Here is a 72,089-nt window from a genome sequence, read left to right as displayed (position 1 = left end):
AACTTTAGACACTTGACACTTAAGAGTTGCTATTAACAAATATATGGCATATATATACATACATATATATACACACACACACACATACATATATATATATATATATGTGTGTGTGTATATATATATATGTGTGTATATATATATATATATATATATATATATATGTGTGTATATATATATATATATATATATATATACACACACACACACACACATACACTGAGTGTGCAGTGAATTAGGTACATCTGGCATTTAAATGATCTGCCATGAAAATATTACAGCTACATGCTGGTAGTGGTAGGTTGTTTACAGCTGTGATACTTGCGAACACAACTTGAAAGATACATAATATCTTGGACACTCATTGTACAAAAAAGTCAGGGTTGTGGAAAAGCTCATATTAAGATTGAACAGTATGGATTCCATATTATGTTAATTTTAAACAGATTTGTAAGCTAATTACATTTTGAAGAACCTTCCTCAACCCTGGATACACTGCTCCAAGAACTGAGCAACTCTTATCTTAACATGAATGTTAATACTTACCTTACCTTATCACTTACCTGATAGTTATACTATCATTACACTATCATTATCAACAAGTAATAGCAACATGCACCTAGCCCTGTCTGGCTTTGCTAATTTGAAATAAGATAATATTTGAGTAGATATTAATGAGGCTTATGTGATATTACATCAACTACAGATAACATGTTAATGAGATAAAATCAACATGTTATTCTCAGTAAGACAGGGAAAGGTACATTGTTGATATAAACTCATATAACTCATATAAACTCATAATGAACATTTAGCAAGCTGGTTTAACTGTGGCACTGCTCTGCGAACTGAGCAGTTTGTACCACTTAGCACCTGTATGTTGTAAGGTGCCTCATTTTTCCGCACCGAGGGAAAAGACCTAGCCCTCACAAATATGTGTGATGGGCTCCTATTAACTGTCGATTAAAGACATGTTAAGTGTTAAATAAAATCTAACATAGACATGTTAAGTGTTAAATAAAATCTAACATAGACATGTTAAGTGTTAAATACAATCTAACATAGTACACAGTCACAAACTCAATATCACAGCTAAATTTACCCCTAACGTTAGCCGCTACAAGCTAGCAGAAACTGAGGTAAATTAGCGTCCATTCATACCTTCAATGTCGTGGATAAAACCTTCGATCCAGTTACTATATCCCTTAATTAACACAGCCCGGGGGATGTTGCAGTCGGTACTGGCCCACTGCTCCACATTTTGTATAGTTAATTCGGGCAGACAGGAAAGATTGGTGGTCCACACTGGAGTTTCCATTGCTGGTGCTGCGTCGGAATCAAACTTCCGGGTTTGTGTACCCCTCAACGGCGTTCGAGTTCTCAAAATGGCCGCCAGGTGAATAAAGCGAATCCCAGTCGCGCAGACATCTGTGTGATGCCATCGTTTTCATCTGGAAGACGTTTATATAGCTTGTTTTCATATGACGTCACGTCACTGCGTTGCCATGGCGAGAAATGCAGATGGAGGGCAGGAAGTGATTTGTTACATTTAGGAAGCACTATAACAAACTCAAAATGCCGATGTTTTGCGTCGTTTATGGTTGCTCAAATCGATTAAACCACGAGGAGTTTTTATCGTGTACCAAAAGTTGTTGTTCATAAGGGGGAAAAATGCAAGAAATTGACCGAAAAACGCCGAAAAAAATGGCTTGCAAACCTACGCCTGCGGTCGGGAGGAGCCGAATCGGAAAACACCCGTGTGTGCAGTGATCATTTCGTCAAAGGTGAACTAATACAATTTATGTGGCTATGTTTGTGTAACGTACCATTTTCCGAACTTTGTAAAGTTAAAGTAATTGTTTCTTCTTTTATTAAAGTTTGTAAGTTACCCCTGTAACTGAAGACAAACGTAACGTTACAGGCAAATCTTTCAATTCAGTTGAAAAATCGCTCCTCTTCATAACGTAAGTATCACGTCCAACATATGTTTAATTTTTTTGTTATATTTTTCGCTTGTAATAGCATCTAAAGTAGTACAGTTCGGACTTTCCTCCATCTCGTCCATTGCGCTCTTCATTTCCTGCCCTCCATCTGAATTTCGCTCGTCATCACAATCACGTGACTGCAAACCACCTATTGGGGCGTTTGCTCATATGGATTACGTCGCTGAGACGTCATTGTCAGCTATTAGAACTACGTCTAGGGTATGTAAATAAGACGTAAATAATTTAGAACGTCGGCAATCCGCTCTTTTAAAGATGTTCATCAGATGTTCATACATCTCAAAGACATCTGATTTATGTAGCCCAGACATCTTACATCTTACAATCTGCTGTCCTGTCTTCTGTTGCTGCTTCTTCTAATAAAGTAAAAAAAAAAAAGTACTTGCAAACACCATCACGGCCAATACTTTTCCTGCTTGAGTCTACGTTAAACCATGTGCTCCTGGAGAAGACTTGTGTGCTGACGAGTTGTGAGGAAAGATTTGCTTGAGGTAGCCTATGTATAAAAAAATATATATTTTAATACTAATTGTGTGACGTTTGTGATCGGTTATATAATAACTTTAAAATTACGTTATGTTGATTGGGTTAGATATGATAATCACCTGTTAGTTAGCAAGTTGTTTCGTGCACGTGAAGTAAACCACGCTTCTGAACCTAGAATAAACCTAGAATAAAACACGCATTTGCTGTCGTTTTCAGAAATACATTTATTACTAATAGGCAGAATAATTAATACATATAATAATTAATAAATAAATAAAGGCTATTTAAACAAAACAATACACTTTATATTTATAACATACACAAATGAATAACATAAATTACACCCTCCCTGTGGGGCCAAGCGTAGGAAATCTTTTATGAATTTCTCTGCCTCTGCTTCCGTTGGAGACAGCAGGATGGGATTCCTCATGGCTGAAGCTGCATAAAAAAAAATTTAAATTAAAAGTTCAGCTCTTCCTGAGTGAGTCTATGTAAAACCAAATTGTGCTGCTGATGCTGAGTGGAGAATGTGTCCTGGCGAGTTGTGAGGAAAGATTTGCTTAAAGTTTGTATAAATCAAATATTTGTTTATATTTATTGCGTTTGTGATCAGTTATGTAATAACTTAATGAAACTTTAATGAAATTAAGTTATGTTAATTGGGTTAGATGATATCACCTGTTAGTTAACTATACGTCGTTTCGTGCACGTTTCTGTGCTTGGGCAATTGAACTGAATGTTTAAACCTCATTTAAGTTCTTAACAAGCTTTTATATTTGCTAAATATTTTTGAAAACGGCACGTTGCTGTTGGTATTACCACATGTTTGATTATTACCTCATATATGAATATGTTAGCTTAGTACTTATAACGTACGACTAACTTACCGCCATTAAATCTAATGCATATCTGTAGGCCTACAACATTTGAACTTGCCTATAAAGAGTGAGCCGATGTTCGATTTCCTTATTCCCCGCTTGTCTCCTCTCCCACACTAGTTCAGTTCCCGGGCGACGTTAGTGGTGAAGACCTTGAAGCAGATTCTCCATACGGTCTTCTTCATTGTTGGCCCGCCACTGATGGATAATCAGCTCACCTTCAACAGGTACATTTCAAGTAATATTTTAGCATATAGATAGACCTCTTCTGTACTGTTATAAACATGTCAAAAGTTTGGAATAATTCATATTTTGTAATGCTTTTGAAAGTGTTCATTGACTTGATCGAATAATGTAGTAAAACAGTAATATTATGATGATATTTATAAGAACTGTTTTCTATTATGAAAAGCAATTCCTGCTTTGCTAATCTGAACTTTCAGCAGCACATGATTCTTCAGAAATCATAATATGTTGATTCATATGCTGCTCAATAAACTTTTCTGATTATTATCAATGTTGAAAACAGTTGTGCAGTATTGTGATAAACTACCATTCAAAAGTTTAGGGTAACCACTTTAATCAGCAAAGTTAAAAAATGACAAACACATTTATTAGCCTACATTTCAGAAGATTCACATTTCAAATAAATTCTGTTCATCTGAACTTTCATTTGATCTTTCTGTTCATTAAATAATGAACTGTTCATCAAATAATCCTAAACACAGGATAACTGTTTCCTCAAAAATATGAAGCAGCAATTTTTTTTTTTTTTTTTTTTTTACATTGATAATAATAAGAACCATTATCAATAATTGAGCACCAATAATATTTTTCAGAAAAACAGAATATTAGAATATAATATGACACTGAAGACTGGAGTAATGATGCTGAAAATTCAGTTTTGGTCAGAAAAAAAAAAAAAAAAAACATTTTAACAATATATTAAAATGGAAAGGTTTAATCATATTTAACTGTTACTTTTTTCCACTGTATTTCTGATCAAATAAATGCAGCCTTGCTGAGCAGAAGAAACTTCTTTCATTTTTGTAAAGAAAATACAAAATCTTGATAATTTCAGACTTTTGACAAGCGTGTAAACATTTCATTAGTAGTTGTAGGTTGAAAATTCAGTTGATTCTTACCATTCTCTGCATAACCCCTCTGTCAACTAAACTTTGTTCCAGCCGGTCTAAGTCTTCAATAGATGCGAGTGGAAAGACGTCATCCTCTTCGTCATTCTGCATCTGCGGTAGAAGAGAAGAGAGTTTTATTTGTCATTGGACAGTCTCCTGCACAACGAAATTTACAAACAGGGCCACCCAGGTGCAAAATCACCATCTATGATAAAAAACATGTAAAAGGGTTAATAAATAAAAAGAAAATTTAAATAAACAACAGTAGCAGCATCATTGTTAAAAATCATTTGACACATGCGTGCAGACACACAACAGAACGACTGTAAGAATGCAAAGTCAGTCAGTGGTCTGCTTCATTTAAAGTTCTGACTGCCCAGGGGAAGAAACTATTTCTCAACCTGTTGGTCTTGCTTTTGAGGGATCTGAACCTCCTCCCTGAGGGCAACATAATAAACAGGTGATGGTTGGGGTGAAGATGGTCTTTTATGATCGACCTGGCTTTGGTGAGACATCTGGAGCTGGCGATGGAGTCCAGGGGCGGGAGTAGACAGCCAATCACCCTCTCCGCGGTTCTGGTGACCCCCTGTAGTCTCCTTCTATCAGCCAATGAACAGCCAGCGTACCACACAGGGATGGCATGCACCAGCACACTCTCAATTGTGGCTCGATAGAAGAAGACCAACAGATTGGTCTGCAGATTAGAAAGCGCCTGTTTCCCACTTGAGACTGGACACGTGAAGTCAGGTGGTTGATCTTCATGTCCATTTTTTGTAGTGTTTCCAGTATTGCCCTTGCTGCAATACAGAAGATCATTTAAATCGATAAATGACTTGCGTGGTACAGTACTCAAGACTGGATTTTAGCAAGTAAAAACTTAAATGCTGCTGCTGATTTTCATAGCAGCATAAAACAATACATGTAAAAATATAATTTGTTGAAAACATACTCTCCTCTCTTCCTTCGAGGATAGCGGAAGGTCTCAGGACAGCACTATTGATTGAACAGATAATGTAATTGTATATATAAGTATTAAATTGTCTTTAATTGTTGTGAATGTGTTTGATTTCCTCATGTCTAATTAATGCTCTTTTACCTTGTGTGTTCGGTGGATCAACACCCCAGCCGGCTCCACGATGTTCTGCCTGAGAGACGCCCACTGGAGCTGAGAAAGGTGGAGTATGGAAGATTCACTTGTTACCAACACAAGTTAACACACACTAAAATATAAAATCGAAAAGCATACAACAGATTTTTGTTCACTTCTTATAAGAACAGTTAACGGTTAATTCATTCATTGTTACACTGGCATTACCATCAATCTCCAGTCAGTACATCAGTGCTCTTTTGAGTACAGTTAGGACTCTAATGTGGTTTTCACATTGGGAATGTTTCCAAATTTGAGTGTGATTATTCCTGGCACCCCTTGCGGCATTGGTCTGGTCACTTGATTGTGTCAAATGACAGGGGGTGACTAGGAGTAGTTGCTCTCCAAAATAGGGATACATCGATATGAAGATTTTGTCCGAAACCGATAACCATTAATTCTTTATATCTGAAAGCCGATAACGATATATTGGCTGATAAATCTAAATCCAAAATTGTATATACAGTGAGGAAAATAAGTATTTGAACACCCTGCTATTTTGCAAGTTCTCCCACTTGGAAATTATGGAGGGGTCTGAAATGGTCATCGTAGGTGCATGTCCACTGTGAGAGACATAATCTAAAAAAAAAAATCCAGAAATCACAATATATGATTTTTGAACTATTTATTTGTATGATACAGCTGCAAATAAGTATTTGAACACCTGTCTATCAGCTAGAATTCTGACCCTCAAAGACCTGTTAGTCTGCCTTTAAAATGTCCACCTCCACTCCATTTATTATCCTAAATTAGATGCACCTGTTTGAGGTCATTAGCTGCATAAAGACACCTGTCCACCCCATACAATCAGTAAGAATCCAACTACTAACATGGCCAAGACCAAAGAGCTGTCCAAAGACACTAGAGACAAAATTGTACACCTCCACAAGGCTGGAAAGGGCTACGGGGAAATTGCCAAGCAGCTTGGTGAAAAAAGGTCCACTGTTGGAGCAATCATTAGAAAATGGAAGAAGCTAAACATGACTGTCAATCTCCCTCGGACTGGGGCTCCATGCAAGATCTCACCTTGTGGGGTCTCAATGATTCTAAGAAAGGTGAGAAATCAGCCCAGAACTACACGGGAGGAGCTGGTCAATGACCTGAAAAGAGCTGGGACCACCGTTTCCAAGGTTACTGTTGGTAATACACTAAGACGTCATGGTTTGAAATCATGCACGGCACGGAAGGTTCCCCTGCTTAAACCGGCACATGTCAAGGCCCGTCTTAAGTTTGCCAATGACCATTTGGATGATCCAAAGGAGTCATGGGAGAAAGTCATGTGGTCAGATGAGACCAAAATAGAACTTTTTGGTCATAATTCCACTAAACGTGTTTGGAGGAAGAAGAATGATGAGTACCATCCCAAGAACACCATCCCTACTGTGAAGCATGGGGGTGGTAGCATCATGCTTTGGGGGTGTTTTTCTGCACATGGGACAGGGCGACTGCACTGTATTAAGGAGAAGATGACCAGGGCCATGTATTGCGAGATTTTGGGGAACAACCTCCTTCCCTCAGTTAGAGCATTGAAGATGGGTCAAGGCTGGGTCTTCCAACATGACAATGACCCGAAGCACACAGCCAGGATAACCAAGGAGTGGCTCTGTAAGAAGCATATCAAGGTTCTGGCGTGGCCTAGCCAGTCTCCAGACCTAAACCCAATAGAGAATCTTTGGAGGGAGCTCAAACTCCGTGTTTCTCAGCGACAGCCCAGAAACCTGACTGATCTAGAGAAGATCTGTGTGGAGGAGTGGGCCAAAATCCCTCCTGCAGTGTGTGCAAACCTGGTGAAAAACTACAGGAAACGTTTGACCTCTGTAATTGCAAACAAAGGCTACTGTACCAAATATTAACATTGATTTTCTCAGGTGTTCAAATACTTATTTGCAGCTGTATCATACAAATAAATAGTTAAAAAATCATACATTGTGATTTCTGTATTTTTTTTTTTTAGATTATGTCTCTCACAGTGGACATGCACCTACGATGACAATTTCAGACCCCTCCATGATTTCTTAGTGGGAGAACTTGCAAAATAGCAGGGTGTTCAAATACTTATTTTCCTCACTGTATAAAACTGTTCAAAATGGCGCCGCGGATGGCTGCCTCGGTGTTGAGCTCTCCAGTTGTTACACTGTTTTTGTTAGTTTGTCCTGTTTTATGTTTGTCATACGCTATCAGTTATACCAGGGACGAACTGCTGAACATTCGGCAGTGCACACCAACTGATCACCAACCAGTTTTTGATTCTTCTGGCGTTCTGCGGAACATTGTCGTCGCTTGCGCCACTGCACTGTGGAAACAGACGCGCAGGCGTGGGAAGCGAGCTGGCGCACTCGTTAAGCTCAGGCAGCGCGGATTCAGAACAGCGCTGCCTAGCATCCATCTGGCGAATGTCCGCTCTCTTCCTAACAAAATGGACGAACTACTTCTGCTCTCACGCAAAAACAAGGACTTTACCAACTCTGCTGCTCTGTGTTTCACGGAAACCTGGCTGAACGAAACCATTCCGGACAGCGCGTTACATCTACCGGACTTTCAGCTGTTCAGAGCGGATCGCGATATGGAGTCAACGGGGAAAACGCGCGGTGGTGGGACATGCTTTTACATCAACAGAAGGTGGTGTACTGATGTAACTGTGTTAAGGAAGATGTGCTGTCCTGATGTGGAAGTGCTTTTCATTAACTGTAAGCCGTTCTACTCGCCGCGGGAGTTTTCTTCGCTCGTTCTCATCAGTGTTTACATTCCACCGCAAGCACACGTGAGTACGGCGCTGCAACAGCTGGCTGATCTGATCACAGAAACAGAACAACAACACCCGGACTCTGTTCTTATCATTCTCGGAGACTTTAATCAGGCAAAACTCACTCGTGAGCTACCTAAATTCAAACAGCACATTACATGCCCCACCAGAGACAATAATATTTTGGACCATTGCTACACCACAACAAAGGATGCATATCGCTCCGTCGCCAGAGCAGCTCTAGGACTTTCTGATCACTGCCTGGTTCATCTTCTACCAACCTACAGGCAAAAACTTAAAACTGCTAAGCCAGTAATAAGGACTGTAAAGAGATGGACCAACGACACAGAGCAGGTCTTACAAGCCTGTTTTGAATGCACTGACTGGAGTGGTTTTGAAGCTGCTGCCAGCGATCTGGACGAGCTCACGGAGACTGTAACATCATACATCAGTTTCTGTGAGGATTTATGCATCCCTACCAGGACTTACTTATCATTCAACAATGATAAACCATGGTTCACACCAAAACTCAGACAGCTTGGTCAGGTCAAAGAAGATGCCTACAGGAGTGGGGATAGGATCTTGTATAATCAGGCCAGGAACACATTGACAAAGGAGATTGAAGTGGCTAAGAAGAGCTATGCCAAAAAGCTGGAAAACCAGTTTTCCTCCAACGACCCTGCATCAGTGTGGAAAGGCCTGAAAGACATTACCAACTACAAGACACCATCCCCCAGCATCGACAGCAACAAGCATCTTGCGAACGAGCTGAATGTCTTTTACTGTAGATTTGAGACCCCCGATCAGACATCCCACACCCGCCCTGACCATCTCTCTACACAGCCATCAACACCTCCAGCCATCCCCCTCCCCTCCCCCCCTGCACTTCAGATCAGTGAGGATAGTGTGCGTCAGATCTTCAGGAAACAGAAGAGAAGGAAAGCACCAGGCCCAAACGGTGTTTCACCAGCCTGTCTGAAAACCTGCGCTGACCAGCTGGCCTCTAGCTTCTCACTGATCTTCAACAGATCACTGGAGCAGTGCAAAGTCCCTTTCTGCTTTAAACGCTCCACCATCACCCAATCCCGAAGAAACCAAAGATCACAGGACTCAATGACTACAGACCTGTTGCCTTAACATCTGTGGCCATGAAGTCATTCGAAAGACTGGTGTTAGCATATCTGAAGGACATCACTGGACCCTTGCTGGACACCCTGCAGTTTGCCTACAGAGCAAACCGGTCTGTGGATGATGCGGTCAATATGGGACTGCATTACACCCTACAACATCTGGACAAACCAGGGACCTATGCAAGGATTCTGTTCGTGGACTTTAGTTCTGCCTTCAACACCATCGTCCCATCACTGCTCCAGACCAAACTGACCCAGCTCTCTGTTCCTAGCTCTGTCTGTCAGTGGATCACCAGCTTTCTGACAGACAGACAACAGCTAGTCAGAATGGACAAAATCACGTCCGACAGCCGCACCATCAGCACCGGTGCTCCACAGGGATGTGTTCTCTCACCACTGCTCTTCTCCCTGTACACAAATGACTGCACCTCTAAAGACCCCTCTGTCAAGCTCCTGAAGTTTGCGGACGACACTACTGTTATCGGACTCATCCGGAACGGTGACGAGTCTGCGTACAGACAGGAGGTGGAGCAGCTGGCTCTTTGGTGCAGTTATAACAACCTGGAGCTGAACACACTCAAAACAGTGGAGATGATCGTGGACTTCAGGAGAAACCCCCCTGCACTCCCTTCACTCACCATCATGGACAGCACTGTGACTGCAGTAAAGTCATTCAGGTTCCTGGGCACCACCATCTCTCAGGATCTGAAGTGGGACACTCACATAGACTCTATTGTGAAGAAAGCTCAACAGAGACTGTACTTCCTGCGTCAGCTGAGGAAATTCAACCTGCCACAGGAGCTGCTCGTACAGTTCTACTCAGCTGTCATCCAGTCCATCCTCTGCACTTCCATCACCGTCTGGTTCGGCTCTGCTACCATAACCGACCTCCGTAGACTACAGCGGATAGTTCGGACTGCTGAGCGAATCACTGGCACTACCCTTCCCACACTCAAAGAACTGTACTCATCCAGAGTGAGTAAAAGGGCTCGCAAAATCACTCTGGACCCCTCACACCCAGCACACTTTCTGTTTGAACTGTTACCGTCTGGTCGACGCTACAGAGCACCGAGCACAGGAAACAACCAGACACAGGAAAAGTTTCTTTCCCCAGGCCATCTACCTCATGAACACTTAAATGTTCCCCTACTGTGGAATAAACATGTGTAATACTTCCCTCAGACATTTCATTATAGCACCTTCTAACTTTCTATATATTTATAATTTATAATTTATAATCTGTTTTTTAAATTTATACCTATGTTACTTGTCACTTGTCTTGTCACTTTACATTGTATGTGTACTGGAAGCTACTGTCACCAAGACAAATTCCTTGTATGCGCAAGCATACTTGGCAATAAAGCTCTTTCTGATTCTGATTCTGATTTTCTCAGGTGTTCAAATACTTATTTGCAGCTGTATCATACAATTAAATAGTTAAAAAATCATACATTGTGATTTCGTGATTTTTTTTTTTTAGATTATGTCTCTCACAGTGGACATGCACCTACGATGACAATTTCAGACCCCTCCATGATTTCTAAGTGGGAGAACTTGCAAAATAGCAGGGTGTTCAAATACTTATTTTCCTCACTGTACATAGAGAGCCTAATTACAAAAACAAAATGTTATTCATTAAAAGCTTTGTCCCAAACACAAAATAAATCAAACATATACAATACAGAAGCCTAGTTTGAACCAGTGTAAGATTCCTTAAAAATAAGTTTACACTCATATGGCCAACAAATAAATGACAACACTTTAGAAATCCAATCGGTTATCCAGATACAGAGGTCACTTATTGTGAACAAATGTAAATGTGCCATGTCCTGATTGGCTAATGATCCAATCTGCTTGATCAGATCACTGTGGTGGCATGTTAATGCCATATGTAAACGCAGTCTGTGTCTGGTAAGGACACTGTTAGTTATTTGTTGTTTTTATTTATTTTCATTATTTCTTAATTGTGATCTTCCTTGGTGGTCCCAATCACCCGAGGGTCTCAGGACAGAAAATGTGCGCTCTATGGATTGGAAAAGAGCATGTATACAGTTTTAGATTTTGCTGAAGTGCTGTGAATAAGATTTATTTTTCTTCTTCTCCCTTTTCTATTGTAATTAATGCTCTTTTACTTTGTGTGTTCGGTGGATCAACACCCCAGCTGGCTCCATGATGGTCTTCCTGAGAGACGGCCACTGGAGCTGAGAAAGGTGGAGTAGAGAAGATTTGCTTGTTAAATTTGCAAATTAACACACTAAGGCCTGCTTCACACTCAGCGGGGCGCATTCATTTCAGCATCTATATTAACAAGGGTGGATAATTTTGAGTATATCCCAGTGCCTTTAGTCTGGCTACATTTGTCCAACAATCATTTTGCAGTTATTTATATATAAAGTGCATTTTAATTTCAATTTGAACAGTGTTCTGTTAACTGACTCTATCTGGGTGAGGGGTTTAAAATTGTAAAATTTACTTCCCCAATTTCACCCACTGCTGAAATCGACCCTGGTCTGTCCTAAGGGATTGAGGCAATGAGGACAGGGGGGTTGATGCAATGCATCGCGTTCGTTTGTTCATTACTAACTGGAAAGGCACTTGAATGAGTCACGGCAGTTTGGAGACCAGAGGGTTCGTCATTTTCCTCATTCGGAGCATTCCTTCAACAATTCCATAATGTCTTTGAACACTCCACAGCAGAAGGGAGTCTGGGAGAACAATTGTTAAAACTCTCTCAAGGAAGAAACACCACCGCTGAGTACGCTCTCACTTTTCGCACTCTCGCTGCTCAAACCAACTGGATAGAAGATACTCTGTTCAGAAAAGGTCTAACAGTCGAACTACAGTCTGAATTGGCCTGCCGAGATGAGGGTAGGAGCCTAAACGAATACATCGATCTCACTATCCAGGTTGACAATCTAATGCGTTCCCGACGCCAAGTCAGAACACCCCTGTACACCACTCACGAATCCACTACAATGCACGAACCTATGCAGCTGGGATTTACTCATCTTTCTCCTGAAGAACGAGAGCGTCGCCAGCAGAACCGTCTTTGCTTGTACTGTGGTCAACCAGGTCACATGAAAGCTTCCTGCCCTGTTCGTCCTGTCAACAAACCTCAATCGGTGAGTTCTCACATCAAAGAGAATTTATTCACATCCAGTATCCTGTTACCCATTCGCCTACACATCAAAGACCGAACTATTATCACTACTGCCATGCTCGACTCAGGAGCCGCAGGGAACTTCATTTCTCATGAATTCACTTCATTACATCAACTAAAATGAAATCCCTGTGATTCTTCTCTGACAGTAGAGGCGCTAGACGGCCATCCCATCGGAGGAGGAAAAGTTCATCACTTGACTGAAGAAATCAAGATGCACGTCGGTACCCTGCACTCAGAAACAATTCAGTTTTATGTCATCCAAGCTCCTCATCACTCTATTATCCTCGGTCTACCCTGGTTACGCATCCATAATCCACACATTTCGTGGAGAGATGGCCAGCTCACACATTGGGGTGAGAACTGTCATGAACACTGTCTCTCTAAAATCACTCAAGTTTCTCAACCTGTTTCCACTGTGTCCCCTCCTGATAACCAAGAAGTAAAACTACCCTCTGAATATGCAGACCTCACTGAAGTATTCAGCAAAAAGAAAGCTTCCCAACTTCCTGAACATCGCTCCATTGACTGTGCCATTGAACTCACTCCAGGTTCCACACCACCCAAAGGTAGAATTTTTCCCTGTCTCAACCCAAATCTAATGCCATGAAACTTTACATCAAAGAGGAACTAGCCAAAGGTTTCATTAGACCATCAACTTCGCCAGCATCCGCCGGGTTTTTCTTTGTAAAGAATAAGGATGGAGGTTTGAGACCCTGCATTGACTATCGTGGACTGAACGACATCACTGTCAAATTTCGTTATCCTTTACCTTTGGTTCCAGATGCTCTCAAACAACTCAGACAAGCCAAATATTACACCAAGTTAGATCTTCGCAATGCATACAATTTAATTCGCATTCGTGAGGGTGACGAATGGAAGACAGCATTCTCCACCAGTAGTGGGCACTACGAATATTTGGTTATGCCCTTCGGCCTGGCTAACAGTCCTTCAGTGTTTCAATCGTTCATGAACGACGTGTTCCGGGACATGTTGGACAGATGGGTGATTGTCTACATCGACGAAATCCTGGTTTACTCAAACTCCCTAGAGGAACACATTCACCATGTCAGAACAGTCCTAAAACGTCTCCTACAATACCATCAAACCAGCACTTCATTTCTGGGGTATGTAATCAGCCAAGAGGGAGTGGCCATGGTGGACAATAAGAAGGTCAAGGCAGTGCTGGAATGGCCATTACCTCAAACCATCAAAGAACTGCAACGCTTCCTGGGGTTTGCCAACTTCTACAGACATTTCATCAGGAATTTCAGCATCATAGCCACTCCTTTAACCACCATGACCAAACGCCACACGTCCCGTCTGACTTGGTCTCCTTAAGCTCAACAAGCCTTTGAAAATCTCAAAACCCAATTCACCTCCGCTCCCATTCTTCGACATCCAAATCCCACACGTCCATTCATCGTGGAGGTGGATGCCTCCAACACTGGGGTCGGAGCCATTCTGTCTCAACGCCAAGGTGATCCAGAAAAAATGTTCCCCTGTACCTTCTTTTCCCGAAAACTGTCCCCAGCAGAACGAAACTATGACGTGGGAAACCGCAAATTGTTGGCCATGAAACTCGCCCTTGAGGAGTGGCGACACTGGCTGGAAGGTGCTGCTCAACCTTTCATTGTCCTTACTGATCATAAGAACCTTGAATACCTTCGATCCGCTAAACGTCTGAATCCTCGTCAGGCTAGATGGGCTCTATTCTTCACCATATTTCAATTCACTGTCTCCTATCGACCAGGATCCAAGAACATTAAAGCAGACGCTCTCTCCCGCCAAGCAGAAGGACCCACTCAACTTCTCCCCAACAACACCATCATTCCCGAGAGTCTTTTGGTGGCTCCAGTACAGTGGGACATAATTACAGAAACTGAACAATTCAACCATCAAGCAGAACTTCCGAGTGCCCCGAAAACCTCCTATACGTTCCTGAACCTTTGCGTTCAAGACTACTCAACCAAGTACATTCCGCACCCAGATCAGGACATCCCGGAATCACTGCTACAATCCATCTACTTCAGAACCGCTTCTGGTGGCAAACCTTACAATCAGATACCATAACTCACATCAAGAACTGCATAACTTGTAACACTTCCAAGTCCTCCAGACGACTCCCAGCAGGTCTCTTAACTCCTCTGCCTATACCTCAATGCCCCTGGTCTCACATAGCCATCAATTTCATCACCTTCATCACCAACTTACCACCTTCACAAGGCCATACCACCATACTCACCATAGTAGATCGATTCTCCAAGGCCTGCCGGTTAATCCCTCTTCCCAAACTCCCCACTGCTCTAGAGACTGCTGAATTACTCTGTAACCAGGTTTTCCGCTTCTGCAGCCTTCCTGATGACATAGTCTCTGACCGAGGACCCCAATTCACTTCCCGGGTATGGACATCCTTTTTCAAACACCTCAATGTCAATATCAGCCTCACCTCTGGTTATCATCCCCAATCCAACGGACAAACAGAACATCTTAATCAAGATGTCATTTGCTTCCTGCGATCCTATTGCCAACAACACCAAACCGAGTGGAGCAGGTATCTGTTCTGGGCTGAATACGCTCAGAACTCCTTGGTCAAACCCGTTACCGGCATCACCCCCTTCAAGTGAATCTCAGGCTTCCAACCTCCACTTTTCCCCTGGTCCGGTGAACCCACTGACTTACCATCTATCACAGAATGGTTACAAAAGAGTGAAGAGGTCTGGGATCAAGCACACACTCACCTCCTCCACGCCGTTAGACGTCAAGAACTCCAGGCTAATCATCACCGTTGCCCCGCTCCAGTTTATCAACCCGGCCAGTGGGTTTCGCTCTCTACCAGAGATCTCAGACTTCGACTTCCATGTCGCAAGCTCAGTCCCAGGTATGTCGGTCCGTTCCAAATTATCAGACAAATTTCTCCTGTATCTTTTCGATTAGATTTGCCCGCTAATTATCGTATTTCTCCTACATTCCATGTATCCCTCCTAAAATCTGCCGGTGGTCCGAGAGGAGAGTCGGAGGAGGGAGTCGCGGCTCCAGACCCCCCATCCATCCTGGTCGACGGGGAGGAGGCGTATCGTGTGCACACAGAGCAGGCTCCCGCACCGCCTCCTCTTCACCACCGGAGGGAACCATCCCCGGAATATTAACTTTACTCATTGAACTCCATTTCCCATAATACCGCTTACCTGGGACTGATTGTGTTACACACCTGCATTTCATTTACACACACTCATATAAACCACTTCCACACACACATTCAGTGCGAAGTCTTGATTCTGCCCCGGCCATCATTTCTGAGCGTTTATTCCCGTGTTTGATTTCTATTATTGACCTTGGACTGTTTATCGTTTCTGACTTTCTTCTGCCTGCCCTGACCTGGATTGTTTATTGATTCCTGATTCTTGCCTGTTCACCTGGTTTGTCTCAGCCTAGCCTGCTTTGCCCTGCCTGTCTTGACTACTCTTTAATAAATCTGCAAATGGATCCCACTGTCTCTGCCTCATTACAGCAGTTATGGGTTAAATGATTGCATTATTTTCTTATGCAGTGTTGATGTGCAAATCAACAAATGTATATTTGGGTATTTACCAGAATTTGGGCCTATTTCTGTCCACAGGGTGTAATTCTATTAAAAACTAATAAAATCTAATACATTATAGCACCACTAATAATTAGTATAAACAAAAACAAGCCTAGACTTTTTTATGGCTGCACTTACTAATGATTTTAACACATTTTATTGGTGTTTTGTGGTACATTATGTGTGTTTAGGTGTTGTCCGCCACCAGAGTTTTCACATGTCGTGCCATATCTCAAACATTATTTATCGCAAATTAATAATAAAAAAAAATGCATATGAATTAAATGCTGAATGGGGGCGTAGCAGGTGGGAGAGGAGACCAGGGTGTAGCCGGAGAGCTGACGAGACAGGGCGATGCAGAGGATCTGGAGGGACTTGGCGACGCAGATGGCTCTGGCGACTGAAGCACAGGCGGGGATCCAGAAGGCCATGGTGGTGCCAGAGTGACCAAGGTGGACCGAGGACCAAGGTGGAGCTGGAGGGAGAGAGGAGCTCAACGGAGCCAGAGGGACGAATGGACGAGGCGAAGCCAGAGGAGGGTAGTTATGTACGGACAGTGCCGTTTTCGTCTTCCTGTAACACGAACGTGTTGGTATGTGAATCTGAGTGGGAAGCAAGGAGTGATTTTACACATTTTTTTATATATGTAGTGAGTCCATGGCCGTCTAAGTTTATTTATCCCTTTCAAAGGTGACATTTTTTCCAGATTGTTGGTTCCATGACCAATTTATAGGTTTTTGGTGGGGGGGTTAACATCTTTCGAAAGTCATCCTTTGTACATTGTATAACTTTATTTTCACCACTTTGAAACTCGCTTGGGGGATGCACATCATCAGCTCCACTGGGAAGAGGCACGTCATCATCAGCTTCACTTTGAACACTCAGCTCACTGGGAAGAGGCAAGTCATCATCAGCTTCACTTTGAACATTCAGCTCACTGGGAAGAGGCACGTCAGTTTCGCACTCCATAGGTTTCACTCTCTCAGGCCTTGTCTGACCCTTCGTCTGATTATCCTGAATAACTGCTCTTGGATGCCAGTTAGAGGGCTTAGAATCAGCAGACATATCTTCCTTTTGAAAAATTTCTCTAATGTTCCTCCTGTTGTACCTCCACACAACATAAAGCCATTGTCTGTTGTTTTGTGTGTTTTGACCAAATATGTTAGTGGATAGTGTATGCCAGATCGGTGCATTTTGTTTTGTGTCTTGCTGATTTATGTTTGCCGTCTTGAAAAACTTAACCATTACCTCTTTACCTCCAGCTGCCGTCCACATGTCTTTTCTGACAGCCCCTTTCCCCCTTTTTGTTTTTGCCACGATTATAGAAATTACACTGTTTAGTGGTTGACTTTCTCAATAGAACTGAAACACTAGTTGTGGCACCTTTATAACCACGGCCTAAATTTTGAAAAGATTTGTAGCAGGTGAGGCAATTGTGTGTAGCCTATTTCAGGTGATGGTTATTGCAATATCGGCAATAATACTAAAAAAGTGGCAACAGGTTACGCTCACCCCGTCACCATTACGCATATCTTAGGGTATAAATCAACTGTGAGCTCAAGGCTAAACTCAAAAAAATGCTGAGTTGGTTCAACCTAAAATTGTGTAAAATATGGACAAACCCCAACAGTTGAGTTACAATTGTAAATTACATTTTAAACCAACGTTTGGGGTTGGTCCATATTTTACCCAAATTTTTCTTGTGTTTTGTGAGCGCTTAGGTTTGTTTTCATCGGCCAGGCCAAGATGCCAAAATGTTGTTGTTTTGAGTAGCACACGTTTTTTCTTTCTTTCATGTTGTGTTTTTGTCTTGTGCAGTATAGCATGCAGCTGGATTTTTTTCACTGGCTGCATGCATCCGTGTTTTTTGTGAACACGCGGCATATGAGTTTTCTCATAGTTGTGTTCATGTCTCGTTTTGTGTAAGAACAATCACAAGCCATGTGCTTGTTTTAGTCATGTTTGTTGTGAGCACATGGCTTGTCATGTGTGTTTCCTTGTGCCCGTCTTACCAAACACCAGACGTCATTTGGACGTTGTTTTTTGGGCTACATTAAGTCTTGATTTATCCCTAAAAAACAACGTCCAAATGATGTCTGGTGTTTGGTGATTATTGGTTCAGTTGCTCCACCTGTCTCTCCCTCGGTAGCTCCTTGTTTATTAGGGCCATGGGCGGCGCTAGGGATGGTCTAGCTGCACAGTGGTTTTCAAATTTTTTCAAGAACGACCTTTTTATTTAATTTTTTATTGACGCGACCCATAGGCCTATTCTAAAGCCAAGCATACAGAATACAATGGGGATAAAGGCGCATTTTACTTTATTCTCATTTAAAACACTGTTGTGCACAACTGGCACAAAAATTCAGCTCAGCACTTTTCTTAACAACCGCTTTTGATGATGCACGTGCAGTGGCTGATCCTTGACGTGATCGCAACGCAAAGTTGATTCTGCACACTTTTGATCTAGCTATACAGGGATGCTAATTAACTGGTTAACCAACCGATTGTAAGAATTTTAACCAATTAATAGACTATACTATCGTTTGCTGTAATACAGCTTAAATACACTAAAAATATTCCACAACAAATCATTTAAATTTAATGATATTCAGAACAGAACAAGAATGAAAAAAATAATTATAAACAAGCCAAAATGAAGTAATTTAAAGCAAAAGTGAAAGTAAGCGGCGTTTGGCTCACGTAACTCTCATTCGAATACAAATGTTTCCATATTCGCGATGTATTTGTATTTGCTAAACTATTATTTATTATCGGTATTGTAGGGGAGAGTGGGGCTGGTTGGGTCAAGGGTTGGTTGGCACACAGTTCAATTCCAGTACACTAGAGGGCTCTGCCACAAAAACCTGACATTATAATGACTGCCCTCTTGACCTGAACACACCCATTTACTAAAATCATCGAACTGTCACTAACTGTTGAGGTGAGGATAACTTTTCTATTTTACTGTTAAAACAAAAAAAATGTTCTCCCCACTAAATACATTTTAGAACTATGATAGATAGAGATATATAAAATGTAAGTATTTCAGTTGATATAGATAGGATCAGCTATATATTTGATATGAAATTTAAAAGTCTCTGATGAGTGATGCTATGTGGCTAACATAATTTCAGTAAAGAGGTGTGTCCTAATGTGGGTGGGGTTGGTTGACACACTGATTTGGGGGTTGGTTGACGCAAGTGCCAACCAACCCCATTATAGCCAATTGGTTATAAATGTATTAATTTATATTGTATAATATTATATATATATATATATGATATTATAAAATGATATGTTTTAACATATGTAAAATGCATAAATATATATTTATATTATGCTTTATATTTTTATCGGGATTGTATGTTATATTCTCATGAACATAAACTCATTGTGTAAGAAAACATTTTCTTTTAGAAGTCAATATGGTCAGAAAATATTTAAGAACAACAGACAGGACAAATACACCAGCACAGATTATGCTAGAGGCAGCCAGACAGGTGAAGACTCAAAACAAAAAGGACAGCACAGCAAAGGACTTCAAAATACCATTCAGCACACTAAGCAGATACTGCCACAAGATCAGCCAGGATGAGATTGAAGGCAAGAAAGAGCTAGGTGTAGCTGTTGGTTACATCAGGATATTTTCCCCAGATTTGGAAGAGGAGCTGGTTAAGTATCTGTCCAAGTCAGCCGACATTTACTTTGGCCTATCACCCAGGGAGGTTAAAAAGCTAGCCTTTCAGCTTGCTGTGTCACATAACATCAAGGTGCCATAACCTGGTCAGAGCAGCAGCAAGCTGGCCATGACTGGCTTACTGCCTTTTTGAAGAGGCACCCTACCCTTTCCATCAGGAAGCCAGAGGCCACAAGCCTTGCTCGTGCTACGAGTTTTAATAAAGAAAATGTTAAAGCCTTCTTCAACAACCTAGATACCGTCATGCATAGGCACAGGTTTCCTCCAGGTGACATCTGGAACATAGATGAGACAGGGGTCACTACAGTCCAGAAACCAAACAGGGTCATTGCCAGGCGGGGATTTAAGCAAATTGGGTCAATAACCTCTGCAGAACGAGGGACACTTATTACCCTTGCTTGCGCAGTTTCAGCCACAGGGAATAGCATTCCTCCATATTTTGTCTTCCCCAGAGTAAATTTCAGGGACCACTTCATTCTGAATGGACCTACAGGTTGCAAAGGAGGTGCAAACCCGTCAGGATGGATGAAGGAAGAACACTTTGTTGAATTCCTGAAGCATTTTGTGGAGAATACAAAATGCACAAAAGAGAAGCCATGTCTCCTTTTGCTTGACAACCATGAGTCCCATATCCAGGGCTTAAAGTATTCCGGCACCGTGCCGGATCTCCGGCGTGTGGCCGTGAGGAAGAAAAAAAAATTGGAACTTGCATGCGGTTTAATATTTTCGAGTCAATTGATTTCACCTACCAATCATATGAAAGGAACGCAGCTCTTACTAACGTTACAAGCCTATCAGAAGCAGAGCAGGACGGGGCCTGGCAAGTGTGATTGAGATTTATACGTCACGTTAGCGTTGTCGGTGAAAGGAGCACTAGTTCATGAAGCTTGGGGATGATGTCCTACCCACAGGCGTAATTTCCTATGGGGACACTTTCTAAAATCCCGTTGCCCCCCCCCCACCCCCACTCAAATTTGTTTGTTATGATGTTTAACCGCACGCCGTCATTGCCACGGAGGAGCAGGACCTAGCCTGTGTAAAATAGCTCACTGAATGTTCTAATGAGCAAGTAGCGGTTGCGGCACAGACAGCGATGAAACGCCAGAAACAACAACAGGTGACTTTAATGTCATCATGGATGAAAAGAAAGAAAGGAGATGTGAGTTGGTTGATTCAGTAAATTAGCTCAGGTCAGGATAATCATATTTTCTGTCTACACCTGTTGATAACTGAGCTAACGTTAACATACACGGCTGCTTGGTAACTTCAGACTTGGCTAAATATTTAATTTTAATATTTAATTAAATAATATGTAGCTTACAAAAAAAAAAACATTCTGTGTAGGCCTACCATGAAAACGAGTCCACTTTAAACTGCAGCATTTTCTGTCAGCAATGTATGACAAGTAGCCTAATGTTAGTGCTGTCAACGGAAACGCATGCGATTAATCTTTGTCCAGCTTTAACGTGTTAAAATATTTATCGCAGCGTCCGTTCTTTGTGTCATCCTTTGGGTTATATGATCATGCTCTCCTTCACGCAAATGTTTTAAACTTAATGCGCGAGAAGACAAAAGAGAACGCGCTGTCAGTGAATGTCCTCCTGAAACACACACACACACAGAAAGACACGCGCCAGTATCGCAGTCGGCATTGCACCATCGAGTTCTCTTTCTCACTTAAACGAACCATAACACACACATTTATGCCAAAATGTCAGTTTTGTCGAGTATCTTCACAAGAACAGTCAAGTGAGTTAAATGCAATCTTAAATGGAAGTAAAGAGTAGAGAATGAGATGCGTGAGTTCCTGTCAGCAGCGGCGGGTGTTAAAGTGACAGCAATTCTCTCTGTTAGTAAAGTTAACCAAAGGGAACAGAGAAAATTACTAACTGCTCAACGCTTAAGGATTAATCTATTTTTTCATTTATAATTTATGCAGTGCGGACTGTTTTATAAACGTATTAAATTTCTATATAATTCACATCGGTTAGACAGGTAAGGTACAGGTAAATATGACATTTATTATGGGTTTAAGTGAGGATTGTTTTAAGTTCACTTAAAAGTTGTTATTTTTTTAAGCCTAATAAATGTTTCAAATTTTGGAAAAATACATTTTCATCGAGACATAAGTAGCTATATCAGTGATACTGGTCTTCATTCATAAAAATATGCATAACATTCATAACATGCTTGAAAATAAATGGTGCCAATTAATCCCCACACCACACCCCCCACACACACACAAAAAAAATTCAGGCTCAGGATTTTTTTTCACTTTAACCCCTGCATATCTCTATCAGTGGCTTGAACTATGCCAAAGAAAACAGTGTAGTCATGCTATCATTCCCCCCACACTGCTCCCATCGTCTACAGCCTCTTGACCACACTGTGTATGGGCCTCTGAAGAGGCATGTCAACACAGCCTGTGATTCATGGATGCTGAACAACCCTGGCAAAACCATGTCTATATATGATGTGCCTGGAATTGTTGCCACAGCATACCCATTGGCTGCAACCCCAAATTAACATCCAATCAGGATTCAGGGTGACTTGAATTTTCCCCTATAACAGGGATGTTTTTCCAGAAGAGGCCATTGCCCCATCTTATGTTACAGACCGGCCAAACCCAGTCCCAACTGCCGATCTTGTTGCTGTCCCCCGATGAGCCACAGACAAAATTCACCCTGCCACTGACAATGCTGTGCCCGGACCAAGTGGCTTTTATGCTGGTACTGGGAGCCCAGACAGCAAAATGTATTTGGGCCAGGTCTTCATTAGCATTTGGCGCAGATCCGCTAAATGGACCTGGGCCAGGCTCATTCTTTCCAACGGCCCAATACCGGAACAGGTTGGAATTACGGATCAGACACAGATCTGGGCCAGAACTGGCCCAGTACAGTTATTAATACCATGACGTGTGGTGCAGATCTGGCCCAGATCCGTGACTCATATTTTACATCTGGGGCTCATCTGGCCCTGGTTTGTGATTCATATTTAGGCTACCAGACAATTAAGGCCCAAACACCCACACAATTTGTAATTTTCAAAATAGTTTTTTATTTTAAAAAGGCAAAAGAGAACATTACAGCATGAACAACCATCTGTAGACGTGAATCCAGATGCACAGAAAAAACAATGCAAACCAATACAAAAAAAAAAGTACAAAATCAAGAAAAACCTAATGTGAACACTACACTCATGTCATTTACTGATCAGTAGTTGGGTGTGACCGGGCACGGCGGCCACCCCCGCGGTCGCATGCCAGATTAAACCATCTGATGGCGTATTGGTTTATCTCCACGTCGGTGGCTTTGTCAGACATGCGATTCTTCCTCACTGCTCCTGTAAGACGTACAAAAAACAAAGAAACAAAGAGTAAATATTAGATTCAATATTCAAAGTTTCTTTATTACATGACATTATAGTAAAATGCTTGCACAAATAAATAATAATAAATGTGACTAAAGTGGTGTGGAATGAGTAGTATGAAGGTAAAAGAGCAGCGAAACTCGAGAGTACGTAGATGTGAATTTGAGAACTTGTGCAATAAATATTCATACTTGTACATGAACATTTACACTCACACCTCCAATGTGAAAACCTGTAAAATAAAAATCTTAAGTTGAATGTTGAAATTTACACTCGCAGACAATAGTCACAATCAAACCTGTATTCTGAATTTGATTTGGTGTTCAAAAGAGCCGTTTTATTGCTTGGCGCCTAGCCAATGAAATGGGACTTCTATTGTACGCGATGCTGTCACGAAACCCGCATCCTCGGGATGCTCTGAAATGCTAACATGGCTTAATGCATTAGACTGATATTAAAAGAAATAAATGATATTATCAAGCTCAGTAAACACCATACTTATAATGCATACTACAGAAAAGCAGATGATCACAGAATATGAATGCAATGCGTTAGGGTGATGCTGTATCAGATTTGTTTGCTTGGGATGAATTGGATGAGAACACTTTCAGCACATCTTCTGAAGATACAGATGGAACGGATAGTGAAAGTGAGGTTGAAACCCCAACAGATGATCCACTTCACAAAATTGGCACAGACAGAGGGATGGACACAGTTCTCAAATCAACAGGCTCCATCACTAAGGTAGAGGCTCTGCTGCTGATAATGAGTCATGCTGCTGTACATAATATTACTGGCTGTCAACTGGACGACTTGCTGAAACTCATGAATTAATGATGTAGTCCCAAGGTCCAAGCATATGTTCAATAAGGTATTCAAGAACAACTCAGAGATAGTACTCATAACTCTGAGTTTCATCTTTACTGTAGAGGCTGCAAATCTCACATTGGAACACAAAAACTAGTTACTGACCAGAACATTACACAGTGTCCATCCTGTAATGAAGCAGTTGAGATCACTTCTTTAAATAATGGTAGCTTCTTTATCAATGTGCCAGTTGCACCACAGATTCAGAACCTTCTGGAAAATACAGAAATTCAGGAGCACCTCAGCTATCGATTTGACTGGCCAAACAGGATTGAGAATGTTGTCTGAGATATCTATGATGGAGTCATGTATGAAAAATTGTCACAACCTGGTGGAATTCTTTCAGATCCTAACAATTTTTCGTACAATTTTAATTCTGATGGGTCCCCTGTATACAAATCTTCAAAATTATCTATATGGCCTATACAGCTACAATTGAATGAACTACCCCCCAAAATGAGATTTAAGCATGTAATCCTTACTGGTCTGTGGTTTGGAACCCATGAGCAGGGACATGGGAACTATATTGTGAGAAGGGGGCGGGATTCTTGGGGGGAGGGGGGGATTTTTTAGTGTAGGCCTATAGTAGGCTGTGTTATGTATCCTGATTGACTTTATGATTAGTTGAATCTGTTTTGCACATGCATCGCCACAGAGTTAACCATTTCAGACAGTACCGGACAGCCTCTGTCTCATTCACTTCATGTCTGTGGGCGTTACGCACAGCTCAGTGTGGCCGCTCCAATTTACCTTCAATGAAATCTATGTCAAAACGCGTCAAAAGAGGCAATGCATTTACGCAGAGCAGGGTCATAAACGCGCAGAAAACGTGGCCGTGTGTGTCTGGAGTTCAGCGAGCTCCACGGAGCACTCCTTCAGTCTATCCACGGAGTGCTCTAAAGTCGGACAGAGGCTGGTCACTTCCCCGGAGCAGGGCGTGAGCTCAGGGCCTTGCTGAGCTTGGTTCATCTGGTCGTGCTCGTGCGTAAAAACATCGGTTCTGAGAAGCAGTGTTGGGAGTAAAGTGGTGGGTTCACTCACTTGGGTCAGCTGCCGCTGCTCATCCCGGCGGCTTTCTGCCGGTGGTGCTGCACATAACGATGAATCGGATGTCAAATCCAGTGATATCCCTTCTCTTATTCGCTTTGCTGTGGGAGCTTTTGAAAAGAAATTTGAAATCCGTTTTTGTGTCATTACCGGAATGTTGCTTTCTTCAGATTAGCTACTAAGAGGATAAAATCATATTCTTGCAGGACTCGCGCCCTTAAATTATATCTCCGCTGCGCCTGCGCATACAACATATAACCCTTTCACACGTAAATTTAAAATATTCTGGCTGACCCCCCAGCGTGAGCTTTTCAAGGCGCCCGTTATTTAGAATGTGTCACTTTATGGTTTCCATGGTGACGCGTCATTGCTTGTCACGTGACACACCGCAGCAGCAACAGCGCTGAATGAATGATGATCTGCTTTTATGTAATTTTTCCTTTTTTATTCAGAATATTCACAAATGTGTTAGCTATGGCATGAAATATCTGATATTCCGATTGTCAAATACATGCAAGTGGAAGTGTATTGTTGTTTAAACACCTTTATAACGATCGCGTTAGTTGAGCTGTTTGCGTGATGGGCGCCGCCATGTTAGTTTGTGCTGCAGATGCAGTTCAGAGAATCGGATCTGTTGGATTTACAACACGTGAATTCATCCACTTCTCCCGAAATACTTAAAAGTAAGTGGCTGGTGAACTGGGAGAAGAATAGAGTAAACATTAAAGTTACTTACACAATGCCCCCCTGCCCCCCCTGTTCCAACGTCTATGCCCATGAGCCATCTATGCAAGTCTACCTTAAACCATTTACAGAACAAGCAAAGTCGCTCAGATCTAAAGGTGTGTTGTGGAGAAAAAACGGTGTTCAAGTGAAAAGCAAAGTTGTTGGCATCTGCTGCTGTGTAGACTCCAAAGGAAGACCTACAATGCACTACTCAGTTTAACTGTCACCGTCCCACAGGGGGGACGTTTGCCATTATATTTTTAAAACAATAATATCTTAGTAAAAACCTTAAGTAATATTGACAAACTATATATCATTTGAAAGCAAGCTTACAATCTCTAGATTTCATATCTGGTAATTGTTTTTTAAAATAAATTACACAGGAGCAATAATTTATCAAATTGCAACAAGAATATTTCATACTCATTAGGCATGTTTAGGTCTTTATTCTGAAATAGTGACAAACATGAAAAATCATGAAAGATTGGTAGAAACCTCAGATTATTTTCATGCCAAGAGTTCAAAATACAACACCAATTCAATTTAATGAGAAAAAAAGTGCTGAAAATGTTTTAAATATAAAGAAAAATATTATGTATTCTCGATTTGTGATGCTGTGGTGTGGTTTATTAGAGGTTGAATTCAAATCAAATTCATCCAAACTGCCCATACTACTTCTGAATAGGATGTCTACTTCATAAATTGTATGAAAATTATGGAAAAATATAGTTTAGATCACTAAAACCATATATGGAAATGTAGGCGCCCTTATATGGTCAGTAAGGAAGCTTGGATGTGATCTAATGAAAAAACTATGGTACATGTGCCCCAAACAAAATCTTTTAGAAAGCTAATGTTGAGATATCAACCTCAAATTTGTAACACAACTTGTTCAGATTTTTGGTTTTGATTTTCTTGCAATTTTAGAGTAAAAAATGTTTTGTAAAATATATATTTTATATAAAATATAAATAATCAAAATTTTACTTTGTACATTTTCATAAACTCAAACTTCTATAACTTTTTTTTCTGTTTCACTATCATAATTTATTTCACTTCTACAATAATCTGCCAAATGTCTTTTTTATGTTTATTTATTCATGGTTGATGTGACATGGAGCATGTTTTCAATGAGCCTGTCCATTTGATACATGATCATGCATTAAATCCAGGGGGATTTTTTTGTCCTTTTTGTGGGAGGTTTTAGTAACAACACACTAGATGCTATGTTTGGTAAAGTCTTCTGATCAGAAAGAACCCACCCTCATAAACTTTGTCCAATAAGGATCAGGAAAGTCATTCAAATAAGTCTCAATGTCCAACCAAGAGCAGCCAGAGCCGTATCTAAGGCTTGTAAGATCTCAGCAACTCAGCTGGCCTATGGGCTCTTTGAAAATGGATATTTACACAACCATTGTCCAATCCATGGCTGATTGTCTGTGGTTGCTAATCACATGTCCACGTGCAGTTTGAAAACAGCTGCTGATTGTTTGTAAACGTGCATCAAATGAACTGGCAATCAGCAGGAGCAGCCATTTCATTTGCACCTTCACTCCATGGTTTGTGACATGAATCCACAGAGGCCAAACAACCAATTTTATACACTTATAGAAGTAATAGACAAGGTTTGTGAATCTGGTGAATAAGAGCTGAATGAGGAATCTAGTGATGAGGAGCCAGACCTACTTTTTTCAGAAGTGAATGCATCTGAAGCATCTCTAGATCGGTAAGTTGCATTATACTCTTTCCCAATTTGTGATAGGGAGCAGTGTGTAAATGTGATATGTAATTATGTGGGCCTATTCTATTTATATATATCTTGAGATATATATATATATATATATATATATATATATATATATATATATATATATTTGTATGTGTGTATTTGTCTATATATATATATATATTTACATTTTTATATATTGTTGTGATAGGCATTCAGATGATTCTTTTGATGAGGACTGCCAACCATCAACCTCTGTGGCATCATTTCCAACTACTACAGTACTTCTAATAGTTTTGGAGAAAGAGAAGGAGCCAGAAGCAAAGACAAAAAAATAGGGAGAAGCAGTGACAGAGGAAGATGGAGAAACAGTGACAGACAGAGAGGAAGAGGGAGAAGCAGAGACAGAGGAAGATTGAGAAGCAGTGGCAGACTGAGAGAAAGAGGGAGAAGCAGTGACAGAGGAAGAGAGAGAAGCAGTGACAGATGGAGAGGAAGAGGGAGAAGCAGTGACAGGAAGAGAGAGAAGCAGTGACAGACAGAGAGGAAGAGGGAGAAGCAGAGACAGAGGAAGAGAGAGAAACAGTGACAGACAGAGAGGAAGAGGGAGAAGCAGAGACAGAGGAAGATTGAGAAGCAGTGACAGATGGAGAGAAAGAGGGAGAAGCAGTGACAGAGGAAGAGAGAGAAGCAGTGACAGATGGAGAGGAAGAGGGAGAAGCAGAAACCGAGGAAGAGGGAGAAGCAGCGGTAGAGGGAGAGACAATGGTAATGGCAGAGAAAGATCTTCATCTGGCTCTAGTGGTGTTTCCACTAGCACCGATGATCGATGGTACACCCAAGAAGAGCCTGATGTTTCACCACCAGTGATAAAATTCAGACCAGCTCGAACACCTGGACCTCAAATTATTGAAACAGAGTCCTACAGTCCTCTGCAGTTGTTTCAACTTTTTTTTCATCCTCGGTTTGTCAGACCATCATCCGGAATTCGAACAGCTATGCTGCTGAGCACCTGGAGACAGCAAGAAGGACAAGGCAGGAAATCTCCCTGAAGGACTTTTTCTCATTCCTCTCAGTAATAATATATATGGGTTTGGTGAAGCTGCCATCAGTTTCAGACTACTGGAATGGGTCCAGACTGTATTAGGCATTAGGTTTCCAGCATCAGTGATGTCCTGCAGGAAATTTCAGGCCATGTCCTCAGCCCTCCACCTCAGCGATCCTAAGGTAGATGCTGAGAATGCAAAAAATAAAGGAACCCCTGCGTTTGACCGTCTGTGCAAAGTCAAACCAGTATATGAGCAGATTCGTGAGGGATGTAGAAGTTTTTATCACCCACATCAGAAAATAATTGCCATTGACGAAAGAATGGTGGCATCAAAGGCAAGGATATGTCTGAAGCAATACATGAAAGCGAAACCGACAAAGTGGAGGTACAAGCTTTTTGTCCTTGCAGACTCCCTAAATGTCTATACATGGGATTTTTTCATCTACGAAGGGAAATCCCCAGTAGCTGAGAGCCAGCAAAACAAAGGTCTGAGCTACGAATCGGTCATGGCTCTGGTGGATGTAAAGGTCTTGGGATCAGGCTACAAATTATATGTGGACAACTTTTACACCAGCCCGATGCTCTTCAGGGACCTCCTCCAGAAAAACATCTCTGTGTCACATGCCTGTCCTGTCTTGTGCTGCACATGGGTGTTTTGTTATTTTGGGCCATGTGCTGGTTCGTTCTGTCACGGGATAGATGATCATGAGACGAGGGTACAGATGCAGAGGAAATTTATTAGTAACATGCAGACAAGGTACAAAAACTAAAAAACTCAGGACTCCAGGAACGGGGAAACTCGGACAACGAACCAGCACAAGACTACAGACACAAGGAGGCTAAATAGGGGAACAAACAAAGGAGGGTAACGAGACAGACAGGTGGGACAAATTAACCAATAATCAGATAAGATGGGAGGGGCTAGACAATAGACACAAGCACATGGCCCAAAATAACAAAACACCCATGTGCAGCACAAGACAGGACAGGCATGTGACACTCTGCTTGTGGGACCATCAGGAACAACAGGGTGGGCTTCCCACAAACCACCCTAAATAAGCTGCCCAAATGCACCCCGGGGAAGCATAAGGTGGAAAAGGGACAACCAGCTTCTCTTTGTCCAATGGAAGGACACAAGAGAGGTATTGATGTGTTCCTCGTTCCATTCGGCAAATGGAGATCAGACTGTCCATAGGAGAGTGAAGACAGGAGATAGAGAATGGACCGTTATGACTGTTCCAGTTCCTGCAGTAGTGTCAGACTACAACAAGCAGAATTTTTTCAGTGGATGATGCAAACATTTTTTGCAGATATGTTTATATTTTATGTATTGACTTTTGTTTATGTATGCTTTTTTACACAGGCACATGGGAGGAGTGGATATGTCCGATGCCCTCATCGGTTACTACTCCGTGCCAGCAGCGTAGCCAGGAATCACAATGTAGGTGGGCCCAGAGAAAATCAGGTGGGCACAGCCTAAAATGCATCTGTTATCAAAATAGGCCAACACAACTACACCTGCTTGAATACACCACAGTTTAATCAGAGCAGAAGAACATAATGATAAGAACAGCATTTCCACTGCGTGCATCTGACAGATGCAAAACAACACCATCATCAAATCAGCAGGACAGTAGTGGACAGTGTGTAAAAACAATGCTTGGTCATAGTCTGGCTCAGCGGCCACATAAACCACGTTAAATAAACAACATTTACTAGGCAACTACATAGTAAACGTAGATTGGCTTACTTTTGATGACTAGCTTATAACAGGAGACGACGGGGCTTAGAGTTGAACACTGCAATGATTTTGTTATAGTCCAACGATTCAGTCAATTCTCTTTCAAATGAGAGCAGGGACAAAGAGTTCGGTCTATGTGTCAACACCTGCATTATCTTCCTCCTGCGGCGGCCGTGGTCTTTTTGACACAAACTTTAGTAAGTTGCTCTGTTTCATTTTAGTTTAGCTAAACTTCAGTGTCCCTCTGTGAAATGTGCTCGACGTTGTGAAGGGGGGATGGGCTGTTCGCAATCTGACAGCGCTACGCGGGCATTTCGTCATCACCATGACAACCAAACAAGAATCAAGAAACATTAAGATTTATTTTTATAGGTCAAGTATTGTGGTAATCGCAACAGAATTCCCTCCTTAGGCTACCTTGTGAGGCCACTGACTGGATGGGCCTGACTGACAGGTGGGTGGACCCAGGCCCATCCAGGCCCACCCGTAGCTACGCGAGAGCTCCGTGCTTAGAAAAACCAGAAAGTGGTACCGCTCCCTTTTCTTTCACTTTGTGGACATTGCGGTGGTTAATGCTTTCATTATCCACCAGCAGCTGGCTGCAATGCAAAGCAAGAGGGCAAAAAATCAGAGGGAATTCCGGGAAGCCCTTGTTCAAGAGCTCGTTGATTGGGTGGCGCCTCCTGCTGCTCCTTCTGCTCCTGGTGCTCCTGCTTCTCACCATCCAGCAGGACACACTCCAAAACACATACAACCTTCCAGTAAAGTGAGAAGATGCAGAATGTGCCACTAGAAAACCCTTGTAATCTGCGGTGTGTGTGACTTGCCTCTCTGCTTCGTTCCAAAGCGAGATTGCTTCAGTCGCTGGCATGATGGTGACAATTTGTAATAATTAGCTCTGAATAGTTGTAAATAGTTGTAAATAGTTGCATATAGTTGTATGAACAGTTTTTCATTTGGATTTATATAACCACTGTAGATACTATATACTTTTTTATTTAGTTTTATTCCTATGTTCAAACACAATTTATACACTGTTTAAGTATTTTTTTAAAAGTATATTCTGAGAATGTTTTGAATTAAAAAAAAATAATAATCACATTTTGTGTGTTGTGAGATCAAGTAGTTAAGAAGTGTCACCAATGGAGCATGGGAATCCCAATGGAGGAAAAAATGACACCTAGTGGCCTTTGTTGTTACAGCAGCTAAAAGTCTCACAGAATCTACAAGGTTTGTGATATCAATTCCAAATTTGGAGCAAAACTTGTATATATTTTGTGCTTTAAATTCCTTTTTTTACCCTTTAAATTTTTAGGGTAAAACCTCTTTTGGATTATATATTTTTTCATAAAATAAATATGTTTTTATTATATACCTTTTTTATTATAATAAACTTAAATTGCTATAACTTTTAATTTTTTTTTTTTTTCAACTGCAGCCACCTGTACCATAAACCTCCAAGTGTTCTCTTAAAAACAAGACCAGAATCAAGCTTCTATTAAAAAGCATTCCAGAATTACACCCATTTAAATTTAGACATCCCCTTTTTAAGTGTGAACTCAAAAAGGGGGGTGAAAGTTAAGGGGTTAATGGTTATTATGGGTGTGGCTTCTGTCTTCATCCCGGTGTTTTAATTGAAAGACAGGTTAAGTACATGGTGATAGCCTCAGGACATGACAGAGATTCAAAGTCTATGCTAAAAGATATGGAAGTAGCTTTAGTTGAAGGTGGGTCTGTCAGAGGTGTTTAAAGTTCTTCACAACTTATGAACATGCGATACTTTGACATTGTATGGGGCTTCGTACCTGATTATATGCATGCTGTCCTTCTTGGCGTAACCAGACAGATCACAGAGCTTTTGCTTCAGAGTAGTGACCAGCCTTATTACATTGGTAGACCAGACACTTTAAGGGTAATAGAAAATCGCTTTCTTTTTCCTTTTACAGGAGTCCATCTCCTATGAAGAAGTCAACAAATTTGTTTCTGTGTTAGTGAGTGCATGGGTGGGTGTAGGGGATGTTAGTGAGTGTATGGGTGGGCATTGGGGATGTTAGTGAGTGGGTTATGAGTTGGAGTCACATTGTTAGTGGGTGGAGGGAGAGAGTGTGGTTTACAGATGGGTATACATGTGTGGAAAGAATGGGGTGGGTTGAGGGGTAGTTGATGGGAGGGGTGTGTAAAACCAGCTGACGACCAAATTGTCCAGGCTGAGAGACCAGCTTGACCACCTAACCCAGGCTGGGAGACCAGCTAAAACCAGCTAAGTCAGGCTGGGAGACCAACTAAAACCAGCTACTTCCAGCTTAAACCAGCTAAAACCAGCCAACCAGCTTAGGCTGGTTTTAGCTGGATTTTTCAGCAGGGATAACAGCCACTTAAATTGCTTACCATTCCTTCTCTTTCATGTTTAAATCTTTATATGAAAATTCCCATACAACCCCTGTTTTTCCACTTCAATGATCATCCGTTGTGTAGCCGTCTTGTTCCGAATTTAGTTCTCCGACCACCAGCCTGTCACATTACATGCTGTGTAATGTATTTCAAATAAAAAAGATAGTTTGGATATAATGTTGACATATATATTAATTTATTTGTGTGATTACAAGAATAAAAACCAAAAATATTCCCCATTGATTGTTGCATATTTGCATTTTTCTTTTTTGGAGTAATCTGTTTGGTTTAATTTTATTGACAAACCTTGTTTATTGTATAGCCTAATTATTTCCCTCTCTGGCACTAGAAATTGCATTGAACAAAAATTATGCACTGCCCAAATATGACATTAATGATATATATCAGTTTTATATATATAATATTTATTTTCTGTGTTTTTTGTACATAAATATCTATGCACTTGAGATTTTAGCGTGTGAACAGGGCTTTTATTTTGGTGTGGTGATATGACGTCATAAGACGGCGCCAGTGATTCGGCTGAAGAAGGTTTGTGTTTTTAACAATTAAATGCGTTTAAATCGGTTGAAACAGTTTATTATATTTCATCGTTTTTGCAGGCGATTTAAAATGAATGAATTGTTAATTAATGTAACTTTGTAAGGCTTCATTGCCCCTTTATTTAACATTAAGGAACGTGATTCTATGGGTCAAACGCATCCACACACCAGTAACAGAATAACGAGTAAAGTCTCGTTTCGCTCTCTGTATGGTGAATCAGTTTATCTTAAACACGAGTTCGGTCACTGACAATTTGATGGAAGAAACTACGCTTTTGAGTCGATTGATTCCCTTAATGATTCACTGATTCAAAACTGTGAGGAAAAAACCCTGTAATGACCCTTTTTAACAGACCAACTCCAAATGTTTTCATGAAAGCAGTGACAGAATATGTTTTTTTTATTTATAGGGTGACATGAGGACTCCAAAACAAGCAATAATAGTTCTTGTGGATAAATGACCTGATATGCACATTCGTGGCCATTACAAATTCAAAATAAAAATATGTAAAAAATAAATAAAACGTAAATAGCTACCAAGCATCAAATCATTGTATTAAACACTTTAAACAGACTGATTTATTAGGGCTACTTAAATCACAGTTTTGGTGCAAGTTTTAAGAGCAACAAATAACGTATCATTGATATTTTGGTATTTTTTTCTAATGTTAGCTAAGCACTAAGACTGGATCAAATGATTTTTGCAAATGATATTTTGAATTTCTGCTATTAACAGGTGTGAAAAAGAAAAGAAAGAATAAAGTGGCATAGGCTCAATATGGTAACCCATACTTAGAATTTGTCCTTTGCATTTAACCCACCCAAGTTAGTGCACATTAGGAGTAGTGAGTAAATAGCCTAGTGTACGTGTATACGTTAAGTTAGTGATGGTGAAATTAAGCTTTGTGAAGCACTGGGGCTTTCCCCCTCGACTGTATTGTAAAATGATTCATTACTCGAAGCTTTTCAACACGTTACACACTAACGACATCTTGTGGTCAAAAGGTGGAAAAGCTGCCTTTCTGTCCCAGAAGACCTTTTTTTTCTTCTTTTTTTTTAAATAAATCACTTTCTGCTCTGTAAACCACAAAGCAATACAATTAATCCTCATAATTCAAGTGTTAGTGTTGATGTAGTTCTTATACAATGTATGAACAAACAACTATGAATTAATTTATGAAAAAATAATAATAATAAATGGGACTAATTCACTTGTACAGAAACAATTCTTATGAATGCAGCCTTATTCACATAAACTTTAGCCTCAGTCCTAATCCTACGAGTTCATAGGCAAGGCTCATGTAGGCATATATAATCATAATAAAATAAAAAATTGTTGTGGAATGGTGAAGTGCTTGTGAACTGGGGAGCTGACATTTTATTTTGTGGGTAATTTAATAAATTAACGTTTTTTATTAAGGAACATTGTTCAACAATGTGAGGGCTAAGTCTATTTCTTTCTTTTTTTACTACTACCGAAGGGTATGACACTCGAAACCTGCTCAAGGGGTTTGCGCTATTTTTGAATCTGAATCCGAAACAGTCACGTGACTGTGTGTGGAAACGAAGCTTCACAGATCACGTGGTTATGGCAAAACGAATCAAGCCCCGATACACTGCTTCAATGTGTGATGTTTTGTTTTTTTGATACAAGCTTCGAAGCCTCGGTGCCGAACGTCACATCACTAAGTTAAGTATACTTTGGGCTTAAAGGGATACTTCACCTCTGGAAAGATGAATGTGTATTTAAAATGGGTCATTTATGTAGAAGAAATGTGAAATGCCAGAAAATGTATTTTTTGGCTCATGTGGATGAAAGACAACAACTCCCAGAATGCACTTGCTTCGCTGCCCTAGGAGGCCACTCCCAAGCCACGCCTACCGGTAAGAGAACGCAGTTTAAAACAAGAAGACTAGGCTACTAGTGAGTCTCCGTGACGAGTCTGATTTCAAGATCGCCCAAAAGTCGCCATTCATTATGATTACTGTGGCGAGCAGGACGAGACTGAGGGCCGCGGGAGAACGACGCGAGGCCGGTGGCGTGATTACTGAGACGCACCGGTCTCGTATGTCTCACGGAGAGGCGGGATTTTTCTTAGCAATGTTAAAACGCACATCAACCGATCACTTGTTTAGCGTTCATGTAATCACTACATTCAGATTCACCAATCGGAATGAATTCAGCTAGATTGAAACAAAAGGTGTGCATGTAAACAATGAATGGCGACTGCAGAAAGCAAAAGCCGAATCCCGGACATTTTGGACGATCTCGACGGCCGGACATGTCTGGGAAAAAGAGGATGGTAACCCCTAATACTCAGCTTTCTCCACAGAACAAGAGCCTGCTAGCTTAGCTTCCAAAAAAAGATGGCTGACTGACAATTCTGTGAGTGAGATCCCACCCCCTATGGGCGGGTTGAAAACATGCGGGACAGCTCCTCCTACTGGCTGTAGTCTTTAGCCTCTGGCCAAAAAATCCTCCAATGATGCAAAATGACGATTTTTGCGTCATCGGAGGATGTTTTCCAGACAAAAAATACATAAATCTCTCGTCTCAGGGGGATATGAGGGAGGGTAAGCATGGTAATTTGTAAATACTACAGGTTTTCTACTAATACAAAGCTTAATGCTAAATCCTGAAGTATCCCTTTAAGATAGATATACAGACAGCTCCGGGTGTGTGTGTGTTCACTGTAGTGTCTTGTTTTTCCTTAATTCTCCTCATGTCTCCTCAAACACACAGAAAATCCCCTGGTGAAGCAACTGAGATCCACATAACATATGATTATAAATATGGCGTTTATTAAAGAGGAGAGTGAAGACGTGAAGATTGAAGAAACATTCAGAGTGAAACAAGAAGATACTGAGGAACAAACAGGTTGGTTTCATTCTCAAAACTGAACTCAGTCATTTGATTCTTAAATGTCCATCTCTACAGAAATGAATGTTAAGATCTCAGACAATCAGCACTTTAAGTCTGACAGAAAATCAGCATAGGACTTTAGAGATCTATACACGGTAGCCAGATTTTATTTAAGCACAAGTACTTAAAATGAAGTTGCTTCCACTTCTTTTCACTCCCAAGTTCAAAGTTGTTTTGTTGCAGTCTTTTCCCCTCCGCTGTCAGGAGAACAGGTCATAGTCACAGGGGTGTTAGAAATTGCATAGGGGAGGATTTAAAGGCCCCCTGAAATCAAAATGTAAGTTTTTCAGATTTTAGTATGTATTTAGTACATTGACAAATAAGGTTTTTAAAAGTGTGGGAAAAAAATATATGGAGATATAATTAATTTTGAAACAATTTTTTTAGTTTTACTAAGTGTTTAACAATGAGATTATGTGGTTTTTACAATCAATTAACACTGCTTATGTCTTTTTTCTTTTTACAAGATGGACAAAATTTGTCACCAAAAAGGTTTAACGGTTTAGCCATGAATATATTTTAAATTATTCATTTGCAGATAATAATTCATGAAAAAATCTGATTTGACATTGATGTTGAGATAGTATGCAGGAAATGAGAAGAGGGGAAATATCAAGAGTAAAAAAAAAGCCTTATCTGCTTTATATTTGTATTATTGTAGTTACTTTAGTTATTTAAAACAATATTATTCAATTTAAATATTTACTATATGGGCCATTCCACAGAGTTGGTTCAAAGTCAGAGTTGGAAACGTCTTGAAAAAAATGTGCATGTATGCAAATTGTATAATATCCAAGGTACACATTTCTAGTAATTGTGCAGTTAATTATATTGTATTTTCAGAATGTTTTGGAATATTTTTCCTCTCCCCAAATTTTTCACTACCGAAACACAATAATAAATAATTCAATAAGAAGGCTTATATTGAGCTATTAATATTTTGTTTACATCTACCTCGTAAATATATTTTTTGCTATTTAAAAAAAAAAAAAAATTCACAGGTAAATCAATAACCATTACAATTTTAACAATACTTCAAGTGTAATTTATAAGATTTGTTGTATTTTTAATCCAATCTTTCTTTGTAAAAGGCATTAAGTTAATCATACTGATTTCAAAGTTAAGTATTCATTAGTTTGAATATATATTGAATCAAACACTATAATAACATCTTAGTTGATAATTCAGTATACTTTATTTTATACAAAACATGCATGTTTTGGTCGTGATAGCACATTTTCGGTAGTGACGGTAATGCTTTGGTAGAGACCACATCACATTACAGAATTTTAACTCGCATACTAAGATACTAATGATTTGCATAACTGTACTAAAATTGTTTATTTCCCCTCAAAAAAATTATCATGTGTTCCCTTTTGTCACTACCAAAACAATGATGGCATGTTTCGGTCATGACTGTTTCGGTAGTGACAATTTAAGATACTTTTGAGCCTAGTTCAAAGATGATAGCCAGCACATGGTTACTAGCACAGTTCTGAACAGTTGTACACACACAAAAACTAAATTTGATGGAATTACACCCAAAAAGGTTTGCTTAATTGCAGAAAAAAGGTGTTTGGTAGTGATGTTCCTTAAAGTTACACACAGATTTTCAGACTTTTGAACACATTTCCCTATTGCACAATAATTGTACCTATCTATAATGAAAGAGAAGCTATGAGAGAGAGGCACACAGGAATATTTCCTGATCAAAAATGTAGGAGTGTGGTCAAAATCAGTCTCAGCCAATGGACTAAAACACACACTGTTTCGGTAGTGACATGAAAATGCGGGACACATTTTTTACATTAGTTTCATGATTTAAAAATAAAATAAAATATATATATATATATATATATATATATATATATATATATATATATATATATTTTTTTTTTTTACTTTACTTTTGAAAAGAAATCAGAAAGATATTTTTTAAAAACAACAATGAAATAAATAAATAAATATTTCAATCATTTTCACAAGTTGAAATTTAGGGGTTAGGGTTCGGGACAGCCACCTCCCAATTGAAAGTACCCAATAAATTATGATTTTATATATATTAAACTTACTGATATTTTAAATATTATTGTGGGATTCAATAGATAATAGAAGGATCTTAGTAAACATCTAAAATTTGAATACTTATGCTTTTTAAATGTGATTTTTGGTTGTCGGACAGCAGCACCAATTCTGTAGAATGGCCCATATATCGGTTTTACCGAATGACCAAGGCTGGTTCTACCGAATGACTATATCTGCTGCCCCTGACATTATGAATATTTAAGACAATACACAGACACAAATAGCTACAAAAGCACATTTTATTGTTAATATATTAATGTAAAAATGTACGTCAAACATTAAAAAATTTAATTGTAATTGGAACGCACATATTTACATACAATTCATATTGTTAATGATATTAAAGTAATTAAAACATTGAAGCATTCAATTGTTCTTGAAACAAATGTTTAAATTGTTAAACAATGAGATGGTATATATTCTTGAAAGTCATCCAGTCTTTAGAGCATAATCTTGAGGACTGTGAATTTAGAGGTTCTGGCTCACTAATGGTTGTTGTATGCACGTCGTCTTTAAAGTAGAAGATTTTGTCTGGTTCTGATGCCAAAAGTGGTTCCTGATGTACCTCATCCACTTGGATGTCACAGGTGTCACATTTAAAGACTATATTGTTTATGGTCCTCATCTTCTCTCGCTGCTTCTGTTTTGCCCTCATCCATAAACGCCTCCTTTTTCTTGATCCTTTTGGCCAAGTTCAACTATTGACAGGTGTTCTTTTATGCCATTGAGTTTTTTCTTTGGTAACTAAAAACAAAAAGAAAACTATACCACCACTACTACTACTACTACTACTACTACTAATATAATATTGGCAGGTGTTGCTGTTAATCACTCAGTTTTCTTCAGTTACTAAATGCAAAATGGAGCCGATTTTATGCGCTGTAACCGTGTTATGAGACAGTTACTACTATAGATAGTATTATAACAATAGTAATATAAAAATAATATAAGTAATACAAACAAATTATACTTTTCTCTACTTTAGGCAAGTATATCTTCTTTTTTAACCGGATCAGATTTGATCCTTTCCCAGTAGCAAACTGCTTGTTCCTTATTTGATAAAGTCGCCTGCAAAAGTAAAAATTAGTCAAAATGATGTAATAATATACTCTGCACATGTCCTATTAATAAAATGTTGTATTTATTTATTCCAGATAAGTACAAATATGACCAACATACATTGCTGTCATTCGGTAAAACCAGTAGGTCATTCGGTGTGACCAAATGTTTGGTATTACCGAATTACACTTTTGGAAATACCAAATGACAATATTTTCAAACAATGCAAACAGGCTGATATCTAGATAGCTTGCTAGCAAAAAGACAATAAAACATTTTATATTTAGTACAAGTTTTTTAAATATTACAACATTTTCCGTGTTTTATAGCGGTTGTAACGAATGACCTGATATTTCGGAACATGCATATAAGCAAGTGAAAACATGAATTTTTCAAATTATTAAGAGAGAGTTACTAACTTTGCTTCACGACTGTGTGGTTCTTTGCAGGTGTCTGAATGTTGTCACATCCTGTCACATGATATTGACAGCATGACTTGATCCAAAATTATGCCTTTTACTCCGAATGACATCAATGAAATAATTTTTTCCATAACAAAGCAACGACTTCTACACAATTTTAAAACCATTTTGCACTATGTGGATATAAAATGTTATAAAATCATGCCAGAAGAAAAAAAATATAAATTTACTACATTTAAATCACAAATGAAATTGTATTCTATCTATGCTGTATTGGCCTTTGGACAGTTAAACCGAATGACCTTTTGACACTTAAAAATCTTTAAAATACCTTTTATATGTAGTAAAATATAGTTAAAACCTTTTGGATTCAATAAAATAGATCAAGTTGTACTACCTTACATACTTTGGATGTCATATCTTTGTGTTTTATTATTATTAAGGCCTTGGAACAAAAAAATGACCCGTCACGTCATTGACTCATGTATAGGTTAGCCTCAAGGTTATGAATAAGCTGGTGTGATCCAAAACAATGACAATTTGCATTTAGGAGTTATAAGCATTCAAAACTTACAGTCTCTTCCACTAAAATGGATCACAGATTTTTTTTGACATCACCACGGACTTCAGCTTCTCATCACATCTTCTGTCCAATCAAATGCTCTCTAGAATGGAATGTGTCCTGCGTCTCCCGCCCCCTATGCTGTAAACACCACCTGGCCAAAGCGACTGTGGATGTACCTGTACGTTCAGTAGTACACGCATGCTCAGTATCAGCTGCTCGTGCTCATCACTTCTCAGTGAACTGTTGGAGTTACTGGAGTAACATATTGTTGTTGTTTTTTTTGAGTCGGAGGGACTGTCAGGCACGTCCGAAAACGAGTAACTTTAGAAAACTGTTAATCAGTGCTGACTTGACACAAACGGTTTTGAACGATTCACTTCGATTTGGTGAACCGGTTCGACAGGTTCACTAAAAAGAACCGGTTCACTAAAAAGAACCGGTTCAAAAGAACGATTAGTTCACGATTCGGACATCACTACCGTTGAACCGTCACAAAGCAATAATTGTGTTCGGTTGCTCAAACGCTCGAGTCCGTTTTCCAAATGTACGTTGGTAAAGAATGAAATGGCTAGAATTTATTCACACATCTACTATTGAATCCAACGTATCATCAGCGCTCGCTGGCTATTTGAAAAGGGGGAGGAGCCATTCAATATGTCCCACCTTAGCTTCCTGTTTCAGTGGAAATTACATCAACGCATCATACAAAGCTGTGCGTTTCAAGGCACTTCAGTGGGCCTTTAACATTGACTGCAGGATTTAACATTGACTGCAAGTCAGTGGCATAAATCAGCCATTATCTGTGGAAGTTATTTGTGTTGCTGGACTTTTCCAACACTTAACAGATTTTACAATCTAGATGTTTATCTGACTACTTGTTTCCAGGTTTGTTTTTGAATGGGAGTCAGTTCTTTTTTTTTTTCAATCTGTGCAACTGCACTTTGACATAGTATGACACTACGCTAAGGTGTTCCCATAGCTCCAGCTACTGACGCAGCATCAAGTTAACCTATGACAGGGAATGTCTCGGTTACAAATGTAAACTTGATTTCCTGAATATGGATCCACATGGATGGATTCCCTGGATGCTTTCAACAAAGAAAGTCATAACAGAAACAAAGTGATGACGGAACCAGATTATTTTATTGCATCAGTGACTCAATGCCTCAGAGAGTGGTGTGATTGAATGGAGTGATGAATTGACATGATTCTATTCAGGCTTCAGACATTCGCCACTCTGGGGAAGTTCCCATAGTGTCAGCTACTGATGCAGCATCATGTCTCCTTTTCAGGGAACCAAGGTTACATACATAACCAAGATGTTTTGGTATGTGTGCTAAAACAAATCGAGTTCTGAGTTTACAGCATAGTGTGGGTATAAGATCTACTGTTGTTTGTTTTGATGCTTTACATGTCTATGGTTTAATGTCTCTTGATTTGTGGCATTAAACTGGGGTTAACTTGTATTTGTCTCTTTTCACTTTAGACCTGATTGCACTGAAAGAGGAGAGTCAAGAACTGAATGAAAAGGAGGAGAAAGATCAGTATGAAAAACATCATGACTTAATAACTGGAACAAAAACTTATAGTTGCTCACAGACTGAAATGACTTCCTCACAAAAAACTCAAAAGGCAGGAACTACAAGTCATTTCACCTGCTTTCAGTGTGGAAAAAGTTTCAGACAACATGGGAAGCTTAAAGTTCACATGAGAATTCACAATGAAGAGAGCGCTTTTAGCTGCCAACAGTGTGGAAAATGTTTCAACAGAAAAGAAAACCTTAATTACCACATGCGAGTTCACACGGGAGAGCAGCCTTTTACCTGCAATCAGTGTGGAAGAAGTTTCAACAGAAAAGGAAGCCTTGAAAGCCATATGAGAATTCATACGGGAGTGAAGCCTTACACGTGCCCACAATGTGGAAGGAGTTTTACACATAGACCAACTCTTAATGCCCACGTGAGAATTCACACTGGAGAGAAGCCTTTCACATGCCCTCAATGTGGAAAGAGTTTCGATCAACATGGGAACCTTAATGCTCACATTAGAATTCACACTGGAGAGAACCCTTTCTCCTGCCAACAGTGTGGAAAAAGTTTCAGTCGGAAAGGAAACCTTCAAGTCCACATGAGAGTTCACACTAGAGAGAGCCCTTTCACCTGTCAACAGTGTGGAATAAGTTTCACTCAAAAAGGAAACCTTAACATTCATATGAGACTTCACACTGGAGAGAAGCCTTACATGTGTCTTCAGTGTGACAAGAGTTTCACCTATCAAAGAGACCTGAAACGGCATTTACAAACTCATTCTGAGAAAGAATTTGCAATGTTCATCAGTTTGGCAAGAGGTTTACAAAATTAAATTCTTCCTCCTGAGTCAATGTGCAAGTGATTTTTTTTATTATTATTATTTTTTTTTAATTGCTCTGTGTACAAATTTATTTTCCCATCACACTTACAGATGCACCTGAAAATATGTAGATTTTCTTTTCTTTTTTGACCAGTTATTTTCTGCAAATAAATGCTCTAAATGACAATGAATTTACTTTAAATTTGGCAGAAATTCTATCTGTAGATTTTAGAAGAAAACAAAAATGTACATTTTACTCAAACACATACATATAAATAGTATACCCAGTTTTGCGGTGCTCTTAATTTTTTCCAGAGCTGTATTTTGGTCACACGTGAGAACACCTACACAACCGGTTCCTCGTGTGAGGTTGAGGTAAACTACAAAACTGATCTACATTAAATATGAGGTCCTCGAAATGTCAGTTTTTCACCATGCTTAAGCTTAGTTTTGAATAGTTTAAATAATTTACAGTTCAGTTACATCTATCACTTTTTTAACAATTTCTGTCCCTTTACAGCTAATGACACAAAAATGAATCCAGAGAAGACATTTAGACACATTTTGCATAAAGGTGAAAAAGGTATTCTTTTAACCACTAAAATTTCCTGAAATCCTTCAACAAAAAACAAAGCACTTCCAGAAAATGCTGTAATGAACAGGATCTGTTGAACAGCATCTTAACATCAATGATGAAGACAACACTGCCATATGCAGTTTAAATCCAAACAAACACTCCCAATAACAAAGCCTGTTTGAACTCATCAGTTTTAGAACATACAACTTTAAGAGCAATGCTGACACATCATGTCTTGGGGCTGGTTCACACAGAGCACGTTTTTGCTGTTCAAAAGAGATGCTGGTCAGTGCTTTCTGTTCCTCCATTGACAGCTACGAAAAGACCACTTTGACGCTTCAAAACGTTCATAAAGAAATCTTAAAACTAATCTATATGAATTTAGCGTTTTTGTCCAAAATGTTCTTAAGAGACTGGATCGCTTTATATGATGAACAGATTGAATTGTCTTTTATTCACATATAAATATTCATCAACTCACATCAGGGTTGTTGTAAACGGAAAATAAATTATGTTTGCTTGATGTGTGAAAACCAATGATGTTCATTCTCTACGCAGCACATTTTTCCACAGGTTCAGTCGAGCTTTGTTTGTTCGCTGATCAATGGGTGTATGTGAATAAATGCCTAAATCAAATATGTTCAGCGTATAAGGTAGGGATAACAATTATTATTTTAATTGTTTTGTTCAAATGTAAGTTTCAGGGTTCGTACGGTCATGAAAAACCTGGAAAAGTCATGGAAAAATAAATAAACCTGTGCAAAATATACCTGTGCAATTTGTTTAAGCCTTAATTATCTGTGAAACTGGGGGTATATGTTTAAGTGATAATATTGGTTAAACAAACTTGAATACTTAATGTCGCAGTCTAGTCAGTTTTCGTGATTTTACCAGGAGTGTTTGTGAGTGTGCTTAAACTCGCGCTAAACCCAAGTTATGGACAGCTTCACAATCGGTCACATTCTCTGCTCCCTTCCTGTATACAGTTTATTCCACTTCATTTAATTTATTCATCATGCTGATAAGATCATGTGAAGTCTTAATTTTCTAATAATAAAAAGCATTAAAATAATTCTAGATGGGTTTTATCTGTGTAGCCAGAATATGGCATGCAGTTTCCCCAAACACAAAAACATTTTATGTATTCGATTATTCAATATTAATTATCATTATTACAATTTCAAGAGCATTAATTGACAATAATAATTCTGTAATGAATTCCTGTTAATATTATAATTTCTGAGTAACATTGAACAGTCTGTGTAAATAAACATTTATGCTATTTCAGATGCAGCTTTTGTTCCACCTTTGTAGTGTAAAGATGGCTTCTGTTAATGCTAAACTTTTATTGGTAACAGTCTATAGTATTCAGATTGATTTAAGTAATTGGTTAAATGTAAGTATTTGACATAAAAGACAACACAGGTAATCATAAAAATTGCACCAATGAAGGGGAAAAGAAAAAATGTCCCTGGAAATCAATTGCAAGGGGCCCCTAAACTGAAGCAAGAGCAAAGTAGGCGGAGTTTTCAAAACTTTTACCTATCCATTCTTCTATACGTCTTGTTATTTTGATAGTTTGCTGCTGACCGAAAGGAGGAACAACAATGTATCTGTTCCCTGCTAAGAAGCGAGCGATAGCATTAGTCCTGCTAATGAGAAAAAGAAAGAGAGCAGCAAGGAAGAAGAGGTTGTGGGTGCATGAAACCCTCAGGTCCAAAAAACAGTTTGGGGAATTCAGGCTTGCGAAGGAGCTTCGTTTCCACAGCGATCGGTTCCAGGTGTACTTTCAGCTCAGTAGGGAGCAGTTTGACAGTTTGCTGGGCAGAGTCGGACCTAGCATCTCGGTGTTTGTTGTTTTAAGCCCCCAACGGCACCTTCCAGGCAGCGAGGGGATGGGTAGGTTTAAGGTTGAGGGTAGGGTTCGCTGCCTCTAAGGAGCCATTGGGGGCTTAAAACACCATTGAGCTAAAATCTCAAGGATCCATAACGAGAGCAAATTTCTTCAACGGAGCGTCTGACAATTTGTCTGAGGTGAAATGTGATAAAAAATCTACTACTTTTATTTCATAGGCTACATACACAATAGACTATATTTTGCGGGAGTCCTGTGGTCATGTCTTTATCCCACTCACGCCACATCAGTTTCTTATTTGGAGATGGTTAAAAGTTTTGCTGTTTTAATTGTACTGATAGTTATATTTTACTGGACATTATAATGTCATTAATTTCAGATACCTGGCAACTGGTGATTCCTACACCACCATTGCTTCTAGTTACACAGTGGGCATCTCCGTGACAGGCATTGTACAAGATGTGTCCAAGGCCATTTGGGACAGCCCGGTGGATGACTTTCTGCCTGTACCAAAGACTGCTGATTAGCAGGATATCGCCTTTGGTTTCAAGGAGAGGTGGAACTTCCCCAACTGTGTGGGTGCAATGGATGGGAAGCATGTGGTAATCCAGGCACCACATAATTCAGGCTCCCAGTATTTTAATTACACTAGATAAAAAGAACTAGAGGGATTACTTTTGTATTGATAGAAACACCTTTGTCCTTTTCCCATGTGAAACCGGTATCCTCTAGTTTTACACATTCCTCTACAAAAGGATTTAAGTGGTTCAGATATGCCCCTTCAAACCCTTACCTTGACATTTAGCTGTGATGGTGTGCCAGTTTTTAAAAAGTCCCCTTGTAGTATTTGGCCCCTTTTTTGCACCATTAATGAGTTGCCGTTGAAAATTAGACAGGATAATGTACTCCTTTGTGGATTGTGGTTTGGGGATGAGAAAGCCTAATATAAGAACATTCTTAAAGCTTTCTGATATAAAAAACCATCACAAATATTACTGACAGATGTTGATATTTCTGTTTGCCTTTGTACCAATTCGTTTGTAATTCCTGGAATTTTCAAAATATTTTTTTATTTGATCTTCCAAGGAGAAGTATATGAAAAAAATATTGGTGAACCTGCTGGCTTTGTCATAAGTAATGTTGCATTGAACACAATGAACATGATCCAGAGTTCAGCTGACATTATTTTATTGCACTGGTCACACACATAACAGATTCTCATAATGTCTTTGGTATAATCGAAAGCTTTGTTAAACTTGAATTATAATGGCAGCTGTCACTCCTTTTCCTTGAGGAAGCTTTCCTCGAGGAAGCTTTCCTCCACTGTTGTTCAGAAGTCTTTGAAAGCACCTTTCAGAGGCTTTACACACCTCCACAATGCTTGTTGATGGATTCTGTAAGCCTCCCCTGTTCCTCAGGGCAATGAAAGCATGCATGCTGGAATCAGAACTCAGTGCAAGAGAACAGGGCATGCACAAGATTTTCTCCTTCATCTTTTTCAGCACAAATCCAGCAATGTAATAGATAGCGGCGTCCTTGAACTCGGATATTGAATCGACATAAGGTATGATGCTGTAGTCGTGGTCAGAATCCAGAGGGAGTGCTGGTGTGACATCAAATTGACGAGAAGCTGGACCAACTGTCACTGCCAACATGTTGGTTCCATCTCTAATGAGACAGTTCCCTGTTCTATCTTTCACTGTCGGGCAGTTGGGTTGTTGTTGTAGCCTCCGCGTACCCTAACTGCAGAAAAGAACAGCTCAAGATGATCCTGACTGAGTTTGTAAGTGAGGAGATACTTACAAGGTGCATCCTGTGCTTCAACCAGCTCTTTAAAAATGTTGGAAATGCTTCTGGAGCTGGCAATAAATCCAATGGGACCCGTTTTCCTAGGACCTGCATAAAGATGTCTCCCAGAGCTATCTCTGAGCTGCAGAAGGAAATGTTCAGCTCTCTCCAACAGACTCAGCATGTGAAGTTTATTACAACTTCTCAAAGGAGCTTTGGAACCCTTTACCAGAGGAACCCTTTAGCAGAATTCAAGGGCATCTGCAACGCTGCTGCTGAAAACTTGAGCAGCAAAATTTACCTTCACCTTCTGATTTCTCCACAGAATATGTGCCATCTTCAGCCTATTACCCAGCCTCAAGCCCTCAGTCTCCTGAAGTTTGTTGAGGTCTTTTTGCCACTAATCTTTTTGCCACTGCCTGTCTGGAAAACACGTCCATCAGCAAAAGCGTTCCTTGAGAGTTTCATCATGTGACACGTCAAAAACCACATGTACAGCCTGCATTGGATTTGCAGGGTGAGGAAAAAATGGCCTCATGTTTCCAACTGTGATATTGGCTCTAAGAGCCTGCATCATGGTGAAGTGACAAGACGGTCCATCACATGTCAGGGAAACAACGCGCACTCCAATGTCATGCAGCTTGTAAAGACGTGTAACAATATTTGCTCTCTCTTGACCGCTTAACCCGTCAAGGAGAAAGTAAGCCACAGGGATTTTCCAAGATCCATTAACAGCTACAACCATAAGGACCAGTGCATCCTTGGCTACTGGCAAAGAGTCATCAACTTTGCCAATCCTACATCAACATACCCATGGAATTTCCCTTCAGCATATTCAACATGCTTTCTGATGGCCATCTCATCCATCATAAGAGCACAAACAGTCTCCTTACCATCTTTCCTTCCTTCATCCACATGGGATTGGAGGGCAGCGAATGATGCCTCTGTAAAGCCTGGGTCTGCAGGAATGCTGCTGTACCAAGACCTGATTGTTTGAGGATGAGGCAGAACACAATCAAAGCTATCACGAACAAACTGATAAGCTTTTGCAGAGTAGAAATTGAGAGTCATGGCAAAAGATTCTAGAAGATTTAGTCTTGCACTTGGCCCTTGTAAGAATTTCTTTAGCAACACCGCTAAAGGAAGCCTCCAGCATATCAGCACAACTGGTGGAAACAAGCAGCTTCTCTTTCAGATCAGTGACAACTGAAGAGAGAGACTTCACTTTCTGTTTCAGTCTTCTGACTCTCTGCTCTTGAAGCTTAATTTTTTTCTTGCAAGAACGCAAGCTACTTTGAACAAATGCCACCTTCCTCTTTAGAGGACTGGGGGAGTTTTTCAGTGTGTATGCACCATGATCTGCATAATGGCTATGACTGCAGCTGGCTACACTCATCTCGACTGTCTGTGGTTCACTGTGAGTGCAACTGATGTAATCATGGTCATGACTGAAGTTCCTGTGTTTACCAGCATGTCAGAGTCAGTCTTACTAACCATTGTGTTCTTACTGATTCTGGTGTGCCTCACCTTGACCTTCACCTGGCAATGGGGGTAGAAGATGGTTGGCACTGCGTCTGCTTTAAGGGTGTTTCGTCCCTGGACAGGGATGAAACAGTCCTGTGTGAAGTGAAGGGAGCAGAGGCGAGAATGCTTGTTTGGTGTCCAGCTTTTTCTCTTGACATTGTGTGTCCACTGCTGCAACCTGTCTTTATCATTGAAGGGGAACCTGACAAGAAAAAAAGCATATCACATTGTTCAAGAAAATGAATTAAATGGAAATTAATGTCATTTCCATTTAATGAATGTCATGTCATTCATTTCATCAAATGAATTTAATGAAAATTAAACCAAAAGTGATGGATTTTTTTTCTCTCAAAGAATCTGCATGCCATGCTACCCTAAAATGATCTCACTACCCCCCACCCCAGTTGAGAATCAATGTGAGTGACAGATCAGCTTATGCATTGTCACTGCAATTGATTCTCAACTGGGGTGGGGGGTAGTGAGATCATCCAAGGTCGAAGTATCACGGCTCTCCAGAAATAGGGGCTTTGACTATTGCCAGGTGTTATCATAAAGCGCAAGCAAGCTGACCTCGAACGGTCAATGAAGCATCAGAGTAAACTCACATTGAACATTAATGTGTGTGTGTGTGTGTGTGTGTTTTGGAAATCAAATCGTATAGTATAGTAATAACATAATATAATGTATATTAATATTACAATAATATTAATATAACATCTTACGCTATATAATTACAATATGACATCTTACATTAAAACATTATAGGCCTTGTAGTGATGAGAGAGAGAACCCAAAGGCGAAAAAAAAATCATACGGCAAAAACAGTCTTTAATATAATCAAGGAGCTGTCCACAGGTAATCAAACAAACAGAAAAACTTCCGTGAAGTCTGAAGATAACAGAAAATGCCAGACGGCTGGAAATGTCAATGAGAACACAAATCTTCCCTCTTGGACAGCACAGCGCAGGAAGCGGCAGAGGATCCCGAGCAGAGGAAAGCGCACCTCAAGACACACGGGACAACAGAGAGAGCCGGTGGCTGGATGCAGGCGCTGAACAGGTACTCTGCGTCTAGTAAGCTGGATAGAGTTCAGAGAGTGTGTAACAGCAACAACAGATTAATACCCGTAGATGATGCTCCAGCAAGAGAAGAGGACAGGACACGACATGACACGACACGACACGACACGACAAATGGGAGTCAATGGAATACTAACAGCAGGTGATGGTCTGCTAATCAATGGCAGCCCCCGGGGAAGCTACGGTTTCCGGCTGATGGATTACCCCCACCCAGAGTCACTCATTCAAAATGGAGTATAGCAATATAGCAGAATATAATATTCAATATAGCAGTTAACTGAGTATCACAAAAAAGTGAGTATATACTAGTGAGTATCACTAGAAAGAGCACCAACAGTGGTATCCGTACCACAGTTTGAAAAACATAGATAGTTTTTCAATATTTAATATACTGTATTTAAAATTTCATATACATTTTCTAACAGAAGACAGATGGACAGGCGCTCTGCAGCTGGGATAGAGCGCCTGTAGTTGGTGTCCTGAAGGGTGATCCTCGCTCCGATGCGGTAACTCTCTCGATGAATGATCGATCAACATCAGCCATCTTGCAAACAGACAAACGCCTAGCACTTGCCCCTCCCACAAGAAGCGGATTTCGCCTCAGACGCGCGTCAATTTCGCTTCAAACTTTTGCTTTTAACGCGCGTTAATTTTTCGCTCTGGACACGCGAATGGATTCAAAATGATGCGAATTTGACGCGCTATTCGCGTTTGGTGTGAACGCACAGTAATGCTGCGTTCACACTAAATGTGAATAGAGCGTCTGGCACAAGTGATTTCCATGTTAAGTCAATGTAAAGACGCGTTTACGCGCGTCTGGAGGTCCTGCGGCGTGAATGAGGCATTTAGCATTTAGTCTGATGCCCGAGTTGAAAAATCTGAAATTTGGCGCAAGTTTACCCCACGTTAACCAATCAGGAGCCTGCTTGCTGCTGTCACATGGTGAAGTGATGTGATAAACGGGGGCAGTCCCGCTTTTCAGTTTATAATGTTATTTTATATTTTTGGCCTCAATAACTTATTTTATATGTTTGGCCTCAATACATTATTTTTGTAATATGACTAATGCCTGGTATGGCACAACAAAGCAAATCTTTTATCACATAAAAACTTGATTTCAATATATGAGACATTCATTTTGTATTAAATGCTATTTATTCCATATCTGAATCTAGATTATATGAAACATTATTATTCTAATGTAAAGATAACCAACATACTTTAGTGTATAAGAACATAGTTTGTGTCTGGGCAGTGTTATGTGTGAGAAAAAAAATCACAGGACAGGTTAATTACTTTTGGAGGCTGGCTCATCAAAACAAAAATAAATTACAGATTAGGTGGGTGAGGGCGCGGGTGATCCTCGCTCCGATCCGGGACAACAGGTCCTCAAACTGGGCGTGGGACGGGCGGAAGTACCATTGAAAGCGGCCGTCATCCAGACGCAGCTCCTGGAGCAAATGGTGAAATTCGCCAAACTGGGTACGCCTCCGGAGGGTCTGGTGGACCCAAGTACGGCGACGATGACCCCTACGCTGCTGTTCTGCTCTCCAGAGCAAATACAGAGCAGTAACTCTCTCAATGAATGCTAATCAACATCAGCCATCTTGCAAACAGACAACCCCTACCACAAGAAACTGATTTCACCTCAGACGCGCGTCAATTACACTTCAAACTTTTGCTTTTTACGCGCGTCAACTTCGCTCTGGACGCGCGAATGGATTCAAAATGTTCAAGCGTCCAACTAGACGCGGTAGATGCGAATTTGACGCTCTATTCGCGTTTGGTGTGAACACAGCATAAGAATACTAGTGGAGAGAGCCATCAGAAGAATAAAGGAATATCACATATGGCACATAATAATTCCTCTTACTCTTTCAGGTTCTGTAAATCAGCTATGGACAACCTGCTGTTTAATGTCCAACTTTCAAGGCCCACTGGATGTAAAAGACCACATGTGTGTGACCAAGCGTGTCGCACAAGCCCTGAAAAGAAAAGCCAAAGCGTCTCGATCGCCCCCCGGTGACTGGTCCTAGTATAGGTCATAAACCCCGCCTCCCACTGTAATTCAATGGGACGTGAGACCAACTAAACAATTAAATTACACTTCAAATATCTTTTTTCCAAAGATGGTTTCTGTCATTTACTGTAGTTTTTATCACGCTGATGTAAGTTCAAGTGTTTGTTTTTAAAATAAGTTTGTTTTTAGTTAGTTATTTGATGCTATAAAAACGGTGGTGTGACGTTATGATTGACAGCTGTGATTGACAGGTTCTCTGAGCGAAGTAGTCACTGAAGCACCAACAGACTTTATTTCGGGATCTTCGGAGGACTGAGGAGATTGGAGCTTTAAATTTAATATCTAAATTACTATAATTAATTATTTCACATCAACATAATGGGTTGTTCTGCAGTAGAATGTGCTTAAAGGAACACTCCACCATTTTTTGAAATAGGGCTTATTCACCTTCTTTCCTACGTTTAGATAGGTGGGCAAATGCATTTTTGTCTCAGTGCATGCATTGTTTTAGTTTGACAGGGTCGGTGCTAGCTTAGCTTAGCATAATGAATGGAATCCTTTGTTGCCAGCTAGCATGTCCTGAGTAAAAGTGATATAAAAAATAAAAAAAACCACCTAATTATTTCTTGTGGCCTGCGTATTCACAACAAGTACAAATAGCGATGCAGATTAACACTAGGAGATTTCCTAGGCAGATATTGACTTATATATTAAGGACTATATTAGGGGGAAGCACAGGCGAAGCACTGCTACTTGGGCGTGATATCTCTGCGCCCAAGTAGCAGTGCTTCGCCTGTGCTTCCCCCTAATATAGTCCCAAGTCAATATCTGCATAGGAAATCGCCTAGTGTTAATCTGCATCGCTATTTGTACTTGTTGTGAATACGCAGGCCACACGAAGTAATTAGGTGGGGGTTTTTTTTATTTTTTTTAATCACTTTTACTAAGGACATGCTAGCTGGCAACAAAGGATTCCATTCATTATGCTAAGCTAAGCTAGCACCGACCCTGTCAAACTAAAACAATGCATGCACTGAGACAAAAATGCATTTGCCCACCTATCTAAATGTAGGAAAGAAGGTGAATAAGCCCTATTTCAAAAAACGGTGGAGTGTTCCTTTAACCGATCTGGCATGTCCGATCGATCTTTGAGTTTTTTTCGGTAAGTTAAATTTATAAGATAATTAGTAAATAAATGTTATGGGCCAGCTAGCTTAAAGACAACAAGCCTCTTTAAAAGCAGGTGATCGTTTGCTAGTAGAAGTTAATTATTTTGTATTTTATAAATTAATATGGTTAAACATGATGTAGGCTATAACCTATTGTCTAAAGGTTTTACTGTTCTTGGACTTAATTGAACTTGGTTTAAAAATTCAGTATGTTAGCGTTAGACATTTTAGATACAGTTCATATAAGGTTAATGATTTTGCTAATATAAACATTATTATTACTGCTCGAGAAACATTTATGTAGATTTAAAATAATAATAATAATAATCTGAATTAACAGAATAAACATAAGAGTAAAGATAACAGTATTGATAAACAATAAAATCATAAACATTAAAATAAATTAAATTAGAATTAGCAAAAAAAATACTTTTTATTATGTCCCTTTTTCAGATGCAATTGCTTTTAATGATTAGATGTCAGGTGATAAAATCTTTTTTCTTTTTTTGTATCGCATATGTTACGTAAATACCCTTTAAACATATGTATTTTTTCTGCTTACTGCAGTGAACTTATGTCTTTATGTTTGCTAACCTAATTGTACTTCACTTGGATAAACCTTAACCTTAAAATTCTTATATTTACAAATGATCAAATCTTGGATTGTCCATTTCTCAAGGCAGCTAATTAAAACATTAGTAAAAAAAAATTACATATATTTTCCTTTAGGTAAGCAATCCTTTAGATAAGCATGAAGCAGTAAGACTTAAAGCAACTTTTCCTCTGCGGTCCCCCTACAGGTTGGAAGCGGAATTGTCCATTATCGCTGTCGTAAATCATTATCCTACTGCAGCCTACTGTCGCACGCACGCCCACTGTTTATCCAGCATCGGCTTTGGAATGAACGATGTCCACAGACAAGGTAGAGTATGATGCATGATTTTATGAAAGTATGATGTATTGCAACATCAGAAACGAAGAAAAACAAAATAATGACTATTGTAACGCTTGCCGTAAAGCTAGTCAAATTTGTAGTTTTCTTATGTCTCATTAGAACTACAGAAACGTGACCCGATCTGGCAATCTTACAGTGTGGTTATAGCAGATAAAGGACCGCAAAGCAGAGGCATAAGTGCCTTCACCCTGTTACAACTTGATGAACCACTGAAACGATTTAAAATGATGTAAAAATGTTACATAGTGTTGCTTTAAACAATGGTTGGTGAAAAAGAGACGGAAGGACTGGAAACCAACAACATCATCTCGTCTTTGCAAGTGCTCATTTTGAAGAGCATGACTTCACCAAGGACTCAAATGTAAAAATCTGCCTACCTAAATCTGCTTTTTTTTTCTTTTTGCTTGACCAGCTTGAGACTGGCATAAGCTTTGTACTAAAGAACACACAGTACCTTGCTGGCAGCTTGCTGTTAACAAATGTGTGTACAATAATAAAGTGAAAACATATAGTTAAGTGAAGAAAGGAAAAGGAGAAATTAAATGCTACAATATTCACAGTGTTAGATAGGTTACTGGTGAATGCTAGAACAATAGTATGCTCCTACAGACTCAAGCTTTATTATGGTGGCAAAATCTGAATACACAGTTAAGCATTTGACTGGGCATTTTTATTGTACATTCAAAGAATATTCAAAATTTTATTTGATATCCTCATTTGATAGTAGACATCATTTTGTCAACATTGTTATGCAAGTAGAAGTGAAGTAATTTTAGTAATAATCAAAATAAACAGAAATGAACTGATCCATATCCTTTCTTAAAATGACATTAACATACTTAACATTCATATAAGACTGAGAACACGTTTCAATGGCATCTAGAGTAGTATGGTTCAACAAACATAATTATATTTACAATTTTTTCTGTATTTTCTTATCTTCATTATTTTGGTTCTGTAGGGAAATCTTCGCCTTTAGAGCACAGCAGTCCCAACCATCTTCTCAACTCATCTAGTGAGGTCCAAGGGTAAGAGTGTAAGACGCAAGATTTTTAGCAGTAATAATACAGAGGTAAGTGCCCCTTTGTTGTCCAAAATATCAGGGAACAAAAACAAGGATTCCCCAGTTGACAACTGCCACTTTAGCGTGAAATCTGCTGCCGATTACAGCATTGCCACCCTGACTGAGGATTCCAATGGGAACATCCTGCTTGGCAATGACATCTGTCAAGCTGACACTGCTGTAACAGTGGATATAAATAATGAGGATCACAGTTATGCAGCTTCAACTGCTAAATATGCAAAATGCAACAACTTTCGGGAAGATCACAGCTATAACCTAGAGTCTCCAAAAAAAAAAAATCAGGCCACAGAGCAAATTCTACAAAAATACAGGAAAAGACTGAGAAGACAATGCCAAAAGTCCAGACGTTTAAAAAGAAAAGTCTGCACCTTAAAGGGGGTCACAAAAGAACTCAGGAAGAAGCTGTTAATATCAAATCAATGTGCCTCTTTGCTTGAGTCAATTAATGAAGTGCCGAAACACATCTTGCGGACAATACAGCAGGGGAAAAAGTCAGCAAAGTACTCAGAGGAGCTGAAGCAGTTTGCCACCACACTGCGCTTTTACTCCCCAAAGGCATATGAGTATGTCCGTGACAATTTTCAAAAGGCTCTGCCACACAATCACACCATCCGCAATTGGTACAGCAGCATCTCAGCCGATCCTGGATTTACTGTGGCGTCTTTCACAGCACTACGATGTCATGTACAGGCAAACAAAGAGATAGGAAAAGAAACTGTCTGTGTCCTAATGAAGGATGAAATGTACATTCACAAGATGACTTAATTTGCAGGGGACCTGTTCCATGGCTATGTGGACATTGGGACTGGAGAAATTGACACTGGCAACCCAGGCCTTGGTACTCATGGTTGTTGCTGTCAACGAGTAATGGAAAATTCCTATAGCATACTTCCTCATCACAGGTATGGATGGAAAAGATAAGGCAAATGTCATAAGGGAGAGCCTTAGCAGGCTTCATGAGATTGGTGTTAAAGTTGTCTCACTTGTGTGTGATGCCCCCACAAGCAACTTGAGCATGATAAGGGAACTTGGTGCTGACCTAAATATCAACAACATGAATCCCTACTTTTTGCATCCTGAGGACCCTGCACATAAAGTACATGTGTTCTTGGATGCATGCCACATGCTAAAGCTTCTTCGGAATGCCTTTGCATCTTCACTGGAATTTGAGACAGAAGATGGAAGGAAGATTAAGTGGAAGTACTTTGAAGCCCTCAATGAACTTCAGGAGAAAGAAGGTCTGCGACTTAGAAACAGGCTAAAGATGGCTCATATACAGTGGAGGCTCAAAAAATGAAAGTTCACCTGGCAGCACAGCTCTTCAGCAGCAGTGTTGGCAGATACCATGAAGTTCTGTGAGCAAGGCTTGAAGTTAGAGGAGTTCAAGGGTTGTGCTGCAACTGTGCAGTTTGTGTGCTCTGTAGATGCAGCTTTTGATGTACTGAACAGCCGTAATCCTCTCGGAAAAGGTTTCAAAGCCCCAATCAAGCCAACAACTAAAGACCGGGTTGAGACCATTTTGAAGCAGACAAACACTCTACTCCATGGGTTGAAGGTTCAGCAGTACAACAAGATGGTGCCACTTTACACAACAAAAAAGAAGACTGCCATATATGGCTTTATTGCTAATGGCAGAAGTGCACTCATGATCTTGTTGAGAGGGCCAATGCACCATGCAGATATCTTCTGACCTACAAACTTAGTCAGGACCACTTGGAGCTCTTCTTTTCTGCCATAAGAGTAAGGGCTGGGCACAATGACAGTTCAGGGGATCATACAAACGCCTACTTGTGAGGCACCAAGTGAAAACAGGCACAGGCAACTGTTTGCTTCGAGACAACACTTACATTCTCAACTCAACACCTGCAGCTGTAAATGTTGCCCGCAGAATGGAAGTGCAGTTAGTGGAAGTGAGCTTCCCTGTGGACGTGGAGTCACATTGACCATTGCAATCAGGTTCTTGCAGATTGTGGCGATAAAGATATTTTCCCATATCTCCACAACCATATGTTTGATTCATGTGTTGAAGTGAACCACATTCATGTTCTGGTGAAGATGGCCTCCTTGTGGTATTGCAAAGTCAGATTTAATCACTTTGCAAGAAGGAAAACTGAAATGGCAAAATCTGGCAAGATGGTTCACAGACAGCTGACTAAATTGATCCATTTTTATGGTGAGTAATTTCAGTATATTTGTCACCGTCACCTGTTACCACCTACCAAATTTCTCTGAAGCATCGAATCGACTGATCCTCCTGAAGTTCTGTTGCTGCTGGTGATAATTTACAGTCCGCATAAACAGGACTGAATCATTGACAGAAGCATTGACTTGACTGATCCTCCTGAAGTTCATTGACAGAAGCATTGACTCGACTGATCCTCCTGAAGTTCTGTTGCTGCTGGTGATAATTTACAGTCCGCATAAACAGGACTGAATCATTGACTATATTCTTCATAAGCTGTTTGATCACAGGAAGCACTTGTGAATAAATCAATGTTTTACTGTACTTCCATGTAAATAAGTTTAATGTAATTATATACCATGGTAAAGTTTAAAATTGTAATCATCCTCTGAGTTAATAGTTTGACTGTTTTTCTAAATACAGTTTGTACTCAAGACTTTCAAGTTTAGAGTACATTATGAGTTTTGTAACTATCAGTTCCTACAGTTTATACTTGGCTATGTTCATAAATACAAGTAATACCAAAAAACTTTAAGAAGCATTCCTTTCATTTGAGTTTGATAAAATGAAAATGTTCATGTTATTTATGTTACGTCTATGTAAATGTTATATTTTTGCTGTATTGTTTATATTTTTGTATATAGTTAAGTCTTTCAATTTCTTTATCTGTGTTTTGACCCATCTACATTAGTCTTGTTTGTTAAGTATGTCTTGTCTTGTGTCCCCACTCATGGCCTGCACCTTGTCGTGGTTAGTGGGCTTTCAACTGAGATAGGCCATTTACTGTATGCTGAAATGTTTGTTGGCTCTGGTGTGTAAAAAAACAAAACTATTTTTTATCTGTTCCTGTCTTAGGTTCATTGGAGATGCTGAAGAGAAAGGATACTTAATGAAGGTGAGTAAATTATGAGATAATATCTTTGGGTGGACTAATCCTTATTGCATTTTTCCTGTGACTGATCTGCAAACTCTCTCTTAGTAAAACCACTCTGTTTTATGCTTCTCAGATTCATGCAACCTGTCCAGTAGGTAGCATCAGTTACTTCACACCTAGCACTGCCAGCCCGTGACAACATGGAGGACTCACCAAATGTGTAGTTCTCATCCATATCATTTATGTGATTCTTTGCCTTAATATTGGAGTATCTGTTTGTAAATGAACAACTGAAAAAAATCTGATTCTAAAAGGCCACACAATGTATTGTCATTTAAACCTGCAATAGGTGTAGTAAGAAAGTAATAAGTTACACATAAACAAGATGGACAGGTCAATACTGATTAAATAATTATAAAAATGTCATCAACTTATCCTATGTTTCCTTATCCTAGTTGATCTGAGACAAGAACATCTGTCTTCATCCCTGGAGTATGAGAAATTTATTTTTTAAAGTAATGTATGCTCTCTTTGACAGACAGAAGACAATAAAACCTCATGTAATGTAAGGTGGAGGTCTTTATGTTGAGCCAATACATTTACTCTGGATTAAAAAATAAAGAGACTTAAAATTTAAAATATATACAGTTTTTATTCATACAAAAATAAGAAACAACCACATACAAACTCTTGACTACATTCACCGTGGGAAAAAAATTTAGGAAGTCAAGTATCAGGTGGAATGGCTGGGGTAAAGCAAGGGATTTAGAGAAGGAGGAAGGGAGAGGAAGAGCTGTGACAGAACAGTGTGATGGCTACCCTTTGTACATTAACAAAAGAGTGCACATTAATCATCACATAAAGTATAAAAATCCTGGACTACTTGGTGGGAAATCCAAATCCAGAATCACCCTACTGCATTTGGTCTTTCAGACACCGGCTTTCACACATTTTTTAAAAACATATAGTTTCCCAGAGGGGTGAAATGAACTCCATCATGCAAAAATTGTCCAGGATCTCTATGCTTTATCAGAGGATGATGTACAATCTTTCCACCAAGAGTACAAACAAAGGAAGACATCACACTGTTAACAAAGCGCCGGGCTTTGTCAATTTTCTTGGGTTGAGAAGACCTCCACCGGCATCTTTGGGTGATGGCAGAGAAGATGATTTTCATCTGAGGGAACTGCCGATGGAGGTCTTGCAAGTCCTGCTTGATCCCTGCGACAAGCTTCACGCTTTTGATGGTCCCAAGGTCATTGCTGCCACAGTGCACCAACAGGACATCTGGCACAGCTCTTCCTCGAAGGCACTGATGGAAGAATGAGTGGAGATTTCTCCAAACCATGCCACCCCAGCCAAACCACCAGACCTGGGCATTCAGACCAAGGTTGGTCCCGATGGTCTCCCTCGCATGTTTTTCCCCACGGCGAATGTAGCTGTCCCCAATAATGTATATTTTGGGCCCCGTTGATTGTAAAACAAAAAGAAAACATTACCTTTAAAAAAAGGATAAGTGGTGTAAAAGGTGTAATATTAAATGTAACTTAAATTATATTTAATTTTTCCATATTTTACCAAATATAATTATTTTAACTGGATTTAAATTTCAGTCTATTTAGATCATTCTCAAATTATTCTCAAATTAAAAATCTCATGGTGAAATAATACAAGATTTTATTTCTAGATATTTCCATGTAATTTTACAGATTTTTTTGTATTTTAATTTTACTCTTGGCCTCTGTGGAGATGAATGATAACTGTGAGGAGGATGTTGGGTCTCTTGATGCCATTTTATGTCTAAAATGAGGATAACAAAAAAATAAGACGATGACTAACAATCCATTCAAATATAGGCTATTGCTTCTGTATGAGAAAGTAGAGGTTTGTTGCATTAATAAATAGTTGCTAACATATTGAATGCATGTTAACAATAAATTATAGGATGCTAACCTAGCTAAAACAGACTGCATGAGCTAAATATGAAGTTGATTTAGCTGTCCACCAAATTGTGATAGTTGTTTAATTGTAGTAATATGAGTACTCGTATTTTACAGTATAGGATATATTAATGTGTTACTTTTTAAATATGACTATGTGGTTAGTAGTTGTATTTACCTTATTTTAACGAGGTACTGCAATCAGCAGACATCAAAATTGGAGCAGAACAGAGGAACGGAGCAGACGAGGTCACTTAATAAAGTGCAGGGGCGAGTGCTTGCGTTTGATTCTGCGAGAGTGAGGGCAGGGGCTTAATTTCGCAGCTTTACTTCCTGCTCACTACTGCGCAGGTCTGGTCCCGAGATCGCTACTGCGCAGACTCAAGTCCCAAGATGTCAGCGCCATATCGGGACACTGGCGGCTTCACTTCTTACCAATGAAAGAGATCGAAGGGGCGTCATCCATCTTTTTTTAATAAAGAATAAAAAACATTTAAAATCAGTTGTAGTGGTAGATGTATTTTATTATCATGACTGCGGAGATGCTGCTATTAATAATACAAAAAATAATAATTAAATGCCAAATAATGTCAGTGTATCTACAGCAGTAAAATGCAACATACACATGTTATGCTTACTAATGCAGCAGTAATACTCATCCAAAAACATCAGATATAATACACTGACAGAGAACATTTTAGGAGAATGTATATGTTTGAAACTTTGTAAATATTGCTGACAATACACACACTGTTTACTCTGTAGGATTTTGAATACAGTATTTATTCCTATTTTTAATGGTGTTACCCTAGTGAAAAATATATACTTAAATGTATTTGAAATACATTTATTTTGTCCTAAGTATACTAGAGGGACACTTTAAAAAATCTTGCATTTAAAGGGATAATACAATCCTTAGATTTTCTTATAGTTTTTTTTCTTTCTTTTTTTTTACTAGGTATATTGAGCAGCTACAGTGCAGATCGATCCAAACTCCATTAAAAAAAAACAGAATTTTAAACATCTTTTTCCCTTATAATTTTATGGACAGGCCTGATGACAAAACATGAATTCAAGCATAGCTGACACATCTGCTTTCAGAGTGGATTCTCTGATTGCTCTCTTGTGTTCTTCTCAATGATGTATGATAATTCATGAGTGACCACCAAACTCTCAATATGATAAAACTGAGAATAACTGAGAACAAAATGTAGGTGTCTTTCTAATTTATAGCCATGTAATGGAACTTGTGGGAATAATGGGGCTTCAGGATGCTTACAAAGTTCTCGAGATACAACTTGTGGGCACTAGACCAAATTTCGAAACTATGTTTGAGGACACACAAGATCTTGCAAATACCCGGCTGTGGTCTAAGGCCTCTCAAGTGGTCTCCAACGGTGGTCCTGAAAATACATGTTCAAAAGAAGTGCCATTACTGTTGACTGACTAGAGCGTACAGTGCGTGCAGAATTATTAGGCAAGTTTATTTTCTGATCATATTTTTTTTCCAGGCACATTTTACCAATTCCAAACCACATTAATCGTAATAACTACTATTAATTTTGTATTTAATCATTTATAAGTGATATATAATTGTTCATGAAGGCTGGAAATAAAAAACGCCTTATATTCAGGTGTGCATAATTATTAGGCAAGTTTTCTTTTACAGATAAAATAAGCCAAAAAAGAGATTTAATTCAGACTTAAAAGTAAAAAATGATTAAATCCCCATGAGAAGGATGCAATACTAATGCAATACTAGAGATTGCAGTTAAGGCATGAACATTGGAAAGTGAAATACTCACTGAGTCAGCAGGGTCAGACAAAAACAGGTGGAGAAGAAATGACACGTTAACTTTAAAATAATGAAGAATTAAGGTGAAGAATTAAGTGTGAAACCATCAGGAACCCTTAAGTCTCCAGCGCCACCATTTTCCAGAACTGCAACCTACCTGGAGTCTCCAGAAGTGCAAGGTGTCAGGATCTCAGAGACTTAGGTTAGGTAAAGAATCCTACAAAATGACCCCCACTTAATAAGAATCACAAGCTGAAGTGTAGTAAAATACATGAAGATAGGCTTTATAGACAGACAGATTGAGAGTGACTCTTAAAGGACCAGCACCACATCCTCTTCTACCACTATTTGAAGAATTCATCTTCCAGAATCTGACAGTAAGTTCATTTTTAGTCCATCTCTGCAAAACGGACATCAGGGTAGGAGATGGACTAAAAATAAACTCCCAAAACTTATTAAAACATATTCTGGAAGATGAATATGTTGTAAGAACATAGTATAAGTTAACGTATTTGTTCAAAACATGGTGGGATGGATTTGTTTGTTTAAAGCATTGATCTATGTATATATATATATATATATATATATATATATATATTAGGGCTGGGTATTGCGAACAATTTAGCGATTCGATTCGATTCTTATTTATATAGTTTCGATTCGATTTCGATTTCGATTCGATTCGATTCAATATCGATTAGTTATCAATATTTTATTTAAAATATTAATTTTGTAGACATGGAATCCATATTTTAATATAAATGCTGGTAACTGAAACCCTCCTACTTAACTATAATACTGAAATGCACATTTGCAATAACAAAAGGGCCCACACAATTATGTTTAATTAATTTTTACTTTAACTTTGAGTAACAAACATTGTTACAGATTTAAATAATAATAAATGTGCACATACAATGCACACAATGTAGGAACAAACTGCACAGTGCACATTACTGTAAAAAAACAAAAAACAAAAACATTGTAAATGTGCAACATTGAAATAAAAAAAAATTATTTTCAAAATTCAAAACGGCTCATAAAGCCCTTGTCTGGACATTGCGTATACATTGTAACTGTATACATAACAGTTCTTTAACAAGAATTCATAAATATGCACATACAGTGCACACAAGGTAAGTAGCACAAACTGCACAATACTCATTACTGTAAAAAAAATAAATAAAATAAAAAACATGCAACACTGAAATTCATTAACACCTTGAAACATTTAAGAAATAAAACAAATTTTAAAACACGCTCATAAAGCCCTTGTCTGGACATTGCTAACCCTAACCCAAACATACTAACTGTTCATAAATAGAACAGCCCTACAACTCATTTTTTTATTGCCAGATTTTTCTGCAAGAAGATTAGCTGGTCAACATGGTCTGGCCTAAGGCAGCTCCTTTGCGCTGTGATTACATCACCAGCAGTTGAAAAAACTCTCTCTGCAGGAACACTTGTTCCAGGCACACAGAGATATCGTTTTGCTTGTTGTGCTAAAAGAGGATACTCTGCTGCATGCATCTTCCACCAGATTAGTGGGTTTTCAGAGAGAAGGACCGGTTTCACTTCCCTGTACCTTGCCACTTCCTCCTTTACAATTTCAGTGACAGTTTTCTTTGTAGCTGGGGCTGCTGCTTTGTAGACTGGTCCAAGGAGATCCATCAGTGCAGATGTTTTTGGCTTCTTGGGTGATGAGGGGGCTTCTGCATCTCTCACATCATCAGGAGGACCCAAGGAGTTGTCATTCTGATGAACAGGCACAGTGACTTCACCGCAATCACCATCAGTTCCTTGTTGCTTAAAAATAAAATAATTAAAAATTACATTTAAAATATGATAATAAATTATCACAAAGAAAAAAACATCTGGAAGTTCTGATCAAAATAAACCAAACTATTTGCTTTCCACACTAGTACAACTTACATTCAGTGTTTTCATTTGCTCCAGACTAACAATTTCCCTCATCAGACTTGAAAATGTGTTGTCACGATCCTCTTCAGACAAGAAAGGAAGGGCCTTAAAACGAGGATCTAGTGCTGATGCTGTATACAATGTTTCCTTCAGGCCAGCATATCTTAAGGAAATTACACATATTTAAATAACTTTTTTGTCATATGCAGTTATACGTCCATCCACAGGTCAATTTCACATAGTAATTTATTAAAGTTTTGCAGATTGCATTTAATTGATTGTTTTAATCTATATATGGTTGTAAATCTATTAATGTATGTAAATCTATATTTAGTTTACACAGGGTCTATAAACAACACTACTACAGAATTTAAAAAAAAAAGTTTAATAAATCAACACTGCCTACAACAGAATTCAAAAAAAGTTTAATAAAAAATTTAAACAAGTAAACATACCTTGACATTAGGTTGTCATGTATAGTGGATTTAAAGTCCTTGATGATTGTGGAGTCGCTGGGTGCAATTCTCATCTCCTGTAACAGCCGTGCATGCAGAGGACCAATGACTGAAAAAGTTGGTGAGCACTCCTCAGACATGGCTAGTGTAGCAGCTTTCATGGGATTCAAAGCCTTCACTACATCTTCTACTGCTGTTATGTCACCGTCTGACAAAGTGCAGAGATCTTTCTCACTTCTGCGAACCTCAGGTGAGAGCAGCGCTGCGGATATGGCTAGCTGCTGTTCCAGGAACCGCTCTAGCATCTCCAGCGCGCTGTTCCACCGAGTTACAACGTCAGTCTTCAGCTTATGCGAGGGTAGATCCAGTAGCTTTTGTTTGACTTTCAGAGTATGGCTGGCGATGCTGCTTCGATGAAAGAAGCCAGTGATTCGTCTGACTTTGCCAAGCAATTGAGCCACTTTAGGAAGTTTGAGTGCTGCTTGCGATGCTAAGTTCAGCGTGTGCGCGTAGCAACCGACGTGAAGCACATTCATTAATCCCGCCGCACGAACCATATTAGCTGCATTGTCGGTAACCAGGGCCGGTTCTTTCTCGGTAATACCCCACTCATTTAAGGCCTCATTTAACAATGCTGCGATGTTACTTGCTGTGTGGCTGGTGTGGACAGCTCGGGTTTGCAAAACATGCGACACGAGTGTCCAGTCACTTGCGATATAGTGACATGTGATGGTGACATAAGAGTCAGTCGCCCTGGATGTCCAGCTGTCACAGGTAAGGGCAACTCTTTCTGCCGACTGGAGAGACGCTGCGACATTGGTCTTAACCGCTGCATACTTTTTTGGTATCGCCATTTCACTGAGGTACTTGCGTGTTACCATTACGTAGCGTGGTTCCAAAACATTAATAAGATTTTGAAAGCCCTCGTTCTCAACTATGCTGTATGGGCGTAAATCCTTGCAAATCAGCATTACTATGGCGTCTGTAATTTTCTTAGCGCGAGGTGAATCTGACTGTAGTTTGCAAGCAAATGCAACGTCTAGCCGTTGCTGTCCAGAATCACAAAAATCAAATAGCTTGTCAGCGTGTCGTCTGGTCAGGTGGTTTCGTAGATTTGTTGTGTTGTTGCAAAATCTCAGCTCTTGCGGACATAACTTGCAAACGACAGTGGTTTTGTCGACCTCGTCTTTACCGTCACTGCCTTTGAACATGAAATATTTCCACACATCAGACTTTAATTTCGCCGACGCTGGCTTCAACTGGCTACCGTGACCTTCCGCCATGATCCTCTGTCTTTTTTTGTTTTGTTTTGATTTGTTTTAAGTGGAGCCTCTCGAAAGAATGCGACATCTTCAGGACGAGAGGCGAAGTACAGATAATATTCACATCCTCTCAAGCAAAGCACGCACAATAATCGATTCGGGGATTTCCCGAATCGATATCGTTATGTTAAATTGAATATCGATTAAAATCGGAGAATCGATATTTTTTACCCAGCCCTAATATATATACATATTTTAGAAATCTGTAAACTCATTTTACAAAAGCTAATGTAAATGTTCTGTATATATTTAATCTTTTGTTAATCAATCGTAAAGTTCTGTCACAATTAGTGTGGTCTGTTTAGCAGTGGCCATCTCTTTTGAGCTTTTTAAAAACGTATTTAATTTATGTGATCGAGAATTGTGTGATGCATCACACTGGACAGCAGCAAAATATTTGGCCAAGAAATCAAGCAGCAAACTGGATGAGGAGGGATTAGAGATTGATGTCTGACGCCATGGCATTCTCCTTATGGCCTTAAATATGTTTCGAGGGAAAATTTTGGGCTTACCCCCTTTTTCTTCAGAAAAGACTTGCAGACATGTCACAAGGGAGCATCAAATTCTTCTTTTTGGATGTAACCTGTAGTACGGTAGTACTTCCCATGTCTCCTACGTGTTTCTAAGCACTGCCCCGAGCTGCAGTCTTTACTGGACATGCATCCTTTTCTCTCTGTGATGCATGTCAAAGCACATTCCTGGAAATGTGAGGTATATTACCACATGTTTTAAGTATGTAATAATAAGAAGAAACACATTTTTGAGTGCATGTTTTTTTTGTTTTTTGTTTTGGATTTGAATTTGACTTGTTAGGTCAAGTATAGCAGGGCCTACCAGGAAGGAGTTGGGTCAACTATTGTTGAGGAAATGGAGCAGGTAAACAGCATCCTATCTAGGATTGCTGTTACAAGCAAATACAATGGTTTCGTCTATTCGCAGAAAACTCAAAGGAAAAACTTCTAAATATGACGGGATTTGGGCAGAAATCATATTCATGGATGACCGGTAATGTATTAAAGATTTATTAGCGTTATGATAGCAGTTGGAGCAGAACGATCGTTCACTCGGCGACTACTATATGAGACACTGCAGTGAGCTAGATCGATATTAGGCATGGTAAATAAAGAAAACGATATTTAAACAAAAAGACAAACTGTGTTGAGATGTATAACAATGATTAGTTTTCTGGTGATGAATGCATCCAAACAGTTGCTCACCTGTCTAATAAAACACATAACATATTAAAGCATATTTGGTGTTTCCAAGGTTTCTACAAAATAACAGGGGTATAATCTCATTGATTGGCGACACACGGACACGGTCCATGTCCTGGTTAAAACTGCTTATTTCTCTCAATTTAAACATTCTTAGAAACATTTTGGATAATGTAAGTACACAAATATATAACATTGTTCTAGTGGTTTTTGGATATTTTGATCCAAAAATCTTACATCATGTGCCTTTAAATGCTGGACTTTGTAAAATTGACTTTGTATTGTGTAGACTCAGAAGGCTCTGCAAGTGCAGCAACACATCTTGGAGGCACTGAAAACAGAAATATCACTGCATGATGATAGTGTTATTCATCAATGGGTTTCAGATGTACAGCAATTGGTATTATTTTGATTTGCTTTGTTATTCTTATTCTTGGCAGGTAATATATAAAGTTGCTTTTATGCATTTCTGTTGTGTAGAAAGTGATTGAAATGGGAGTGGTGATATGAGAATGTAACAAGAAGAAATAGAGGGATCAAAAGCCGCACACAGTGTCTGAACAGTCAGCCAGATGAAACAGAAACATTGGGAATTTACCATGTTATTTTTTTTTACCATGTAATTATTATGTCATTGGGTGCCACACTCATTTATTTGTTGTTGCTAAGAGAGTGCAGTAATGCCTAACACCATGTCCTAACAAGACACAATGTGATAAGATTCCAGCGACAAGCAATTTGCCTGTCCACACCAGAGAGTGACACAACTACGAGATGATTCAAAATCAATCAAAACCCACAGCCAATCAGAACAGCGTGTGGACGGGCTCTCGCGGCTAGTGCACACCCAGCAAACACATTTACGTTGTGGCAACATCTGTGGCATGTAGCATTTCTGCAATGGCATAGTAGCTGTCCACGTGCTCGCAACATTGTAACAACGCAGAATTGTAAGACATGACAAGGCTGTAGCAACGTTGTTGCGCGACATTCAGAAACTGAGAGATGACGTTCTGACAATTTTTTTTTTTAAATGCTATATAGGCCTATAGATATCCCCCAATTAGCATTTTAGCCATTTTATGTTTTGAGGTTAATTTTGAATTAGTCAGATGTTAGATAATTATATACTTTTTAAATATTGTTTATCCTTATTATTATTATTATTATTATTATTAATGGGGCTATCAGTAAATTAGCCTAATTATAATCAACACCTACAAGTGTACACTTTGAAGAGTAAAAATGACAGAAGGTTACGTTAATTCAACTTTATTAAAACTGCATATATGGTAGTCAAATTGCACTTCCAAAAGTCATACATTTGTGAAAAAATAAGAAATAAACGAATATACATATTTCTTTTAAGTGTAATAAATAAAACATAAAAAGCAAAGATCAGGGGTCTCATTTATAAAACTGTGCGTAGGATCCCTACTAAAAGTTTACGTGCGCCCAAAAGCCAAAAATGGCGTACGCCAAAAAATATTCCATTTTATAAAACCGTGCGTACGCACACCTGTAAGCAATGTTCCCTTTATAAATCACAGATCACTCGCAGATGTGCGTACGTGAACCAGCCTCATATCCCGCCCTGTACACGCCCATTTTTAACCATAAATAGTCAATGCAAATCACCTCATGATTGCTGATCGGCATGTAAATGAGAGTGGAATCCCATATATACCTGGAAAACTGGCATGCGACCCGCCAATTAATTAATCCAAGAAAGTGAAAACGTGTATTTCTGTTACTTTTAATAATGGCGACAGGTGAGAAAAGAGGAAAAAAACGTCATTTCTCAGACACTGAGATTGAAACACTTGTAGGGGAGGTGGAGGCTCGGAAAACTGTGTTATTTGGTGGCCACAGCAGTGGGGTCACTAATAAAAAGAAGCAGTGCGAGTGGCAAAGTATTGCTTCTGCCGTCAATTGTGTCAGTGGGACAGAACGGACAGTTGCAGAATTAAAGAAAAAATGGTCCGACCTGAAGGTATACTAATTTTTTACCAACATATTACATTTGTGTTTTATTAGGCTATATACCTATATAAATAGCAATATTGATTTTCAAAAAGTTTTATTTACAGTATGCAAAATATGTGAAATAAAGATTCTCATTCATTCAAGGTGGAGGCAAAGAGAAAACTGTCCTCCCACCGCCAGAGCGTGGCTGCAACTGGTGGGGGCCCAAGTACAGCTGATCTCACATCAGTGGACAGCAAAACGGCAGATGAGAGAAGTGATGCAAGAAATTGCACAATCATTAAAAGATGCAGTTAAAACATGAACCTTGAGTTTTGTCTTTCTTTACAAACGCCGCATGACATCCTCACGGATTCTTGCACCTCGCTGATATCCCTCTTGTTGGCCAGGGGGCTGTGGCTCGGGGTCGTAATGCTGGGGTAGAGGGAGATCAGGAGGGAGAGGAATACCGTTCCTCAGTGCTATATTGTGCAAAACACCACACGCCCTGACAATCTTGCACACTTTTGCTGGATGGTATAAAAGTCTGCCACCCGAGGCATCCAGAGCACGCCATCTGCATTTCAGGATGCCGATGGCACGCTCCATAACTGCGCAGGCACGAGAGTGGACCTCGTTATAATGAGTTTATAAGGGGGTAGCGTCTCAGGGGGTAGCCACTGTCGCCTGCAGGTTATAATTATATTAAAAACAAAATTGTTACAGTTTCTACTTTTTAATATTGTTAAACTCACCAAGAAGCCAGCCATCACGTACTGCGCCTGCATTTAGTCTGTTCCCTACACTGCTATGTGTCAAGATAAAGGAATCATGTGTTGAACCAGGCCAGCATGCCACAATGTTTGTGAGGGTCATGTTGGAGTCACATATTATTTGCACATTAATAGAATGCAAATGCTTTCTATTTACATAAGCAAATTCATTTTCAGATGGTGCCCTTATAGCAACATGAGTGCAGTCAATTGCGCCGATTACATTTGGGAAACCAGACATTGCTGCAAATTGCATTTTAATTTCGGCCTGTTCTCGCACAGTGTAGGGGAACCTGATGTATCGACTAACCATATTAAGTATACCATTCAAAACGACAGATATTATGGCACTTAGGGACGGCTGTGATATACCAGACCTATAAGGTGAGATGATAGATTCCAATAGAATTATTTCATATACAAAAAGGTCTTAGAGACAAATTTGAGGATTACTTATAGTTCTTTTTATATAAATAATTTACCTGTCTGCCAATTCCCGCTGGAAACAGCCGGTTGCCAAGAACCCCAGAGTGGTGAGGACTTGTATTTGGACTGGGATGGCATGGTTCCGGCGTGTTGCCCTCTCTAATACTGGACCCAATTCAGCACATAGATCCAAGAGCACAGCTCTAGGGAATCTAAATCGGCTTATTAGCCAGTCATCATCATGGGCCAGGAAATCATCATGGTCCCTGAAAACTCGTTCTCTCCTTATTCTGCCATTGGTGTAATCCTCAAACAGTGCCAGCAGTGCCATCATGAAGCATTACATACCCGGGTCACCGGAGGATTTATATGTTTCTAGCAAATAGACTGATCGTTAACACCTTGACAAAATCACATAATTAATTTGTGGGCGAAAATTTAAGACGAAAATGTTATAGTGCTTCTTGACGGTTTTGTAATGAACACCGTAATAGTTAGGACCGATGATGAGTAGCGATTGTGCTTCATGACTGTATTTGCAGACTTTGACATTTTATGATATACAGTGAGGAAAATAAGTATTTGAACACCCTGCTATTTTGCAAGTTCTCCCACTTGGAAATCATGGAGGGGTCTGAAATTGTCATCGTAGGTGCATGTCCACTGTGAGAGACATAATCTAAAAAAAAAAAATCCAGAAATCACAATATATGATTTTTTAACTATTTATTTGTATGATACAGCTGCAAATAAGTATTTGAACACCTGTCTATCAGCTAGAATTCTGACCCTCAAAGACCTGTTAGTCTGCCTTTAAAATGTCCACCTCCACTCCATTTATTATCCTAAATTAGATGCACCTGTTTGAGGTCGTTAGCTGCATAAAGAGACCTGTCCACCCCATATGATCAGTAAGAATCCAACTACTAACATGGCCAAGACCAAAGAGCTGTCCAAAGACACTAGAGACAAAATTGTACACCTCCACAAGGCTGGAAAGGGCTACGGGAAATTGCCAAGCAGCTTGGTGAAAAAAGGTCCACTGTTGGAGCAATCATTAGAAAATGGAAGAAGCTAAACATGACTGTCAATCTCCCTCGGACTGGGGCTCCATGCAAGATCTCCTCGTGGGGTCTCAATGATCCTAAGAAAGGTGAGAAATCAGCCCAGAACTACACGGGAGGAGCTGGTCAATGACCTGAAAAGAGCTGGGACCACCGTTTCCAAGGTTACTGTTGGTAATACACTAAGACGTCATGGTTTGAAATCATGCATGGCACGGAAGGTTCCCCTGCTTAAACCAGCACATGTCAAGGCCCGTCTTAAGTTTGCCAATGACCATTTGGATGATCCAGAGGAGTCATGGGAGAAAGTCATGTGGTCAGATGAGACCAAAATAGAACTTTTTGGTCATTATTCCACTAAACGTGTTTGGAGGAAGAAGAATGATGAGTACCGTCCCAAGAACACCATCCCTACTGTGAAGCATGGGGGTGGTAGCATCATGCTTTGGAGGTGTTTTTCTGCACATGGGACAGGGCGACTGCACTGTATTAAGGAGAGGATGACCGGGGCCATGTATTGCGAGATTTTGGGGAACAACCTCCTTCCCTCAGTTAGAGCATTGAAGATGGGTCGAGGCTGGGTCTTCCAACATGGCATGACCCGAAGCACACAGCCAGGATAACCAAGGAGTGGCTCTGTAAGAAGCATATCAAGGTTCTGGCGTGGCCTAGCCAGTCTCCAGACCTAAACCCAATAGAGAATCTTTGGAGGGAGCTCAAACTCCTTGTTTCTCAGCGACAGCCCAGAAACCTGACTGATCTAGAGAAGATCTGTGTGGAGGAGTGGGCCAAAATCCCTCCTGCAGTGTGTGCATACCTGGTGAAAAACTACAGGAAACGTTTGACCTCTGTAATTGCAAACAAAGGCTACTGTACCAAATATTAACATTGATTTTCTCAGGTGTTCAAATACTTATTTGCAGCTGTATCATACAAATAAATAGTTAAAAAATCATACATTGTGATTTCTGGATTTTTTCTTTTAGATTATGTCTCTCACAGTGGACATGCACCTACGATGACAATTTCAGACCCCTCCATGATTTCTAAGTGGGAGAACTTGCAAAATAGCAGGGTGTTCAAATACTTATTTTCCTCACTGTATGTACATTAAGGAAAATATTTCCTTTTTACACTGTGTTCTGCAGTTCTCTAATAAAAGGGTATTTCATGCTATTCTGTATCACATGTAGTCGCGCCATGTCCTCCTGCGCTCCCGTTGTGGACAATGTGACTGTAAGGCAGCACTGATTATTATTATTATTAT

General features: G+C 39.6%; 1 protein-coding gene across 1 annotated transcript; it reads left to right on the top strand.

The window, feature by feature from the left end:
* The first annotated feature begins 33,371 nt into the window (after window positions 1–33,371).
* On the top strand, window positions 33,372–42,867 carry LOC311081782 (uncharacterized protein). Its single transcript, XM_084112423.1, has 3 exons — window positions 33,372–33,427; window positions 36,182–36,316; window positions 41,979–42,867. The coding sequence occupies exons 2-3, from the start codon at window positions 36,220–36,222 to the stop codon at window positions 42,851–42,853; spliced, it is 972 nt and encodes a 323-aa protein (XP_083968549.1). The 5' UTR covers window positions 33,372–33,427; window positions 36,182–36,219; the 3' UTR covers window positions 42,854–42,867.
* Window positions 42,868–72,089: the final 29,222 nt, after the last annotated feature.

The sequence above is a fragment of the Abramis brama genome, assembly GCF_963993115.1.
Source record: "Abramis brama genome assembly, chromosome: 4".
Lineage (NCBI taxonomy): Eukaryota > Metazoa > Chordata > Actinopteri > Cypriniformes > Leuciscidae > Abramis > Abramis brama.
This window is presented reverse-complemented; position numbering and strand designations above follow the sequence as displayed.

Coding starts and splice junctions, on each gene's coding strand:
- LOC311081782 (XM_084112423.1), top strand. CDS start 36,220: ATGATTATAAATATGGCGTTTATTAAAGAGGAGAGTGAAGACGTGAAG. Junction 36,317..41,978: donor AGATACTGAGGAACAAACAG/GTTGGTTTCATT, acceptor TTTTCACTTTAG/ACCTGATTGCACTGAAAGAG.